A 71,056-nucleotide genomic window follows, 5' to 3' on the forward strand; every position below is an offset into this window, starting at 1 on the left:
CACAAACAGTTATGAGAAATGACAATATTACACTTATATCCCTACAACACACACAGGGTGGTACTTATGACTATTATTATAATAAAAGACAGAGGTCAGTTTAGCTAACAATTCATATATTTATTAACCCTGTACTCCCCCCAGCCTTCATACATAGTAATGAGAGGGTGTTTCCCAAACTCAGCATAAATTCTGGAAGGAACTCAGTCATCATCATGCTGTAGAGGTTCCAATACTGCTGGGGCTGACTTCTTGGTAAAGTATAGGGTTTTCTGAGTTGTTTTTATTAATTTTATTTTGTAACTTTATGTACTATAATTGTATGTCTTTTGATATTATACCACCATTTTGTCTACTTCAGCATATATATTCACTTCACACTTTTTGGGTATATTAAATATAAAATGTAATCATTTTTGCTTATTTGCTATAAACCCAGCCTGTCTGATGATTTGCCTAAAGCTGTTAGGTCATTGCATATGAGTAGAATTATAGTTAACTTGTTTGTCAGTTTTGTGCATAGCAACTAGTATTTAAATGTATGTGCTTAACCTGTAGTTAACCTGTTGTGTGCTGGAGTGGTATAAAGTAGGACCATATCATTACCAGGGACAGGGACTTCAAGAAGGTGTACAATGGATAGCCCATAAACTAACCTGGTGGCAGGGATTAACTATCCAGATTGTACAGACACCAAAGCAGTTTTGCTAAATGCAGTAAATTTGCTCATCACTACTAAGCAGTATAATGCTGGGATTCCTAGACTAAATAACGGATAAGTTACATTTTAAATTTTTTACATTTCCCCCATTGTGTATACAAGCTGCAATCAGATGCTTTCTCCTTTTGTTTCTTTTCTCTGCAGTACAGGTTCTTTTTATGTTTCCTTGGAAAGCTTTTAGTGAGAATCCACATGCAAGGGTAAATACACACCTATATGTAACTTTACCCATAATAAAATTTACCTGCCCTTTGCACTGTGATAACTGATTGTTTTAAACAGTCATAACTTTGCTTTCTAGAAGGCTGCGTTGTGGTTAGAAGGTTGAGTTGTGGTTAGAAGAAGGCTAAGTTGTGTGGTTACAAGAAAGCTAAGTTGAGGTTAGAAGAAGGCCGAGTTGTGTGGTTAGAAAAAGACTATTAGAATGCTAGAGGTGATACGGGTATGGAGGCAGAGCTGTGAAACAATGAAAACTATACAAACTATTACATAATTCTGCTAGGTGAGGATACTGCATTCTCCCAAACTAGGTACAGTATGGGTATTTGGTTCTTCCAAGTTAGGGTAAAACCAAAAGCCAACTTTGTTTATGAACCTGATAAACAGAGCCTGCCAAGAAGCTTTTGCAGCCAAGGTATGGATGGGAATATGATAGTGTACAGTACATGTGGGACACCAGAATACAATGAATGCAATAATTGACATTTTATGATGGTGTGTGGCACTGTTATCAATATTTAATTGGATTTGGACAATAAAAACAGTCATAAATACAAATAAAATTTTTCTGTAATTATAATCCATTTTTTTTTAAACAAATCGCTGAGCCCAAGAGAGCTGCCTCTGCTTCCAAACCCTGGCTACAGCCCAGATATATTTTTCTCTAGAATTGGTTGTTTACTAAGGAAATCTAAAGAAGTCAGATTAGGGCAACAGTTATACTAAAAGGTGAAAAAAGTCATCCTTGTGACCCTGCCAAAAATAAAACTATTGCTTATGAATTCATTTTATCTTTCAGTTCAGATTTGTAGGCTACATGGCATTATACAGGTTTGGAACCTATTATCCAGAATGCTTGGGACCTGGGGTTTTCTGGATAAGGGATTTTTCTGTAATTTGGATGCCCATACCTTAAATCTACTAAAAAATAATTTACAAATTAAATAACCCCAATATGAGCATTCTGCATCCAATAAGGATTAATTATATCTTAGATGGGATCAAGTACAAGGTACTGTTTTATTATTACAGGGAAATCATTTTTCAAAATTAGAATTATTTGCTTATAATGGAGTCTATGGGAGATGGCCTTCCCGTAATTTGGAACTTTCTGTATAACGGGTTTCTGGATAACGAATCCCATACCTGTACTGTCACTCAATTAAGGTACATTGTTGATGTGGGGTGAAAAAAGAATATCTACCTATATGGGTCACAGTCCAAATAAAACACTTTTGTTTAACTGTAATAACATTGCTCCCCCTGTAAGGCACTGTGTGCTGACTGACATTTTAATAATGCCTGAAAGCAGACACCTTTTACCTTGAATATATGTTAATTTCTCTTACAGCCTTCAGTATAGTGTCGTTCTGAGATGAGCAACTATTTAGTGTTTTGTGTGTGTATATATATATATATATATATATATATATATATGCACAGAGACATATATGTGTGTAAAAATAATTGAAAGCTCATAGTGCAATGGTGTGCATGATGTTCCCAAACCTTGTGATATGTCAGGAGAAATGCACTATAAATTCTGAAAGCTGGAATTCAAGTCATACTTTGTTATGAAGCAGGCATGTGGCTGGGCTAAATATTTAAAAACAATATTATTCACTCAAAAATTGTTTAACTTTCATGCTTAGGCTATTTACTAAATGGAATTGATTGCCATCACTTGTCATTGCTGTACACACATATATATTTATTTCAGATTCAGAAACAAGTAGCAAAACTTCTGCAGCCTGACAACATTATAAGGAATAAAATGGTAAGAAATATATTCTGCATTATACATTATGGGGCAGGAAGGGAAGTGGCGATTTGCTAACAGAGACGCTTCGTTTTATTTTCCTTTTCTAATTTGTAGTTAACAGATCAAAACTAATTGCTAATTGGTTTCTAATGCACTGTAATTTCAGCTGTGTCGTAAATGAGTCCAAATATCAATTGTGGCGAAGCATTAGGGGAAAGTATAGGGATTCTCTGCATTAAAGGGTATTTTGCATTAATTTTATATTTTTGTGGTTTTTGAGAGATTTGAAGTTTTAGGGCTCTGGCACACGGGGAGATTAGTCGCCTGCGACAAATCTCCTGTGTCTCGGGTGACTAATCTCCCCGAGATGCCATCCCACCGGCGAAAATGTAAATCGCCGGTGGGATGGCATACGCGGCGGCGCGATTTCGCTTAAAGCGCGCAAGTTGCCTCGAGTGGAACCTTGCACGATTTCAGTGAAATCGCGCCGCCGCGTTTGCCATCCCACCGGCGATTTACATTTTCGCCGGTGGGATAGCAATCCGGGGAGATTAGTCGCCCGCGAACAGGGAGTTTTGTCGCGGGCGACTAATCTCCCCGTGTGCCAGAGCCCTTAGAGTCACCAGTTCTCTGAAGGGTCAGACTGGCAGTGACTCTACAGGAGGCATTTACTAATATTCATACTTTATTTTTCACAGATTTTTAGTGTTTTTGAGCTTTTTTATGCTTCAACCCAACTTACTATGTTACTATGTAAAACCACAAAAAACACAAATGTAAAAATACACCATCTAAAAGCTTTCAAGGTTATGTAAAAGTCAATGGGAGTTGTCCTAGGCAAATTGTAACAATCTCTTTTAATCTGTGGTTTTAGAGGATTTGGGGGTTTTTTGTTTGTAAGTCCATGAAGATTTCTAGGAAAACGTAAAAACCATGAAAAATTCATGGTTTTCTCATTCTTTTCATTTTCGTTGCTTTTGATTTGTTTGTGCTTTTTTTAATTCAGATCTTTTAATTACTAGACATAAACTAAAATCAGAATGTTGCTGAATCTGCTTCTGATTCTGATCTGAATCTGATCTCCACAGGCTGTAATGTGATGTGAATCAGATAAAGTCAGATGGAGTGTTTTGTTCCTGCATCTACATCTGACAGTCAGTGTAAAACAATAGTCTGTTAGACACCCTCAGATCTGATCTTGTCGGATGAAGGCGCAGCGTTCCCTTCAAACCTATCAGATTTTTGTATCGATCCCATTCTATTTTAACCCATAAAACTACATCTAACTTGCAGGATCCATTCTGTCCATATGACACCATCCTACAAAATCCCCCATGGAGTTTAGCCCTAAGGGGCATATTTATTAAAATTCATATTGGTGTACTTTTCATGTTTTTCTCTGCCACAACTAAACTTGCTTTTTAAAAACAAACATATAAAAACAACTAACAAATAAGAATATGAAAGCTTCAAAATCCTGTTTTTGTCAAAAAAAAATTTCCTGTTAAATAATTAAAAATTTCTGTTTTAAAGTAATTATCTAAATACGCAATTTTTATAGCTTAAAAGCTTGATTCAGGAAAAAATACAGATGTTAATGCATTTCCCCCTAATTGTCAGTTTACCCTAGGGTTGCTGACTCCGAGTTGAGCCAAATGCCAGGTATTACTAAAATAATGGATGGGATGGCATGAATTATGAGGAAGGATGAGAAAATGGGATGATGGGGCTCATTTACTTGTGGTGTTCTCACAATGTAGAACCTTTTCCAGAATTTTAGTATCACTGAACTCAAGTCACCAAACGTCACTGCAACATTTTGCTTATAGTGCAAAGCCTGACATAAATTGCCCACAAGTTGCATGCTTATCATTATGGATATATAAGAGGCTCTCCCATATCCCCTCCAATTGTGAATTAAGGTGGCCATGCATGGGCCGATCTCAGCTGCCAATATTGGTCCTTTAGACTGATTCGGCAGCTTATCTGGCAGTGTATGGGCACGAACGACGGGCCTCCCCGACAGACATCTGGCCTGATATTGGGCAGGTTTGACTTGTCAGAGCGGGGACCGCATCGGCTTGTTGATGGGGTCCCCAATCGGATGACACCTATACCTGCCATTTTAATTCGATCATTTGGCCCTAGGGCTGAAAAATTGAATTAGCCCAATATCGCCCACCTGTAGGTGGGCATATTGGGAAAAGATCCACTTGCTTGTTGACCTCGCCAAATGAATGGATCTTACAGTATGGCCACTTTTACATCTGGCAAAAAATCATGTACAAGAGCTGTGACCCCTATACGTTGTGCTAGTGGAACAAGCACAGAGCCTTTGCATGCTGCACTTTGTGCCTAATTCACAGTGATAGGTACAATGGGTATACGGATGCTAAAAGTAAGAAAGAAACAGTGGCAAGTGCCTTCCATGTGGCAAAGTGCAAGCTTCCATGCATTTTCATGCTTTGCACTGTACCCCTGGGGTGTATAATAGTGAACTATAGCATAATGTGGATGATTCCAAAGCTTCCCACCTGACTTATAAAAATGATGCTTGATGCCAATATTATTAAAGCATAAGTAAGATAAAAAATATAGGAAGACTAATATTTAATGATTCCCTACCACCTTTACAGTTGGTATATAGGAAAGCATATAAACTGCCTAACTGACGCTCAGATTGGACCCTACTACCACTGCTCCAGGCCCTTCTAGGGGGTTAGACTCTCAGTTTGGGAACCACTCCCTTAAACATTACAAAGATTCCTGTTCCCTACCTGACCAAAACTTTAACCACTTTTTTTAAAATTACATTTAAAGGAAGCTATGGCTGGGTGCTATCATCAAAATAATTGGTTGTTTGTGTTTGAAAATGTCTTTTTTTATTCCTAATTAGATTTTTCCAAAAAATTACTGTGTGTAGTTCACATGAATATTTCTCCATTTCTGGCCTACGCTGTTCCCAACTTCCATTTTTTTCCAGTCTTTCCAGAAAATCCTATACATTTGTGCTTTGGTGTGTGCTTTCCTCGTGGCCTATAGCAATGCCGCATGTTACATGACAAAACCAACCTTGGACTTAAACCTAAAAATACCTAAAGGTAAATATACTTTGCTTTTTTAACTAATATTTTGCACAGTGAAAGAAAATGCAATTACATTAAACATTTATGGGTCAATTTAAAGTTATTTGTAGATAAAATGCTATAAAATAAGATATAAAACAAGCAGTCTATGGGCAAATTTCTTTTTTCTTGTTATTGGTTTGATTTTTAAAGAAGGAAGCTATTCATTCAAAATTGTGCCAGGAGGTTTGAAAATGATATAGGGGTGCTGTGCAAAACTCGCTATTCTGCAAATTCACACACCCAAAGATTCAGAGCTACTCACACTTGCCATACTCTCTTTCCTCATCTCTCCTGCCTGCAGCTCCACGTCCCACTAGTGTCACCCTTCCCAGTGAATGATGGGATATACTAGTATTTGTGTGTACAACGGTTGCTAATAAATGTTCCTAATTCCAGATAAGCAGCTACTACTGATTGATTATAAGCTGCAGCGATATGAAGATGGCAGATCTTGGGAATTGAAATTATATATTCATCACTTTAATTTCAAATTCAACAATGGACAGGAATGTACATATTTGGGTCATGTTATTCCTTTGAATGATTTATAGGAAATGTTATCTAATTTATGAGAAAAGGTGTTAAATACCAATAGAAAAAACGCTTTGGTTAAAGAAGATGTTGAATTTGAAACCAAGACCCCCACCTCACAGCCATTCTGACACAATCCTGAATAGCTGAGTTCTCTTTGATGCAACTAAGCCCTTCTGAGATCTTGTTAGTTGAACATTCAGCTCGGTTACCACAAATGGCTAACAATCTTTACCAAACACAATTGTTACAGTATGCAAAGAAAATGATGGAACAGTTCATCATTTTGGTGACGCATGGACCAAAGACTGCTTCAAATGTCAATGCATAAAGCCTGGAAGAATCTCATGCTGCACAAGGTAGGTCTGGAAGTTTAGTTAGTGCTGAACCAAATTTATGACTATTGTATTAAATTGGAAACATGTATGGTTTTTGTTCTTTCTTGCACTAAACAGGGAAAACTCTGAAATGTCTCATTCTACTTCAGGTTCCTACAAGCACAATTAAAATATATCTTCAGTCCACTGAAAAGTCCTCTGAATAATGAGCTGCTTTTTGTCTTAAAGCCTTATTTCCAAAGGCTTCTTTTTAAGGAAGGGAGGGGTTTGTTTATACATAGGGCATCTTTGTTGGGGGTATACTGCCCCTTTAACCTCAGTGAGCAAGGCAAAGCAATCTGTACCTATGACATATTCAGCAGTAATGATTAGCAAATTTTTTCGTCAGGCAAATTGGGTGCGGTCCAATAAGGATTAATTATATCTTAGTTGGGATCAACTACAAGGTACTGTTTTATTATTACAGAGAAAAATGAAATAATTTATAAAAATTAGAATTATTTGGAGTCTTTCTGGATAACGGGTTTCCGGATAAGGGATCCCATACCTGTACTCTCTTTATTTTTTACATCTTTGTATCCCTTTGTATAATGGACAAAACATTTGTTCAGGGCTAACTTAGATTTGACATGAAGCTACTAGTAGCAGCTACTTGTCACAGCTACAATGCTGGTCATTTACTGATAAATGTCTCTGTGTGTTTTAGCAGAGGCAATTCTCAGTATTGTCTATGGCAGGGTATTTACTGGCATTTAGTAACTGTGACAAGTAGCTGCTACAAAATAGACCTGTGTGTCTTCGCCCTTACTGTGCCTCCTTAGAATACCAAGCATGGCGATGCCACCATATGCACCGTGACAGGTAATAAACATGGGGCGGATCAGAGGTGGAACAATAGGTCATTACAAATTTACTAGCAAATACATTGCCTGTAAATTTGTAATACCGGCCCCGGCCTTGGCTGCTATTTTTCTGGTTAGGCTGCTAAAACATTCTGGTTGGCGACCCTACATTTACCGCTGTATCTGCAAACTGCTGCTACATTCTTATTATAAAATGACATTTTACCAAGGACTTTAGCTGCCCCTTAAAGCCAAGGTTTACAAAGTCCCCATTGCAGCAACAGCAAGTAATACACTGCTAACGTTTAAAGAATGTATCTTAAAAATAACATGGTAGAGGAGAAAGGCATGTTTAATATATTTTTTCCTCAGCTTTGTAGATCCGATTGGTTATGATGAAAAGTTATGCGAAAAGGTGTTCAATGAGCAGTCCTGCTCTTACATTGTGAGGAAGAAGGACAATCCAGCTGAAACCTGTAAAGTTACATCCAGTATAGGTTAAACTCCTGTGCTCATCTCCTAGGGGAAAATGTTGTTTTCCAGGGCTTTGGGATAAGGTCTTTGGCTGCCTGTGAGTTACTGGGAACTGTGATTCATCAACAGCTGCAGAGGCTTCGCTTGGCTCGAGGTCATGGCTCCCTTTTCTCTGTTTGTTTGAGCATTGTACAAAATAAAATACATGAAAAAAAAAAAAACCGACTGTGTGTTAATTGTTATACGTGGAGATACTTTTTATATGATTATCCCAACATAATAATGCATCCCAAATATATCCTTTTATATGCATGTATTTGATGCATATTAAGAAAAGCAACTGGACTTTTCTGAGTTTTTCTTGAAAACGTTTCACCATTCATCCAAGTCGATGAGCCTTTGGCACTTAAGTAAAGATTCACATTTTTCAAAACAACCGGAGTGCTGCCGTTTTCTTCATTTTTGTACCACTCATCCGAGTGGCTACTTCAGTTTAAATGACTGCAAGGGAATTCCCCGGTAATTAAACTTTTGAGGGTAGTACAGTCACAGGCATCTAATCACAATGGTTCCATTGAACTTATTCAGTTAGGTGTTGGTTGAAACTGACAGATGTAAGATGGTATGATCCAGTCGCAATGGTACCAAGATTCTCATGGAAGCAGGTGTTAATCCTTCAAAGTACATGACTGGAAGTGTGAACTGTTGTGAAACTGCCGGGGTAAGGATGTCAAAGTGGCATTGTATGTTGATGACAAGCGGTGTCGCAGGCCCCCTCCTCTGTTCAGGGATGGTTTTTCCAGGTTGGCATAAATGGCCTCTTTCACACCTCTTTCAAACCATCTGTCCTCTCTGTCCAAAATATGCACGTTACTGTGCTCAAAAGAGTGACCTTTTTCTTTTAGGTGTAGATAGACTGCTGAGTCTTGTCCTGAGGAGTTTGCCCACTTATGTTGGGCCATTCTCTTACAGAGAGGTTGTTTTGTCTCCCCAATGTATAAGTCAGAGCACTCTTCACTACACTGGACAGCATAGACCACATTACTTTTCATGTGCTTGGGTGTAGGGTCTTTAGGGTGCACCAGCTTTTGTCTCAGAGTGTTGCTGGGTTTGAAAAACTGCACCGCATTCAAAATCTGGTATTTGGTGCAATGAGCAGCATCAGGGGCTACAGACAGTCCTGGCCATACTGTCATAACGACAGGGCAATTGTAGCCTGTGGCTTCTCACTCCTTAACTGACACTGAAGTTTGGGGGAGGGTACGACCAATGCAATGAGCACCGTATTCATGGGGGAAACACTGGCATGTAAATGAGCTTGAGGGACAAAGGTTGGCAATTTTTTTGTTCACAGAAAAAATGCAATTTATTTTGCCATTTATTATGTGTCTAAACTGCAACAAATTCAAAAGTATAAGTGCACCATCTAAAAGCTGTCTAGGTCATGTAGAAGTCAAAGGCAGCTGTCCTTTTTCAGTTGGCTAATCTTTCTTTTCTTCGTGGTTTTTAAGGTTTTCAGATGTTTTTGACTGTTTAATTTGTGCGACAAAACATGTTTTTTTGATTTGTGCTTTTTTTTTTTTTTTTTTTTTTTTAAAAGGCTGTTTTAATAAATCGCTTGACATATGTGGTTTTAGAGAAAATGAGAAACATCTAAAATCATGAAAATGAAAATGTTGATAAATTGGCATTCCCGTGTGGGTTGACTTCATTTAGGTTGAAAATAGGCACATATCTGTTTCTGTATAAATTACACTTGCCTAACTGCTAGTAGAGGAAGGTAGAAAATCATATCTGAAGCCCCACAGCAGATTGAAAGCCTAACATTTGGCAACCCAGACCTGGATTTGTTCAAGGCCCTGGCCTATGGTGGCACAAATGAAGGGGTGGCATGCTGCCCAGCCACACCTTAAGTTTGCTCACACCCTGAGTAATGGGGTCTAAGCATGCAGAAGATCTCTGTACATTCCTGTCCCTTGTGCTCCGGTCCAAACAAGGCGCGTGTGCTTAAACTTGGGGGAGGGTCAGTAAAGGGTCCCACCCCCCAGTGGTTAAACTTTTCTTTCCTTTTTAAAACCAAGGCAGCATGGCAGAAGGGTCTCTTTTCCATTCAACATATATACATGCAAAGTATAGCAACAAGAAATGCTTTACCATGACTGTGCACATATAAAGTAATAATGTGCAATGTGGGTATTAAATAGTCAGATGTTATACTAATATTATAGACACTGCTCAATGACACCCCAAGCAAGTTCCAAGTTATTTGCTGAATTAATTGCAGCTGAAAGATTGTGTTTTATTGTGTGATCAGGAGTTCCATGGAATACAACACCAGATGGTATATCTGTAATAGCAATCAGTATTACATAAATGGTATAAATTCAGATAATAAAAGTCATCAAAGGGGCTTAATGTCACCAGTTGGTGGCCACTTTATATCCTAGTTATTGTACTGTCAATAATTGTAGCATAGTGAATCAATTTGTGATATTTATCTTCCCTTCTCTTTGGCAGGATTCTGTGTTCACACCCAGACCCATTGCGGCTGCATGTGCTGCTCTGATCAGATGTGCCAATACCACGTGGCCAACATCTTGGCACAAAATATACTATAGCACCAAGCTGCAAGTGGAGGCCCCCTCCTCAGTTGCTTTTGTTGCCATTTTGTCCGTCATTTTATCTGATGGAACTTCTTCTGATCTTTATGATCCCCTTATATATATATATATATATATATATATATATACATACATGGTTATCATCGTTTAGTTTAGAAATCAGTTCTTTATTATAGCACTATATCAAAAGCTTTGGCTAATCCAATTGAGATTGCACCTTTGCCAACCCTACTATCCAAGTTCCTACTTACCTCATTATAAAAAGCTATTACAGTAGCCTGACACTATCTGTCCTACATATAGCCATGCAGGTAATTACTTTCAAAGCCATTCTCCAGAACATAACCTTTCATGTGATTCCTTGCCAACTTTCAAATAACTTGCCTACTTACAGATCTCATAATGCAGTTTTGCATCTTTTCTCCCTATAACCATGTCATATATTAGTTATACCAATAATACCAACTAGAAAGGGAAGTTTGAGAACAAACTTCATTTTGGGTTGAAATCTGATCTGTTGTTGACTCCGCCCACTTTTTCTAACCTTGGACCACAGTTATATATAGTAAAAACCCCTGTGCAAAGTTTGGGGACCCTGTTTTTAATAGTGTCTGAATGGCAACAATTTAAATTTCCCCACTGAAAGTCAACGAGTGATATCTGATTGGCGGTTGGTGGCTGCAAAGTTTAGGGACCCTAGGATTAATAGTTAAAGAACGGCAGCAGTTTAAATTTAAACCAATAAAAGTCAATAGGTAAATTGTGATTGGGGGTTGGTGGCTCCGCCCACTTTTTCTAACCTTGAGTGGAAGTCACCCAGTGACAAACAGTGAGCACCCTGGCATAAATCGTGTGAGAATGGCAGCATTTTAAATTTAAACCAATAAAATTCAAAGGATGAAATCTGATGTTAGTGACCCAACCCACTTTTCCTATTTTTAAAGTGCAGTCCCCCAGTGACCAACTTTGCAAAAAACACTTTGCATAACAATTGCGGGACTGACAGCATTTTACACTTCACCATCGAAAGTAAATAGGTGAAATGTTATTGGCTGTTGGTGGCTCCGCCCACTTTTTTCTAACTTTGAATGGCAAATACCCAGTGACTAACTCTGGAAACTTTAACAACCCTGGAATTATTACTTAAATAATGGCATTGGTTTAAATATAAACCAATGAAATTTAATGGGTGGAAATGGATTGGCTCCGCCCAGTTGTTCTAACCCTGAATATATAGTCAGTCAGTGACTGACTGTGTAACGTTTGGGAACCCTGACATTAATAGTGTGAGAAAGGCAGAATTTTAAAATTAAAATGAAGTCTGATTGGCTGTTGGTGGCTCCACCCACTTTTTAAAACCTAAAATTGCAGTCCCCATTGAAAATTAATAGTTAAAATCTGATTGGCTGTTGGTGACTCCACCCACTTTTTCTAACTCTGACCTGCAGTTACCACGTGACTAGCTTTGCAAAGTTTGGGGACCTTAGTATTAATATTTAATGAATGGCAGCAGTTTAAATTTAAACATATGAAGACTATAGGTGAAATCTGATTGGCTGTTGTTGGCCCCGCCCTCTTTTCTAAACTTGTAACACAGTCACCCAGTTACTGACAAATAAAATTCAATAGGTGAAATCTGATTGGCTGTTGGTGGCTCCACCCACTTAAAAAAATAAAATAAAACTGCAGTCCCCTGGTGACCAACTGTGAAAAGTTTAGAGACCCTGGGGTTAATACTGTGAGAATGGCAGCAGGTTGAATTTACCCATTAAAAGTCAATACATAAACCCTGATTGGCTGTTGATGGCTCCACCCACTTTTTCTAACCTTGAACTGCAGTTACCTGGTGCCTAACTCTGCAAAGTTTGGGGACTCTGGTGTTATTACTGTGAGACTGGCAGCAGGTTGAAAGTCAATAGGTAAAATCATACATATCATCATAGGTGTGATTCAAGTTTGGGGAGTGAAGCCTCAAAGCTGTAAGATTGGCAGCAGTTTCAATTTCCCCATTAAAGTCAATGGGTGAAATTTAATTGGCTGTTGTTGGCCACTTCAAGAAACTTGAATTCGTAGTCACCCAGTGACTGACTGTGCAAAGTTTGGGAACTCTGGCATCAAACCAATAAAAATCAATAGGTAAAATTTTATTGGCTGTTGGTGGCTCCACCCACTTTTCAAAACTAAAACTGCAGTCCCCTAGTGACCAACTGTAAAAAGTTTGGGGACCCTGGTGTTATTACTGTGAGAATGGCAGCAGGTTGAATTTCCCCATTGAAAGTCAATAGGTAAAATTTGATTGGCTGTTGGTGGCTCCACCCACTTTTTCTAACCTTGAACCACAGTTACCTGGTGCCTAACCCTGCAAAGTTTGGGGACCCCGGGGTTATTACTGTGAGAATGGCAGCAGGTTGGATTTCCGCCAAATCAATAGGTAAAATCTGATTGGCTGTTGTTGGCTCCGCCCATTTTTTCTAACCTTGAACCACAGTTACCTGGTGCCTAACCCTGCAAAGTTTGTGGACCCCGGGGTTATTACTGTGAGAATGGCAGCAGGTTGGATTTCCGCCAAATCAATAGGTAAAATCTGATTGGCTGTTGTTGGCTCCGCCCATTTTTTTTAACCTTGAACCACAGTTACCTGGTGCCTAACCCTGCAAAGTTTGGGGACCCTGGCGTTATTACTGTGAGACTGGCAGCAGGTTGAATTTCCGCCAAGTCAATAGGTAAAATCTGATTGGCTGTTCACAGCTCTGCCCACTTTTTCTAACCTTGAACCACAGTTACCTGGTGCCTAACCCTGCAAAGTTTGGGGACCCTGGCGTTATTACTGTGAGAATGGCAGCAGGTTGGGTTTCTGCCAAGTAAATAGGTAAAATCTGACTGGCTGTTCACAGCTCCGCCCACTTTTGGGCATTCAACAGTCATCATATTTTCATTCAGGCTGAACCCATGACTATGTGATTCAAGTTTGGGGGGTGCAGCCTCAAAGCTGTAAGATTGGCAGCAGTTTCAATGTCCCCATAAAAGACAATGGGTGAAATTTGATTGGCTGTTGTTGGCCCCTCCCACTTTGGGTCATCCAACAAATGTTGCTGTTTCATTCGGGGTGACCCCATGATTATGTAAGTCAAGTTTGGGGGGTGTAGCTTCAAAGCTGTAAGTGTGAAAATCTTCCCTGTCAAAGTCAATGGGAAAATTGGGGGGTTCGGAGCGGCGCCACAAAAAGACGGGGGGCCGAATTGCTTAGAAAAGCACAAGCAACCTGCTCCGCTATGAAGAAGTGTGGGGAGTTTGGGTGCTGTAACCCTAAAACTGTAGGAGGAGTAGCGTTTAGAAAATGGGGGGCGCTAAGAATAATAAGAAGAAGAAGCGGAAGAATAAGCCAAAGTCGAAGAACAGTATGTTGGGGTTTTCAACCCAACACAATAACTGAGATGCAGTATAAGGTAGCCTCCAACTAGCGACAAACCTCCTTCCTATGCCATTCCTCATGCCAAGCCTTTTCCCTGCAGTTTTCCCTAAAGTATTGTGATCCAAATTACAGAGAGACCCCTTATTCAGTATCTGCACTCAAATGCAAAAATCATATATGTCGGGGTGTTACAGTTACAATAGATATACACAAAATTATATAAAATGGTAGAAATTATATATATTCAGACCTGTGGTATTGCGGATAAGGGGTGTTTCAGTTATTTGGATCACTATGCCTAATGTCTACTAAAAGATCATGTAAACATTAAATAAATTAATTATATCTTAGTTGGGATCAAGTGCAAGTACACTGTTTTGTTATTACAGAGAAAAGGAAATCACTATTAAAAATTATAATTATTTAATTATCATGGTGTCTAGGAGAGATGGAACTTTCTGGGTAATAGCTTTCCAGATAATGGGTCCTATGCCTGTATACATATATATAAACTAGAAAAACCAGAGCACACCCTTCAAAAGGACAACTGCCCTAAGTGCTGGCCAACTTTGGCAATAAAAGAACAGAGTGCCGCACACACAGGGACAAGAAGCAAAAAGTGTTTATTGAAAAAGTTCCAACATTTGAACAGGACATGTTGTTTTTGGCTGCAACAACAATCTGCAACAACTGAAAACATAATGGTGAGTGGTATGATATTTATTTTGTCCTTTTTTTGTAGATTATTTGGCAGACTTTTAATTTTCATTGATGCTGGTTTTTGTATATATCATTTTTGTTTATATAACAGTAAGCCAATCTTCACAAAAATGTTCAGATATTGTCCTGTGTGTTAATAGAGCAGCAATTATAATTTATATAATTTGTTTTATCTCTAGATTTCTTTTTAGTTCATCACTTGAAATGCATTCTGTATACAGTATAGATTACTCTAAGATTATTATAATGTTATGTCCAAAATATTGCCTTATTTCCTGTTTATTGAAATATTTTATGACTTTTTTGATATATTTTTTTAGGGTGGTGAAGTGGCAATCCTAAGGGCATGTGCAATGTAATTGTGGCCATTTTAGCTGCTCACATATAATATCCAATGCAAGTGCTTCCAGGAGCACAGTGAACTCACATCCATTGCATTGTATAGAACTATTCTACTTCCATGATGCCAATGGGTCTCCCCCACCTGCAGTACAGTAGCTTGTTTCATCACCTAAAAAAATTGCCCATAGACTCCAATGGCCACAAAAAAAAAGTTACACTGTAAAAAAAAAAATATGTACGTTAGCTGCAAAAAATGCCTATTCAAATGCCATTATGTATTTGACAAATTTTTGCAGTTTAACAAATTTTGCAGGGAAGTGAAGTGGGACAGATTCCCTCATCACTAATGCTGGGCCCTTCCTGTATTAGGGGGGTAGTTACAAAAGTAGAGTAAGGGCTCTTTCACATGCATGGTCAGTCATGTGTTCCGCTGTGGTGGATCTTTCAAATGTTCTACTGCAGGGTAACGCAGGAATAAATACAACCCAGTGTATATCAACTTGCAAACACTTGTGGGATACATGACCAAATACCCAGGCCCGGATTTGTGGTGAGGCTGCAAAGGCCCGGGCCTAGGGTGACACATATTTAGGGGTGGCATGCTGCCCAGCCACACCTAAATTTGCTTGAATACTGGGAAAAGGACAAGCAGAAAACTTCAGCACGTTCTGTCCGCAGTGCTCCGCGTGACCCTTAGGGGGGTGGGTAATGAGGGCGGTCTCTGGGTGCTTTCGTAACAGCCTTTGTGGCTGCAAACATCCATATGTTACAGGAAAAGAATGTCTATTGGCACTTTAAATTGACTACATCCTTTCTCCATTTCATGAATATGGCACTTAACATATTTAACATTGTAAAAGGTATAACAGCACAGCAGTACAAAAAGATTTTACAAAAAGGACACACAGTAAAATAATTACAAACAGTTTAAAAATAAAAGGGAAAAATATAGAAGTCCTATATTGACCAATACAAAATCCTTCTAGCTGTGGAGGCAAGGATAAACCAATGGGATGGACTTCCAGTAGAAATTGGTCCTCTAAAGTAAATCCAATTTTTAGAGCTGAATATATATCCAGATAACAGGACACTCCCCCCTCCTTCAAAAATGCAGTAGGGGTGTTGCCATGAGCAGGACACAGTTTGTGAGTTAATTATGTGTATGGACTGGACCAATAATGTAATGACTATAACTTATAGGAACATAATAGAGAGATTATATTAAATTTATTGGTTATGATGTTTCTAACCAGTTCCAAATACAGTATCATCAGTGTGGTGTGACCTGCCCCTGCCCAGATATTCCTACCTGACAGAGTACCCAAAGCCAGTCATGTTAGGACGCGTTTGACAGGCAGTATTAAATTAAACCCATACCCAGTTTTTGATACCGCTGGTATAACTGGTATGGGTTCTAGGGTGATAAATGTGTTTTTCTTTATGTTATAATGTGACCCCCACGTCACCTAAGAGGGGTCCTTATGTAAACTTTAATTCACCCCAACGTAGGCTCCCCCACATGGCCTGGCTCTTATCATTCAGTTACAGCCAGGGCTTAGAGCAGGGCATCACAGGTTGTAAGACCTTTACACATGGCTGATTCCATACCCCAGTGACCAGAGGCCTGTTAGGTATCTGTTTCTGGTTCTGGCAGAATGATTTTTGAATACTTTGGTCAGTTATTAACTCTTACACGCCTGTATCATGACAATCCTATAAATCAGCACTTGTTTCTTTTTTTCCTCCAAAACCATTTTCAGAAATTCATTTTGGCTTCTGTGATTGCCCTTGGCATTTTGTTGACAACATGTAATGCCGCCTGCTTCCATCTGCCGCCTGAAAACCAGGAAGGTAAGTCCAGTGTTGCATGGCTGCAGTATTTACTATATCTTACAGGGTATGACCACAGTTGCTATAAGGATTTGCAGGGTTCCCTACACCCACCTGGCCATGCCATGTCGGAGTCCAACACGGTCTTAAAGTAGAAACAACCTTTTCCAATTTACAAACTGAGAAAGATGGTTTAAAGGACATATAGGCACATTTTGATGAAGAATACAATTCTGATCACTATTCCTTTAATGCTAAATATTGCAGAATTAAATGAAAGCAGGAATCTACTGATAAGCTTTCCTTTACTGATAAGAGCTGCCCATTTGTGCCCCTTCTATATTTAACACACTACTGTATTTAACATGGGGAGGTGAACGTAAATCTAAAACACTGCCCCTGCATGTCTGTGCTTATAGGGATAGGAAGTAGAGTATTTTTTTTTTACAGCAATATATTTTACTAAATTGGTGAGATTATGTCAGTTATTTTGTGTCAGGAGGTTCACTCAGTTTGTGTCTCAGGGCTAATTTGTTATATGTTTTTCTTAGGTTGCCTTTATAGTGGTGAGCTGCATGAATTGGGGAGCAAATTTAGAACAAAAGATTGTATGGACTGTACCTGTGATATGGATGGCTCAATGGGATGTTGCCAAGCGTAAGTTGCATTTTTAAAGAATTCTACACAAACAAAAAAACTTAAACATGAAATTATAATGATGCAGAACTCTTACAGGTGCAGTATGTATTGGCCCTCTGGATTCTGTGCCAGTGTGTTTCTGCAGATAAGGACTAGGGAAGCTAAAAAACAGTGAAATCTGCAACAGGCAATTGTGTTTAGTATAGGTATGGTTTTATTATATATATATATATATATATATATATATATATAAAACCATACCCACAATCGTGCCACACCACACCCCTGAGCTGCAAGGCCCCATCCATTCTATCCTTCAGTTAACCAGACTGAGACAATGACAGCTTGTAGGCAGTAATTCCCTCTTGATTACATCACCCACACTACAAAGTCCCCATTGCAGCAACAGCAAGTAATACACTGCTAACGTTTAAAGAATGTATCTTAAAAATAACATGGTAGAGGAGAAAGGCATGTTTAATATATTTTTTCCTCAGCTTTGTAGATCCGATTGGTTATGATGAACAGTTATGCGAAAAGGTGTTCAATGAGCAGTCCTGCTCTTACATTGTGAGGAAGAAGGACAATCCAGCTGAAACCTGTAAAGTTACATCCAGTATAGGTTAAACTCCTGTGCTCATCTCCTAGGGGAAAATGTTGTTTTCCAGGGCTTTGGGATAAGGCCTTTGGCTGCCTGTGAGTTACTGGGAACGGTGATTCATCAACAGCTGCAGAGGCTTCGCTTGGCTCGAGGTCATGGCTCCCTTTTCTCTGTTTGTTTGAGCATTGTACAAAATAAAATACATGAAAAATAACAAAACGACTGTGTGTTAATTGTTATACGTGGAGATACTTTTTATATGATTATCCCAACATAATAATGCATCCCAAATATATCCTTTCATATCCATGTATTTGATGCATATTAAGAAAAGCAACTGGACTTTTCTGAGTTTTTCTTGAAAACGTTTCACCACTAATCCGAGTAAAGATTCACATTTTTCAAAACAACCGGAGTGCTGCCGTTTTCTTCATTTTTGTACCACTCATCCGAGTGGCTACTTCAGTTTAAATGACTGCAAGGGAATTCCCCGGTATTTAAACTCTTGAGGGTAGTACAGTCACAGGCATCCAATCACAATGGTTGGTTGAAACTGACAGATGTAAGATGGTATGATCCAGTCGCAATGGTACCAAGATTCTCATGGAAGCAGGTGTTAATCCTTCAAAGTACATGACTGGAAGTGTGAACTGTTGTGAAACCGCTGGGGTAAGGATGTCAACGCGCCATTGTATGTTGATGACAAGCGGTGTCGCAGGCCCCCTCCTCTGTTCAATGATGGTTTTTCCAGGCTGGTATAATTGGCCTCTTTCACACCTCTTTCAAACCATCTGTCCTCTCTGTCCAAAATATGCACGTTACTGTCCTCAAAAGACTGACCTTTTTCTTTGAGGTGTAGATAGACTGCTGAGTCTTGGCCTGAGGAGTTCGCCCACCTATGTTGGGCCATTCTCTTACAGAGAGGTAGTTTTGTCTCCCCAGAGCACTCTTCACTACACTGGACAGCATAGACCACATTACTTTTCATGTGCTTGGGTGTAGGGTCTTTAGGGTGCACAAGCTTTTGTCTCAGAGTGTTGCTGGGTTTGAAAAACTGCACCGTATTCAAAATCTGGTATTTGGTGCAATGAGCAGCATCAGGGGCTACAGATAGTCCTGGCCATACTGTCATAACGACAGGGCAATTGCAGCCTGTGGCTTCTAACTCCTTAACTGACACTGCCCTTGGGTTAGTACTATGAGAATGGCAGCAGATTGAATTTCCCCATTGAAAGTAAATAGGTAAAATTTGATTGGCTGTTGGTGGCTCCACCCACTTTTCCTAACCTTGAACCACAGTTACCTGGTGCCTAACTCTGCAAAGTTTGGGGACCCCGGCGTTATTACTGTGAGAATGGCAGCAGGTTGGATTTCCGCCAAGTCAATCGGTAAAATCTGATTGGCTGTCCACAGCTCCGCCCACTTTTTCTAGCCTGGGACCGCAGTTACCTGGTGCCTAACCCTGCAAAGTTTGGGGACCCTGGTGTTGTTACTGTGAGACTGGCAGCAGGTTGGATTTCTGCCAAGTCAATAGGAAAAATCTGATTGGCTGTTCACAGCTCCGCCCACTTTTGGGCATTCAACAATCATCATATTTTCATTCAGGCTGACCCCATGACTATGTGATTCAAGTTTGGGGGGTGCAGCCTCAAAGCTGTAAGATTGGCAGCAGTTTCAATTTCCCCATAAAAGTCAATGGGTGAAATTTGATTGGCTGTTGTTGGCCCCTCCCATTTTGGGTCATCCAACAAATGTTGCTGTTTCATTCGGGGTGACCCCATGATTATGTTATTCAAGTTTGGGGGGTGTAGCTTCAAAGCTGTAAGTGTGGCAGCAGTTTGAAAATCTTCCCTGTCAAAGTCAATGGGAAAATTGGGGGGTTTCGGAGCGGCGCCATAAAAAGACGGGGGCGGGATCGCTTAGAAAAGCACAAGCAACCTGCTCCGCTATAGGGCGAAGATGTGTGGGGAGTTTGGGTGTTGTACCCCTAAAACTGTAGGAGGAGTAGCGTTTAGAAAATGGGGGGCGCTAAGAATAATAATAACTAGAAAGGGAAGTTTGAGAACAAACTTCATGTTGGGTTGAAAAACATGAAGTCACTGAATGGGCTCCGCCCACTTTCCCTAAACTTGGACCACGGTTATAGAGTAAAAACCACTGTGCAAAGCTTGGGGACCCTGGTTTTAATAGTGTCTGCATGGCAGCAATTTAAATTTCCCCACTGAAAGTCAACGACATCTGATTGGCGGTTGGTGGCTCCACCCCCTTTTTCTAACCTGGAACTGCAGTTACCCAGTGACTAACTCTGCGAAGTTTAGGGGCCCTAGGATTAATAGTTAAAGAACGGCAGCAATTAAAATTTAAACCAATAAAAGTCAATAGGTGAATTGTGATTGGTGGCTCTGCCCACTTTTTCTAACCTTGAGTCAAAGTCACCCAGTGACAAACAGTGGGCACCCTGGCATAAATAGTTTGAGAATGGCAGCATTTTAAATTTAAATCAATAAAATTCAATGGATGAAATCTGATTGGCTGTTAGTGGCCCAACCTACTTTTCCTATTTTTGAACTGCAGCCCCCCAGTGACCAGCTTTGCAAATTTTGGGGACTCAGGCATTCATTGTGAGACTGACAGCATTTTACACTTCACCATTGAAAGTAAATAGGTGAAATGTTATTGGCTGTTGGTGGCTCCGCCCACTTTTTTCTACCTTTGAACGGCAAATACCCAGTGACTAACTCTGGAAACTTTAACTACCCTGGAATTAATATTTAAATAATGGCATCAGTTTAAATATAAACCAATGAAATCTAATGGGTGGAAATGGATTGGCTGTTGGTGGCTTCTCCCACTTGTTTGGGAACCCTGACATAAATAGTGTGAGCAAAGCAACAGTTTCTGTTGTATTTATTTGAGCCAATAAATGTTGTGGTTTTTATTCCATTGAAATTTTTGCTGTTTATTCACAAAGCAACATTTTAAATATAAACCAAAAAAATTCAATAGGTGAAGTCTGATTGGCTGTTGGTGGCTCCACCCACTTTTTAAAACCTAAAAATGCAGTTCCCTAGTGACCCTGGTGTTAATACTGTGAGAATGGCAGCAGGTTGAATTTCCCATTGAAAAACAATAGGTAAAATCTGATTGGCTGTTGTTGGCCCCACCCACTTTTTCTAACTCTGAACTGCAGTTACCTGGTGACTAGCTCTGCAAAGTTTGGAGACCTTAGTATTAATATTTAAAGAATGGCCGCAGTTTAAATTTAAACATATGAAGTCTATAGGTGAAATCTAATTGGTTGTTGTTGGCCCCACCCACTTTTCCAAACTTGGAACATAGTCACCTAGTGACAAACTGTGCAAAGTTTGGGGACCCTGACATTAAACATGTGAGAATGGCAGCAGTTGTGATTGGCTTTTGGCGGCCCCGCCCACTTTCTCTAACCTTGCGTACAAAGTCACGCAGTGACTGACTGTGCAAAGTTTGCGAACTCTGGCATCAAACCAATAAAATTCAATAGGTGAAATCCGATTGGCTGTTGGTGGCCCCGCCCACTTTTTCAAAACTAAAACTGTAGTCCTCTAGTGACCAACCGTGAAAAGTTTGGGGACCCTGGTGTTAATACTGTGAGAATGGCAGCAGGTTGAATTTCCCCATTTAGAGTCAATAGGTAAAATCTCATTGGCTGTTGGTGGCTCCACCCATTTACAAAAATACAAAAAACCTTAAATGCGTAGTCACCCAGTGACTGACTATGCAAAGTTTGGGAAGCCTGGCAACAAACCAATAAAAATCAATAGGTGAAATCTGATTGGTTGTTGGTGGCTCCGCCCACTTTTCAAAACTAAAATTGCAGTCCCCTAGTGACCAACTGTGAAAAGTTTGGGGACCCTGGTGTTAATTCTGTGAGAATGGCAGCAGGTTGAATTTCCCCATTGAAAGTCAATAGGTAAACTCTGATTGGCTGTTGGTGGCCCCGCCCACTTTTTCTTACCTTGAACCACAGTTACCTGGTGCCTAACTCTGCAAAGTTTGGGGTCCCGGTGTTATTACTGTGAGAATGGCAGCAGGTTGGATTTCTGCCAAGTCAATAGGTAAAATCTGATTGGCTGTTCACATCCCCGCCCACTTTTGGGCATCCAACAACCATCATATTTTCATTCAGGCTGAGCCCATGACTGTGTGATTCAAGTTTGGGGAGTGTAGCCTCAAAGCTGTAAGATTGGCAGCAGTTTCAATTTCCCCATAAAAGTCAATGGGTACAATATGATTGGCTGCTGTTGGCCCCTCCCACTTTGCAGGGTTTTTTTTAAAAAAAAAAAACCTGAATGCGTAGTCACCCAGTGACTGACTGTGCAAAGTTTGGAAAATCTGGCATCAAACCAATAAAAATCAATAGGTGAAATTTGATTGGCTGTTGGTGGCTCCGCCCACTTTTCAAAACTTAAACTGCAGTCCCCTAGTGACCAAGTGTAAAAAGTTTGGGGACCCTGGGGTTAATACTGTGAGACTGGCAGCAGGTTGAATTTCCGCCAAATCAATAGGTAAAATCTGATTGGTGGTTCACAGCTCCGCCCACTTTTGGGCATCCAATAATCATCCTATTTTCATTCAGGCTGACCCCATGACTATGTGATTCAAGTTTGGGGAGCGTAGCCTCAAAGCTGTATGATTGGCAGCAGTTTCAATTTCCCCATAAAAGTCAATGATTAAAATTTGATTGGCTGTTGTTGGCCCCTCCCACTTTGGGGTCATCCAACAAATGTTGCTGCTTCATTCGGGGTGACCCCATGATTATGTTATTCAAGTTTGGGGGGTGTAGCTTCAAAGCTGTAAGTGTGGCAGCAGTTTGAAAATCTTCCCTGTCAAAGTCAATGGGAAAATTCGGAGCGGCGCCACAAAAAGACGGGGGGCGGGATCGCTTAGAAAAGCACAAGCAACCTGCTCCGCTATAGGGCGAAGATGTGTGGGGAGTTTGGGTATTGTACCCCTAAAACTGTAGGAGGAGTAGCGTTTAGAAAATGGGGGGCGCTAAGAATAATAATAATAAGAAGAAGCGGAAGAAGCGGAAGAATAAGCTAAAGTCGAAGAACAGTATGTTGGGGTTTTCAACCCAACATAATAAGAAGAAGTGATATATAAGGTAGCCTCCAACTAGCGACAAACCTCCTTCCTGTGCCATTCCTCATGCCAAGCCTTTTCCCTGCAGTTTTCCCTAAAGTATTGTGATCCAAATTACAGAGAGACCCCTTATTCAGTATCTGAAGGGTAAGGGGTGTTTCAGTTATTTGGATCACTATGCCTAATGTCTACTAAAAGATCATTTAAACATTAAATAAATTAATTATATCTTAGTTGGGATCAAGTGCAAGTACACTGTTTTGTTATTACAGAGAAAAGGAAATCACTATTAAAATTATAATTATTTAATTATCATGGTGTCTAGGAGAGATGGAACTTTCTGGGTAATAGCTTTCCAGATAATGGGTCCTATGCCTGTATATATATAAACTAGAAAAACCAGAGCACACCCTTCAAAAGGACAACTGCCCTAGGTGCTGGCCAACTTTGGCAATAAAAGAACAGAGTGCCGCACACACAGGGACAAGAAGCAAAAAGTGTTTATTGAAAAAGATCCAACATTTGAACAGGACATGTTGTTTTTTGCATGGATGTTTCAAAACAAAGGATTGTCAGTGAAATCCCCTTTCCTAAGAAAACAATGTTGCTCAATTCCAGTCTGATCTGCTATAAGTAGCACTGCTATAAGAGTGCAGGGCTCACTGTGCTGTATCTGCAACAACTGAAAACATAATGGTGAGTGGTATGATATTTATTTTGTACTTTTTTTTAGATTTTGTACACTCCCAAGTTTTGGCAGACTTTTAATTTTCATTGATGCTGGTTTTTGTATATATAATTTTTGTTTATATAACAGTAAGCCAATCTTCACAAAAATGTTCATATATTGTCCTGTGTGTTAATAGAGCAGCAATTATAATTTATATAATTTGTTTTATCTCTAGATTTTTTTTTTAGTTCATCACTTGAAATGCATTCTGTATACAGTATAGATTACTCTAAGCTTATTATAATGTTATGTCCAAAATATTGCCTTATTTCCTGTTTATTGAAATATTTTATGACCTTTTGAATACATTTTTTTTAGGGTGGTGAAGTGGCAATCCTAAGGGCATGTGCAATGTAATTGTGGCCATTTTAGCTGCTCACATATAATATCCAATGCAAGTGCTTCCAGGAGCACAGTGAACTCACATCCATTGCATTGTATAGAACTACTCTACCTGCAGTAGCTTGTTTCATCACCTGCTCAGAGTTTGATAATGTTGCAAATGATGCTGTGTAGCGACGAGTGAAAATTTTTGCCAGGTTTCACCATGAAAAAAATGCCCATAGACTCCAATGGCTGCAAAAAAATGTTCCACGGTAAAAAAAAAGATGTACGTTAGCTGCAAAAAATACCTATTCAATGTATTTGACAAATTTTTGCAGTTTAACAAATTTTGCAGGGAAGCGAAGTGGGACAGATTAACTCATCACTAATGCTGACCCTTCCTGTATTAGGGGGTAGTTACAAAAGTAGAGTAAGGGCTCTTTCACATGCATGGTCAGTCATGCGTTCCGCTGTGGTGGATATTCCATATGTTCTACTGCAGGGTAATGCAGGAATAAATACAACCCAGTGTATATCAACTTGCAAACACTTGTGGGATACATGACCAAATACCCAGGCCCGGATTTGTGGGTGGCACATATTTAGGGGTGGCATGCTGCCCAGCCACACCTAAATTTGCTTGAATACTGGGAAAAGGACACGCAGAAAACTTCAGCATGTTCTGTCCACAGTGCTCCGCATGCGTGACCCTAAGGGGGGTGGGGGGGTGGGGAATAAGGGTGGTCTCTGGGTGCCTTTGTAACAGCCTTTGTGGCTGCAAACATCCATATGTTACAGTCCTCCAAAAAACTAGGAAAAGAATGTCTATTGGCACTTTATATTGACTACATCCTTTCTCTATTTCATGAATATGGCACTTATAAAAAAGTTTAAAAATTAAAGGGAAAAACAAAGAAGTCCTATATTGACCAATACAGAATCCTTCTAGCCGTGGAGGCAAGGATAAACCAATGGGATGGACTTCCAATAGAAATTGGTCCTCCAAAGTAAATCCAATTTTTAGTCAGAAGAGCTGAATATATATCCAGTTAACAGGACACTCCCCCCTCCCTCAAGAATGCAGAAGGGGCATTGCCATTAGCAGGACACCGTGTGAGTTAATTATGTGTTTGGACTGGACCAATAATGTAATGACCATAACTTATGGGAACATAATAGAGAGATTATATCAAATTTATTGGTTATGGTGTTTCTAACTGGTTCCATATACAGTATCATCAGTGTGGTGTGACCTGCCCCTGCCCAGATATTCCTACCTGACAAACAGAGTACCCAAAGCCAGTCATGTTAGGACGAGCTTGACAGGCCATATTAAATTAAACCAGTTTTTGATACCGCTGGTATAACTGGTATGGGTTCTAGGGTGATAAATGTGTTTGTTTTTATGTTACAATGTGACCCCAACTTCACCTAAGAGGGGTCCTTATGTAAACTTTAATTCACCCCAACGTAGTCTCCCCCACATGGCCTGGCTCTTATCATTCAGTTACAGCCAGGGCTTAGAGCAGGGCATCACAGGTTGTAAGACCTTTACACATGGCTGATTCCAGACCCCAGTGACCAGAGGCCTGTTAGGTATCTGTTTCTGGTTCTGGCAGAATGATTTTTGAATACTTTGGTCAGTTATTAACTCTTACACGCCTGTATCATGACAATCCTATAAATCAGCACTTGTTTCTTTTTTTTCCTCCAAAACCATTTTCAGAAGTGCATTTTGGCTTCTGTGATTGCCCTTGGCATTTTGTTGACAACATGTAATGCTGCCTGCTTCAATCAGCCGCCTGAAAACCAGGAAGGTAAGTCCAGTGTTGCATGGCTGCAGTATTTGCTATATCTTACAGGGTATGACCACAGTTGCTATAAGGATTTGCAGGGTTCCCTACACCCACCTGGCCATGCCATGTTGGAGTCCAACATGGTCTTAAAGTAGAAACAACCTTTTCCAATTTACAAACTGAGAAAGATGGTTTAAAGGACATATAGGCACATTTTGATTAAGAATACAATTCTGATCACTATTCTATTAAATTAAAGCAGGAATCTACTGATAAGCTTTCCTTTACTGATAAGAGCTGCCCATTTGTGCCCCTACTATATTTTACACACTACTGTATTTAACATGGGGAGGTGAACGTAAATCTAAAACACTGCCCCTGCATGTCTGTGCTTATAGGGATAGGAAGTAGAGTATTTTTTTTACAGCAATATATTTTACTAAATTGGTGAGATTATGTCATGAGGTTCACTCAGTTTGTGTCTCAGGGCTAATTTGTTATATGTCTTTCTTAGGTTGCCTTTATAGTGGTGAGCTGCATGAACTGGGGAGCACATTTAGAACAAAAGATTGTATGGACTGTACCTGTTCCATGGACGGCTCAATGGGATGTTGCCAAGTGTAAGTTGCATTTTTAAAGAATTCTACACAAACAAAAAAACTTAAACATGAAATTATAATGATGCAGAACTCTTACAGGTGCAGTATGTATTGGCCCTCTGCAGATAATATATATATATATATATATATATATATATATATACTTACACCTGGTGTCTACCTTTTTGCTTACTGTTTTCGTCTCTGGTGTCCCCTCTTGCTTCTGCAGATGTTTCCCATTGGCCATAGACAGGCACACCCCATCCTACTCTTCTTTTTATACCCCTTAGTCCAGTGATCCCTTACCAGTGGCTCATGAGCAACATGTTGCTCCCCAACTTTTAGAAGAAAATGGCTCTCGAAGCACCACAACCACCAGAGAATAAATAAAATCCGATCTTTATTCACAGCCTACTTATGCCAATCTGTACATGGGTTGGTGGGAAGAGTCCCGCATCTTTGGAGGCAAATCGCCTTTAGTACAGCACGTAGTGTTTTATTTGTGTTGAAGGGAACTGAATATGCTTTTTCACAATTCGTTGAGGAACTAAATGGGAACAATTTGAACTTCAAATTCACAAGTGAATATAATAAAGCACGGATTACATTTTTGGATCTTGAATTAAGGGGTCACGGTGGATCTGTGGAAACTGATGTCTATAGGAAACCGTGTGCAGGGAATTCCCTTTTGAGGGCCAATTCTTGCCATCCCAAGCATTTGTTTAAGGGGATTCCCTTAGGGCAAGTTTGTAGACTGTGAAGAAACTGCAGCACTGAGGACGATTTTATCAAACAAGCCTGTCAGTTAAGGGACCATTTCTTAAACCGGGATTACACTATGAAACACCTTCTGCCGGCTTTTAAGAAAACACTAGACATGGAAAGGCAGCTTTTGTTAGGTGAAGGAACTTGTAATAATAGGTCCGTGGTTGATAGGATTCGGAAAAGGCTTAGTGTGACTGAAGGGAGGAAGGATATTCCCACTTTTTTGACCACCTAGAGTAAGCAATTTTATGGGGCCAAAAGCATTATTCAAAAATTGTTACTGGTCCTTTATAATGATCCGCAGCTAGCCCCTGTAGGAGCTTATGGTTGTAGGTTTGTTTCACGCAGAGCTCCCACTTTAGGGAATTATTTATCTCCAACGGTTTTGAAGACTGAGAGGGTTAAACCTATGTGGCTCACCACTAGGGGGACGTATGCTTGTGGGGCACGGAAGTGCATCACATATTAAAGGGAAACGAAAGTCAAAATCACTTGGGGGTGCCAAAATGTTAGGCACCCCCAAGTGACTTTAACCGCTTACCTCGTACCCCGGGCTGGTGCCCCTGTTAGGAGAAAACAGCACCAGCCCGGGGCACCTGGAGCAGATCGCTTCCTTCTTCCGGCTTCCATTGCTGGAATGCCAGCGGTGGGCGCATGCGCAGTAGAGTGAAAAGCCGACTTTACTGTTTAAGTTCGGCTTTTCACTCTACTGCGCATGCGCGCGCAGCGAATCGGAAGAAGGAAGTGCCGGCAGCTACCCCGGGCTGGTGCTGTTCCCTCCTCACAGGGGCACCAGCCCGGGGTAAAAGGTAGGTGCCTAACATTTTGGCACCCCCAAGTGACTTTGACTTTCTTTTTCCTTTAAGCACTCTACCACTTTTAAAAGTACTGTGAAGGATTGCTCTTTTGATATGCATTTTTATGCAAATTGTAATACTCATCATGTGGTTTATTTATTGACTTGTGTAAATTGTTCCCTATAGTATGTAGGTTGTACTACTCGCCCGCTTAAGCATAGAATGCGGGAACACATTGGACACATTGTTGCGAAACAAAGAATTAGTCCAGTCTCAAGGCACTTTATTGACTGTTGTGATAGTGATGTTACTTTGTTACAGATTCAAGTAGTTGATAGAGTGTTTCCAGATGAGCGAGGTAGTGATCTGTGGACCAAACTTTTACAGAGGGAAGTGAAGTGGATATTTACATTGGGTATGTGCCAACCTTATGGTTTAAATTCCATATTTGATGTAAGTTGCTATGTTCCCTCAAAGTGATGCTGCCAGAGTATCAAATGTGTTATATTGATGTGTTTTCTATACTTTATTCTGCCTTATATATGTATTTTTTTTAATTACAAAAAAAAAAAAATATTTATTCTCTGGCGGTTGTGGTGCTTCGAGAGCCGTTTTCTTCTAAGATTTGGTTTTGCTCCCTTGGGATACGGGTTCGGGGCTCCAAGCACCCGAACCAGACTGCAGCATCTGTGAGTTCCTTTTGACTATTGTGATTTCCAGTGTGGGGGTGCTGGCTCTTAGCGGAGGACCTGGGGTTTATATACACCCAGGCCAACATCTACCTTAGGTCAATTTTGGGCACTGGCCGTGTATTTATTAATGAAGTTTTGATACAATCGGATCAGTATACCTCATATACAACCTTTATTTTAATAAGTGTGTATGTGCATATTTATGTTGCTCTCCAACCCCTTGGATGTTGCTCCCTGTGGCCTCAAAGCAGGTGCTTATTTTTGATTTTCTGGTAAGGAGGCAAGTTTTGGTTGCATAAAAACCAAGTATAATGCAAGTCCACATAGGGGCTATTAAGTGGCCAATTATAGCTCTTATTGGCACCCCCTGGAACCTTTTTCATGCTTGTGTTGCTCCTCAACACTTTTTCCATTTAAATGTGGCTCACAGGTATAAAAGGTTGGGGATCCCTGCTCTAGTCACACACTTTTAGAACTTCTAGGTGTTTCCTTTCTCTCTATCTCCCCTAGTGGCCAGGCACTAACACTACAACTAAACCTACTTAACCTAACTTAACCTCACCCAATACTACCAGCTAGTGGCCACTGCAATTACCCCAAAATAACTTTAGTGACCCCTTAAAACAGGAATCCCCAACCTTTTATACCCGTGAGTCACATTTAAATGGAAAAAGTGTTGGGGAGCAACACAAGCATGGAAAAAGTTCCTGGGGGTGCAAATAAGAGCTATAATTGGCTATTTGATGTGCACTGGCAGCTTATAGAAGGATCTGTTTGCCTTTACACTGGGTTTTATGCAATCAACACTTGCCTCCAAGCCATAAATTCAAAAATAAGCAACTACTTTGAGGCCACTGGGAGCAACATCCAAGGGGTTGGTAAGCAACATGTTGCTCACAAACCACAGGTTGGGGATCACTGCCTTAAAAGCTTGGCAAATTTAAGACCTCAGGCACCCAGCATTTTGTTTTTCAGTGAAAAACAGCAAAGATTAAAATACTCCTGTAATGGTCACTCCCAGGCCTTAAAATGCAAACTGAGCTATTGACATCTTCACAGATTATGGGGTAGGGAATTGCATTGGATACATACTAAAATGGTCTACAAAAAATAAAAGTATATTGCCTGATACTTTGTTGAGCTCTTCTGGCTAATATGTGCTCCTGATATTTCTGGGGCTGTCTCTATGTTATTAATATTAAAATATCAAATTGGTCTTTTGCAGGGCCAGGAGTAGGGTAGGCAGCAGAGTTAGGTGTCTCAGGTGTAATGGGGGGCATAATACAAAGGGAGTGATCAGTGAGGGAAGCAGAGAGTAAGTAGCAGGGGGCTTTTGTGCATGGAAATACTTTGTGTGTATTGTTACACCATCTTCAGGCACACTAACACATATCAAACATATCCATGAAGCAATTAAAATCCCCAATGGGAAAACTTGATTAGTAATCTAAAGCATGTTTCAGCTGTTCCCATAAATATGTCATTGTAACATTTACGGTCATGTTTTTAACCTATTAGTTACTTTAGTTTTAATTTAGAGAAGTGTGTTTGGCCTCAGTGGGAGCACGGCTTTCCCCTATCAGTTATAGAACTTCAGATAGACATGAAGTAATCACAGGGTGAGTTATGCCAGTGGGATTAGCTTGAAAAATCGAAGTCTGAAAAAATAAAAAGGTCCTGAAATTGTGTTCACTTGATCCCTAACCTCAAAGGCCCCCACAATTATTCTCTCTTTCCTAGGACCCTACTACTTAATATATTTACTAGAAATTGGGTGTATTTGGGCTTGACTGGGTGCAGTTGTACTATCATGGTTTCCAAAACAATATTGTATTAGGTATTGTCTGTTTCCAAGCACCTTGAGAGATAAAAATCCAATCAACTAGAATTTGGAGGAGAGGCAGAGTTATCACTAGAAGTTACTACACATCAAACATAAGGTCCTTATCCTTAAATAATTTTTGTCTTCAATTAAAGGCAACAGCATAGATTTATTTAACTATTTTTTAGAGTCAATGCTTTCCAGAATTTACTGGGCATCTTGTCTTATTAAATCTAAGCTTAAAGTTTGGATGGTGTCAGTTTTTTCTTATATATTTTTTTATATTGGTCTTCTTCCTGCTGCTCTTTGTAGTTTTAATTTGTTACACTACTTAGCATAACAGCATAATAAAACTAAACCACTGTATATTTTGAGAGCTCCTTGATAGGATAAGAAAACCATAATTCGACAGATGTCAGGCACCACCCAGTGAATTAAACTGCCAAATTATTAACCAGGACCACTCATCCTCTTCTAATACTAGGATTACCATAGCAATTTAACTCACTTCCTTTGTAACTGAAATTGGGCAGAGGAGAATATGGTAAAAGACAAATGAGAGGTGAAAATTAGCAAAAAGACTAAAACAAGTTCAACTCATTTTTCAACTTCAAATTCACTCAAAGGCAGAATACTTTCTTCAGAAAAACTTAGATTTTATGCATTTTTATCACTGCAATATCACTGATTATTGTACAGACAGCATTAACCAATGAATATGCCTTTTTCCATTTTTTTATAGACATGGCACCCCAGTGGATTTTGATAGGACAAAGTGTAAGGTTATTTATAATAAGAAAACCTGCACTGTTCGTGTTGTGCAAAGGAAAGATCCTTCAAAGGAATGTGAGCGTTATTCTATGGTTGGGTAAAGTGGCCGTCTCCTTAGGCTACAGCCTTCAAGCTTACAACATTTATATCCATGTTGTTTTTTGTATACAAAGTAAAACAGTGTGTATTGCATGAATAAAGTATATATAAATAAATGAGAAAATAAAGTCAGTATAACAGCAAATCTTTGTTGAGTGATCACTCAGAATATAACAAAATGGCAGTGTAGCCTTATTCTAACACATCTGGGTATGAATGCCCTCTAATGCTGCTTAGCTGCCAGAATAATCTCCATACCTTTGTCATTTTCTAGGGACAATTTTAAGTTTTATATATTATATATAAGGAGATTAGCACTCCTATCAGTGTTTATATACTTCAAATATACTGTGAGTCACTAAAATATTCTTAAAGTCCATAGTGTAGCATCTCCTTAAATAGAAAAGTTATACAAAATTGTGCAGTACTTGCTTTTCTGTATTTAAAGTCCATTCTAGTGTATTGCTTTAATGTGAACAAAATAACAAACAGGAGATTGTAGACAATGTTGCAACAAATATATTCTCTGAATATAGCACATTAACATACAAATAGAATGACAGAATTGGTGAATATGCCTTTATTCAGCTGAAGCCTTGCTACCATTTTTATGTAAGGAGGCAATTTAGAGCCAATTGCCCATTAAGGCCCATAGGGGCCACACAATCAATCTCATATATCCAAAATGCTTCCAATCTTAACAACTCCTTATCCCTGTTTCCTCCCCTAGATCGTTGGTACCACTGGTACATGATCTATAGTCATACACCTAAAAGTTGATCATGTTTCGCTAGTGCCCAATGGGGTGCAACAGGTTGTTGTGAAATGTCTTGTTTGTTTTCCTTGCTTTTAGTGGGTCTCTCTGGATCTAGGACTGCCCTTATGCTAGCCCTGGGCATGCACACCCTTTCTTTTAACTGGCTATTTGTCTTGCCACAATACAAATATTTACATGGCCATTTTATGACATACAAGACCATACTTGAGGTGCATGTCATCCTGTGCTTAATCCCATATTTCTTGCCTATACATGGATAAAGTAAGTGAGTATCCAATATCAAAGTGCTGCACATCACACAGCCTGTACATTTGTACATTCCTGGTTGCAAGCTAAGGGAATTTAAAACCGGTACCTTTGTCTACTTATCCACTAGATCACAAGTATGGTGGATATACAATTTTGTTTAACTTTGTTTCTATTTAAGAAAATGCTACACAATGGACTTTAGGAATTTATTAGTGACTCACAGTTTATTTGAAGTATATAAACACTGACATCTAGTGGTCAAAAATTGTTGAATTTATTCAGAATCTTTTTTTGATAATTGAATAACTTTGTGACACCATTTTGGCGCCTTTTTTTCTTACACGTGTATATCTATATAAGCAGTTTGTATTCACTTGTGTGCTATCCTTGATAGGGCCCCAAGCATTGAGCATTGATAAGTCGTTTCTTTTTATGGGTTTTAAACACACTGTTCTTGATCACTATTATTGATAAGTGTAAATTTACTATAATTTCCTCCATATATATTGATAAAGAAAATGTGCCTGGTGCTTTAGGAAAGTTGTAAAGCCCTGGGGTCACCATGATTGAATTCATCAAATCCCTTTGAATTGCAGTCCCAAGAACTGGATCCCTGCTACTAACTAAAGGTGGCCATACACGCACCGATATTATCGTACGAAACCTCGTTTCGTACGATAATCGGTGCGTGTATGGTATGTCAGCGAGCCGACCGATGTCGCAGGAAGCTGCTGAAATCGGTCGGCTCGTCGATCGGCCAGGTTAGAAAATTTTGATCGGGCGCCAAAGAAGGCGCCTGACCAAAATTCTCCCTTCAGAGCTGAATCGGCAGAAGGAGGTAGAAATCCTATTGTTTCTACCTCCTTACCTGCTGATTCAGCCCTGAATGGTGTGTGGCGGATCTGACGATGTTTCGTGCGACCGATGGTCGTACGAAACATCGTCGGATCGCCACGTGTATGGCCAGCTTAAGCTAGATGACTGCAAATCTTTAGGAAAACTAAAAAGGCATGCAATTGTTTTGGTAAATAGGTAGACTGATGGTTACTCAATATGGTATGTTATGGGTAATTAATGAGGTCAATAGCACAAAGCATGGATGGATTCAGGTGGTATATAGCAAATTTGCTCCACACTAATGTCTCTTTAAGAACAGGAATGTTTCGTTTTTTTACCTGGTCTGTTGCAAAACATAATTTCCAGTAAAACCTCCCTTTTGTAGAAAAAAAAGTGTTGCTCAATTCCAATCTGATTTGCTATAAGTAGGGGGAGAGCAGGGCTCACAGTGCTGTATCTGTAACAACTGGAAACATAATGGTGAGTGTTATTTTGTAGATATAAATTAAATTTTAATTCATACCGCTTGCAATAAATGTTATATTTATCTTAAGCTTAAGGAGTTTGACAAACCTTTAGTTTCTATAGTTGCCAGTTATTGTAAAACTAAATGTTTTTCTGATAAAGCTTACTTCGTTTTTACCTTTCCTTCTCCTTTAAATGTGAAATAAACCCAATAGGATTGTTTTGCCTCCAATAAAGATTAATTGTGGTTAATTTACACTGGAGAATCCTGCACTGAGCACCAAGCGTGGAAAGGAAGAAAATCCTATCCACCTTAAAGGTGGGAAAAATATTTGCTACCATACACTGAATATAAGAGCAAAGTTCCATATATATATATATTCAATAAACCAGATGTGCATCTCCAAACAATCAACAGAAAGTTAAATGCCGAATTGGATTATAATGCTCAGATATTGATGCGTTTTATATAAAAATACCTTATTTATTGCTTACACCCATTGAAGGTTAAAACTACATTCCAACCCTTAGTAAATAAACAGTATAATCTTTGGGAGGGGGTAGCCCCCCCAGCCAGTGCTCCTGATAGCTGAAACTGCACCTGCCTAGGGCCCTACCAGGGGCGATTCTGCACATATCGCCGCCTGAGGCGGCTCCTGGATGCGGGTCCGGGGGCGATGAGATCGCTAGTGCAGAGAGCGCAATTGCGCTCTCTGCACTAGAAGAGCCGTATTTCCGGCTTTTTGCCGCCCCTGGTAACTGGAGCGCTTCTGCCGCCTGAGGCGAGTTTCTCAACTCGCCTAATGGCAGAAGCGCCCCTGGGCCCTACAGCTAAAGCACCATGCCATCTTCTTTTTTCAAAATCTTCATATGCACAGAAGATTACTGAACAAACAAAATAAAATGGACCCAATACAAACCCTGTGGAACCCTACTAAGAACCCTACTCCAAGCAGAAAGTGTACCATTAACAACCACACTCTCTACATGATCCTGTAGCCAGTTTTTTATCCACGTACAAATAAAAGCAGTCGTTTATGTGGCCCTGTATCAAAAGCACAATGCACGTAGATCTACTGCAACCCCACCTTCCAGGTTACTACTTTCCTCATCATAAAAAGCAATTACATTTGTTTAAAATGATCTGACCATGCCGATTGGTACTAATAATTCAATTTTCCAGAACAGAATCTGTGTGCTGTAATCCCTTAACAAACTTTCACTTTTCATCTGGACCTTTGCATGTAGGAAAGCAGGAATGCTGTGCCTAATAGCTAAAGGTGTGCATTTTAAGAAATATATTTTATACTATCTATTTTTCTGGGTAATATTTTTCTACATTTAGCTGCAACATAATTATATCAACACGGGAGCACTTACCGCTATTTATCCACATGTGCTACTCGCGGACCAACTCCCAATGGCCCCAAAAACTGCACAATCCCATCCAGAAAAAGCGGAGCACCACGTGGTGAAAAAATAAAATCAGTCTTTATTCAGTTACATTAAAATGGCACATGTACAGCATCAGGACTTACGCTTAATGCGTTTCGTGACCTCACGTCACTTCATCAGAAGCTTAGACCAGTCCCTGTATGGGAGGGGTTATTTATACCCAAAACAGCACTCAAAACAGTACTAGATGACATCACATGTAGTTAACCCCTTACCCCCCTAAAACATACCAATAATAAGAAAAACCACAAAAACATATAAAATCAAAATCAAACTGAAAAAACACAAAAAAGAGAGAGAACTCCAAAACCCTAGTAAAGGTATATATCTAACCACATATATTAGTAGTAAACAGAATACAATTTTATGTTTCAAAACAGATATAAGAAAGAGATGTTAATCGCATATCAATTCCCCAGCTATGCATCAATAGAAACAGGACAATTCCCAGTCCCTATTCATACCATTCTGAGACTCCAGGGAGTGAAGGTTATATATCCAAAAAGCTTCTCGCTTTAACAACCTTTTTTCCAAATCACCCTTCCTGATCTGAAAAAGAGGTCTATCAATAATCTGGAAAGTAAATTGCACCCTCCCCTCATGTTTCTCTATCATGTGTTTCGACACAGCAGACCTAACATCTCCTCTCTCTATAGCAGATATATGTTCCAGAATTCTTATAGAAACATTCCGTATGATTTTTCCTACATATTGGGACCCACATGAACATGTTATTAGATAAACAACTTCTTTTGAAAGACAGTTAAAAAGACAGCTAGGTTTGACACATTTTTTGGGAATAATAAGCATATCACTAATACATATTTGCAACTGTAACATTTTTGTCAATAACCTTAATTTGTTTCACATGATCATTGCAAACCACATGTTTTCCAGTGAAATCTCCCTTTCCTAGGAAAACTGTGTTGCTCAATTCTTATCTGATTTGCTATAAGTAGGGGGAGAGCAGGGCTCACTGTGTCTGTATCTGCAACAACTAGAAGAATAATGGTGAGTGGTATATTGTGTATACCAATGTTTATATATAATTATATATATATATATAATTATAATGTATTATATTGCATTATATTATAATGTAATTAGTTAATAATATCATTATAATCCTTAGCTATAAATATTTGACTTTTAGTTTCCATAGTTGCCAGTTTTTGTAAAATATTATCAGTATAATTCATTTATAAAGCACTCCATGGACATGCAGTGCTGTACAAACTATATATTAAGGTAAACAACAAAAATGTTTATATATTGTCCCGTGTGTTATTAGGGCAGCATTTCAAATGTATTTGCATTAGTTTGTTTTGTCTAGTTTTTTTGTGTTACATAAAATGTCCTATTCCATGTTTATTTTAATGTGTCTGTGCTTATACAGTGTTGGGTTTTATATGCAATTGTGCCCATTTTAGCAGCTCACATATAATATCTGATACAGGTATCGGACCCCTTTTCCGGAAACCTGTTATCCAGAAAGCTCCGAATTACGGAATGCCCGTCTCCCATAGACTCCATTTTAATCAAATAATTCAGAATTTTAAAACTGACTTCCTTTTTCTATGTAGAAATAAGACAGAACCTTGTAATTGATTCCAACTAAGATATAATTAATCCTTATTGGATGCAAAACAATCCTATTGGGTTTAATTAATGGTTTATTGATTTATTAGCAGACTTAAGGTATTAAGATCCAAATTACGGAAAGACCCCTTATCCGGAATACCCTTGGTCCCGAGCATTCTGGATAATGGGTCCTATACCTGTACAAGTACTTGTAGGAACACAGGGAACTCACATCCACTGACTTTAGATGAAATCAACCATTCTCACATCTGAGGCCAATGCCAAATGTGCCCATCCACCTGCAGTAGCCTACTGGGAGTCTGTTCATGTAGTGAGTGGTACTATGCACTGCTACACTAGGAGGGGGGAATACAAAAAAGTGGAGTAAAGCAAAACTGGTATAGAAGTCTATTGTCATTGCTTATTGCATTTTTTGAATATATAAAAAAATTTGGAGTACAGTGGTGTAATAATTGTGATTTTTTATTTAATGATTTTCTGGTGCAAACAAACATTTTATTTTAATTTCACCTTAAAACCACATTTGTGAATTTGCCTCCAGAAGAGCAACCTTCCTTCTAAAAACATTGACTAAGTGAATTCTGTAGGGGTGCAGGAATGCTGTACTGTAAGTAGACTTTTTTGCCCTCTCACCTGGCAATTACTAAGAAATTACACTGCCGGAACACAACTGTAATCCCAGTGCGAAGGAATCTAGATGATAACTAGAGCTAAGGGCATACTCTGGTGACACATACAGAAGCTTATAGCCACTGCTTGTAGCTACATTTCTCTTATTGGAGAAAACAATGCTGGTCCCTGAGGTTTAACATGATAGAAATCTAAATAAAGGCAGCAACAAGTGACACCTTGTAGTTGCAAAGATCCTGTGAATCTGCACTTATTTATTTTTTTTTGTTTTACCAAAAACATTTCAGCAGTGCATTTTGGCTTCTGTGGTTGCCCTTGGCATTTTGGTGGCAACATGTAATGCCGCCTGCTTCAATCAGCCGCCTGAACTGAAGGAAAACCTGGAAGGTAAGTCCAGTGTTGCATGGCTGCAGTATTAAGTCTAGCTTACAGGGTATGATCAAGTTATTGTAGTATTTGCAGGGCTCCTTACCAGGCCTAGACTGGCAATCTGTGGATTCTGGCAAATGCCAGGGGGGCTGCTGTAAGTTGCCATAGACAGTCACTATTTAGTGGGCTGGTGGGGGCTGTTTGGGCCTCTGTGCACCTGGAATGCCAGGGCCTATTTTGACTCCCAATCCAGACCTGCTCCTTACATCCACCTGGCCACTCCCCTGACCCACCCAAACTACAACCTGATGAACACACACCCCCTTTTGTGCAAGTCACAAAGGACTGGGGCTCGCAGTTAAGTTTCATTGGGGACCCATTAACATGGTGGCAGGGCCCACAACTTGGGGGGGGGGCAGGTTTCCATAGGCCAATAATTGGGGCTGGTGCTAACTTACTAGCATGGGGCCCCATGATTAGTGATCCGGCGCTAAAGGGTTCACAGATAAAGATTTGCACCGGATAGTTTATAAAAGGCATACTGGCATTTCCCTGTAGAATGTGCCATTATCTTTTTAAGACTAACAAGAAAATGAATTGGTAAACCTTAAATTATGATAAAGCGTGACAATACAGTGTTAAACTGGTACATTTTGGGGGTATCCAACTGATTGGTCTGCATACAAATTTGCCACATATTTGGCCAAATTGCATTGATCCAATCCTTTGGCAAGGATAGCTGCAAATTTCACAAAACATGCAAATGATACTTTTGGTGTAGAAGGGGATTAAATACAGCCAGTATTCAGTTAATGGGGCCATACACATAGGGTTGCCACCTTTTCTAGAAATAAATACTGGCATTTCTACATTTTTATCTTTGTACCCTGAGAAGGCTGTAGTTATTTAGATGGAGGCACAAGACCTATAGTTCTTGGAGCTGTTACAGACAACCAAGGGGAGGGGGTAGGTGAATCTCCAGTAGGTTGCCCTCCCCCCTCCCCGTGTAAAAAAGGAGGGCTATGATGGGCTTAAAAGTTGAGGACTGATGGGAATGGGCAAGACTGTCAAAATACTGGCCTGGGCTGCATTAAAAAGCTGCTATGCTCCTTTTTACAACAGGATTGTGTGGCCCCTTGTGTGGCCAATTAGGTGCCAACTTGATCCAAAAGGCAGCTTTTATCAGCCCAGGTGGTGGTAAAAATCTAATTTTCAAATTATGTAAAGTAAAAAAACGAGTAAGGGTCTGAAACTTTTACTTTTATTTGATCTATACCCTAGCATCTAGACAGTTCTACCCTTCTGAGACACTGCTGTGATGTTATGTAATGTACACTTTTATACCAGATATGCCCAATCCATGGCCCTCCAACTTGAACTGCAACATCCAGAGTCTTTTTTGACTACTAAAATTTGTAGTTCATCAGTGCTTAGACAGTTATGGGCTGAACATTGCAGAATATTTGACTGTCTATTCAATAATTGAAAGCAGAAACTTGCTGTTAGCTGAGTATATTTTGTCCTTTACTGATCATCTTTGTGCCTCTACTATATTTTACATGGGGGGAGTTGAATGAATTATAAGGCACTGTCCCTGTATGTCTGTACTTGCTATTTACAGAGATCAGGAGGTTCAATCAGTTTGTGTTTCATGGAAGCTAATTCAGGGTTGGACTGGGCCAGTGGGACACCAGGAAAATACCCTGGGGGCTCTGGCCCTCGTTAGTCCTGCCGACCCAGAACCAATCCCTACCAGAAGCAAAGGTGCTCCACCCCATACCTCCCTCCCCCCATCGAGCTTAGGTAAGTATGAGGGGTGGGCTTGGTGGGGCCCCCCCCTGGGGTGGCTGCCAATGTGGGCCCTGCACACCCCAGTCTGACCCTGAGCTAATTTGTTATATTTTCTTCTTAGGTTGCCTTTATAAAGATGAGCTGCATGAATTGGGGAGTGAATTTAGAACTAAAGATTGCTATGACTGTACCTGTTCCATGGACGGCTCAATGAGATGTTGCCAAGCGTAAGTTGCATTTCTGTAGAATTCTCTGAAAATGCAAACAACATAAAGCAATAATGATACAGAGCTCTTATTAGTGCAATACGCCAATTCTTTGGATTCTGTGCTAGACAGTTTCTGCAGAGACGATTTGTAAAGTAATAAGAAAATATTTAATAATATAACACAATGAATGGAAAAAAAAATAAATAGGAAATAAATTTGCCCTTCTATTTGAAATTCCCCACCTTTTAGAGAGGTTTGAGATATTAGGGTGCTTCTTCCTGGCTTGCATTTTATTGGGCAAGGGCTTAAAGGGAAACGAAAGTCAAAGTCACTTGGGGGTGCCAAAATGTTAGGCACCCCCAAGTGACTTTAACCGCTTACCTCGTACCCCGGGCTGGTGCCCCTGTTAGGAGAAAACAGCACCAGCCCGGGGCACCTGGAGCGGATCGCTTCCTTCTTCCTGGCTTCCTTTTCCTGAATGCCAGCGGTGGGCGCATGCGCAGTAGAGTGAAAAGCCGACTTTAATGTTTAAGTTCGGCTTTTCACTCTACTGCGCATGCGCGCGCAGCGAATCAGAAGGAAGGAAGCGCCGGCAGCTACCCCGGGCTGGTGCTGTTCCCTCCTCACAGGGGCACCAGCCCGGGGTAAAAGGTAGGTGGTCAAAGTCACTTGGGGGTGCCTAACATTTTGGCACCCCCAAGTGACTTTGACTTTCTTTTTCCTTTAAGTGAATATGCAGAAAAAACTATCCCATCACCTGTCCCATCAACAGTCCCATCACCTGGCATTTGCTGTCAGAAACTGAGCCAGCCCTGTGAAATCCCCCCTTCTTCTTTGTATTGGGTCAAAACAGAGATCCAGTTCTGACTTGCTACTCTCATTCATGTACCTCAACGAAATCCTTGTTTCCTGAGAATCAAGTCATTGTCAGAATATCACCATGCTAATGAAAATTAAAAATTCATTAAAACAATAGGCAAAAAATGTATTCAGAGCCCCATTTATTAAACTAATTTTAAAATGGTTTACTGACCCTCTACATAGGCCATCAAAGAGGGGCAGGACCCCATAGCTGGTTTGTTGCAATATAGTAACATTTGATTTAATATTCCCCCTTCTTCACATGCCAAAGTAGTATTCACAGGCAGGAAAATACCCATTCCTGGAAATAATTACCTGAGGTGAAACTCTATTTAGAATTTTAGAAGTATTTTCTAGGCACTTGTATCTTAGTAAATCTAAGCTTAACACTGCTCTCTGTATTTTTTCTTTGTTATACTCTCTACTTAGCATTAGGCAGCATACTGAAACTGAAGCACTGGATAGGTTAGGAGCTCCTTGAAACAATAACATTACATTGTAAGAAAACCATAATTTAATATATGTAGTGGCATAGTCCCTCCTCCCCTACCCCCTCCTCCTGGCTCTGAGCATGCCACTATATTTAAGGTAGGCGAGGGGCCGGGGAGTGGGGACTAAGGTACAGTAGACTCCGGGAGAGGAGAGCAGGGTCTGGGTCCCCCTGCTCCCAGGGCCCCGCTGCTGTATATGTAGGCTAAGGGGCAGATTTATTATGCTGTGTAAAAAACAGCAAAAAAAATCGCCAAACATCGCCAGGCATAAAATCTGTTTTTTCTTGCACCGAAACTTACCTAAGATCAACAGCTGGGCGGCATGCTGCCCCTAAATTTATGCCACCCTAGGCCTGGGCCTTTGTGGTCTCACCACAAATCTGGGCCTGCATAAAATCAGTTGGAATTTCATTTTACACAGCATAATAAATAGGCCCCTCAGTCTAAGATTGGCATGACTGGGAAGACAGGTTGACAAGTTCATGCAATTAATGAAAGATCCCTGGACTGGGACACTTTTTTTTTTTTTAGAGGACTGTCCTGCATTTTGGGGTACATATACGTACACCCCAGTGTAATTACAGTTTCCATGTAACTGGCTAGGGGATAAGATGATGAAAGACAAATGAAAGGTGAAAGTTAGCAAAGGGACTAGAACAAATTCAACTAAATTCACTCATAGGCAGATTGTTTTTTATTATTGCCATATCACTGATTGTTATATAAACAGCATTAACCTAAATAAACTAATATGCCTTTTCCATTTCTTTATAGCTATGGTACCCCAGTGGGTTATGATAAGAAAAAGTGTAAAGCTATTTTTAATAAGAAAACCTGCACTTACCGTGTTGTGGAAAAGAAAGATCGCTCAAAGGAATGTGAGGGTCATGCTATGGTTGGATAAAGTGGCCGTCTCCTTGGGGCAGAGCCTTCGTGCTTACAACATTTATATCCACATTGTTTTTTGCATGAACTTAAATCAGATACTTAAATACAGATATATTACATGAATAAAGTGCATATGAATAACCAAGAAAGTAAAGTCATTAAAACAGCAAATTTTTGTCTTATGATCACTCAGAATATAACAATATGGCTTTGTAGCCTTTATCTAACACATATGGGTATCCTTCTAATAATGCTTATCAGTTATAGAATGACCTATTCCTAGCATATTTTCAATTGGCCTCCTTTTTTTTTTTTTAATCTTTTTTTTTATTTGCCTTTTTTTTCTGCCTTTTTCCAGTTTTTATTTGGCTGTCACTGACCCTGACAGCCAAAAACCTATTACTCCATGAGGACAGGGGCGCTTCTGCCATTAGGCGAATTGAGAAACTCGCCTCAGGCGGCAGAAGCGCCCCAGTTACCAGGGGCGGCAAAAAGCCGCTCCTGGTAACTTTAAGAGCCGAATTTCCGGCAATTGCGCTCTCTGCACTAGCGATCTCACTGCCCCCGGACCCGCACCTGCGCTCAGAAGGTAAGCGCTGGGGAGCGCGGGGGGGGGGCGGCATCCAGGAGCCGCCTCAGGCGGCGATATGTCCAGAATCGCCCCTGCATGAGGATACAATTTTTTTTGTTATTGTTAAGTTTTATTACTTATCTTGCTTTTGTTTATTTTTACATCTTTTATTCACACCACTGCCTGGTTTCAAGGGTACACTGAATCATAGCAACCAGATAGCTAGTGAAACCCCAGATTGTATAGTTTTTAAACAAAAAGCTAAATAATTCAAATACAGCAAAAATGCAGTTTAATGCTACTTTCAGAAGTTATTTCAATTGATCGTACAGTAGCATTCTGAGGGGCAAGAGTGACCGGTCAGGCAAGGACTGCTTCCACATACCTATGTAGTCCTTGTCTGAAGAGATTTTCAAACCTGCCTGATAGATGACTGACTTTTGGACAGTCTGCATACTGCAACTTCTACTGGCCCATGTATAGGCAGCTTTAGACTTCCACAAGATTGGCTGGCCCATGTATAGGCAGCTTTAGACTTCCACAAGATTGACAAAACTGGCACTTTGCAGCATCTTATCTCACATATGCCCTATGATATAAATACAACATTTTACTGTCAGTTTCTCAAATTTTGAGGGATTTATATGTTTTTAATTTTTTTGATTTTTGAATAAAATGTGATTTGTATTGTATTTTTCAAAATTTTCCCAAACTTTTCAAAAAGAAGCAGGTAAGTGGTCTGTTTGAATATAGATATCACTCCTAAAAACCTTATAAAATCTATGCAACTTAATAATAATAAACACATCCACTTAGAAAATTGGGGAAAGCAATTCAGACTATCTTGGCTGCCATAACCCTTATGAAAGAATTTCAAGCTCCATAAAGCAACTGTTTTGTCCTAAATATAAACAGTGTAAAAAGTGATTTAATGACGTATGGTTTTGCCCAAAAATACGCTCAATGTGGCTGAATTTAAAAAAAATTTTAGATTAAAAAAAAATAAAAAATCCTGAAACTCAAACGAAAGCCGGCCATACCTGCACTGATATTTTTGTACAAAACCTTAATATTTGGTGCATGTACGGCGGCTCAAAGAGGCGACCAATATCGCAAAAAGCTGCGGATATCGGTCGACACGTCGATCGGCCAGGTTAAAAGATTTTCATTGGGCATTGAAGGCGCCCAAGCAAAATCTATGTTCAGGTCTGAATCGGCAGAAGGAGGTAAAATTTCTATTGTTTCTACCTCCATATCTGACAATTCAGCCCTGAACGTCAGTGGAGGGTGTGAACGATCGTTATTGCTAATAGTAACTTTTCCAAAAATTTCTGTTGAATGTAAAATATTTTACATTTAGTCATGGGCGCTACTATAAATCTTTTTATAAAACTTGGATTACAGAAATTGCTACCTCCTTAGATCTTTTGTTTCATCTAAACAATCTTTGTTTATAATTTACTATTAGATATAGAAATTTAGCCTACCTTGTGTCTCCACCCCGAATGAATGGAATACGCTCAGTGCAGTCACATGTAGCTGATATCCGCCAAAAAATGTGAGACTTTATATTTTCGGTGAATATTGGCTACATATGTCTGCACTGAGCGTATTCCAGTCATTTGGGTGCAGGCACAGGTAGGAGCTTATGGCACTATTTTCAGCAAGCGTTTTTCGGCTTGCCTAGAATATGTATAACACTGATCCTTAAGAATGACAAAATTTCGCAGATCAAACTGGAAAGATAAGGCTAATGTCAGATGAGGCACCTGGCTTATATTTTTGGCAAGCCGAAAATCGCTTGCTTGAAAATATCGCCATCCCCCTCCTACCAGTGCCTGCACCCGAATGAATGAGATACGCTCAGGTGTAGGCACATGTAGCCGAAATACATTAAAAACGCGAGACTTTGCAAAGTCTCAAGTTTTTATGTGCCCGCACCTGAGCGTATCTCATTCATTCAGGTGCAGGCACTGGTAGGAGGGGGATGGTGATATTTTTGGCAAGCGATTTTCAGCTTGCTGAGAATATACGCCAGACGCCTTGTCTGACATTAGCCTTAGAGGTTAAACTGCAGGAAAAATAGCATCCATTAAATTATCATTCCTGACTGCCACTTTAATTAATCTGAGGCGCCTCATTTCTCTGGACAAATCTCGACTACAATTTACACCAATGTAAACTTGGTTTAAGTTTTTGGGGGTTTTAAAAGCCATTTTGCTGGAGATATTGTAACATTTGAAAATACGGGGTTAAACTGGCAAAATTTGCTTTACTTTAGCTTTGTGTTAAGGTGGCCATACACGAGCAGATCCGCTCGCTTGGCGATGTCGCCAAGCGAGCGGATCTTCCCCCGATATCCCCACCTACGGGTGGGCGATATCGGGGACCATTTAGGTAAAAAAAATAATAATCCGATCGTTTGGCCCTGGGGCCAGACGATCGGATTATGTGGGCGGCAATGGGGCAGTCGGATCGGGGACCGCATCAACGAGCCGATGCGGTCCCCGATCCGACCAGATTTTCTAACCTGGCCGATCGAGATCTGGCCAATTTCAGGCCAGATATCGGTCGGCCAGGCCGATCTGCTCTCCCCATACACGGGCCGATTAGCTGCCGAATCGGTCCAAGGGACCGATATCGGCAGCTATAGTCGGCCCGTGTATGGCCACCTTTAGACATTCAAACAACATTGAGTTTGTTGTTTATCTTTGCTCCAGTTTAATTTCAGATTTGTCTTAATGCCACTTTTGAGAATTCCACCATAGGTGAGATTGTTATGCATGAGATTTAAGGACCTAACAAAATTCACATTTCAAATGGACCCACAGCTAGATATAAACGTGTTCACTACTGTTTATCAATTAAAGTGCTCACAGTAATTCCAATGAATAATTATTTGGCTAAGTGGTAAACTACTGGCCAAAGTCATATTCACCAATGAGTTGTTGGGTATTTAAACAACAATTTAACCAATGCACTTTGTGTCAATATCAAAATCAAATATTGCTGTGTCCTCACCCATTTAATACTGACACATATTGAATCCACATCCTGCATGCCTAGTTAGAAATGTGTTTTGTCTGCAGCATGCATCTAAATTAATTCATAATATAATATGTGTATTCAGTTTGTGGTCAGTATTAAACGGTTGAGGTTTACTTTATTAGCCAAATAATCAGTCATTCATTAGAACTGGTGTGAGCACTTAATTGATAATATGTAGCTACAACATTCGCTTGGGCAGATCATGAGTTAAAACTGGGGCTTGATTTTTATTTGACATTGTTTTTTAATTAGTGCAGTCATCACCTGATTTATTGAATATTTAATAATTCTTATTATTTTTTTGTATAAATGTTTTCACCATTTATTAATTTTGGGATCGTTTGTTTTCTGCTTCTACCAGTGCTGTGGAATTTTAGGTAGCATAAAAAACATCTTTTAAAGGGAGGATAAGCCATAAAAGGGCTTCATTTCTCCCTAAAATTTGGAGGAAAAACCCTAGGACTTTTAGGCTAATGTCAGACGAAGCGTCTGGCGTATATTTTCAGCAAGCTGAGATATTTCGGCTACATATCCCTGCACCCGAGCGTATCTCATTCATATATATATATATACGCCAGACGCCTCGTCTGACATTAGTCAACATTTCATACACCAGTTTCAGCATATTTCACTTTTGTGAATCCACCCCCACCCCCCCAGGGTTATGTTCAAACATGCAAAAAATTTGATTGACTTTTTTTTTTTAACAGGAATGTTGTCTTTAACTTGTTCTGTTACAAAACCTTAGATTTCCAGTGAAATCTTCCTTTTCTAGAAAAACTGGGTTGCACAATTCCGGTCTGGTCTGCTATAAATAGGGGGAGAGCAGGGCTCGCTGTGCTGTATCTGTAACAACTGGAAGCATAATGGTGAGTGTTATTTTGTATATATAACTGTTATATTTCAACCCATTTCACTCAGTTATAAGGGGCAATTCAGTGACCATGAGATACAGACTACAAAGATACATCTGGTGCAAATCAACGCTGATAAAGAGGAATGGGCTGTGTTTTGACCTGCGCTCGCCTGCAGTGGAATGCAGGAGAAATCCACTGCAGGAAAACGCAGGGTTATACACTCGTGTAAGAGCCTTTAAACTGAGGATAGAGTGTTTGACGTAAAAAAAAAAATATTTGTCATTCAGGCAAGTTTGTTGTTTTAGTCTTGTACCCCCTTACGCAGGCACTAATGCAGATACAATTTATATTACATCAAAAAGAGGGAACCTAAATGGCCAGTCAAAATGAACCAAAGTGGGCCACAGCCCCCAGATTTAAAGGGTAAGTTAAACAGCAAAGTCCAAGAGTATCCCAAAATTTCAAAAAATACAAATCACATTTTATTCAAAAATCATTATTAAAAGCATACAAATCCCTCAAAACGCCGCTGCTGCAGCATTTTGAGGGATTTATATGTTTTTAATAATGATTTTTGAATAAAATGTGATTTGTATTGTATTTTTTGAAATTTTCCCAAAATTTTCACAAAGAAGCAGGGAAGTGGTTTGTTTGAATATAGATATCACTCCTAAAAACCTTATAAAATCTATGCAACTTAATAATAATAAACACATCCACTTAGAAAATTGGGGAAAGCAATTCAGACTTCTCTATCTTGGCTACCATAAATTAAAATTTCAAGCTCCATAAAGCAACTGTTTTGTCCTAAATATAAACAGCGTAAAAAGTGATTTAATGACGTATGGTTTTGTCCAAAAATACGCTCAATGTGGCTAAATTTGAAAAAAATTTTAGATTTAAAAAAAAAAAAAAATCCTGAAACTCAAACGAAAGCCGGCCATACCCGCACTGATATTTTTGTACAAATCCTTAATATTTGGTGCATGTACGGCGGCTCAAAGAGGCGACCAATATCGCAAAAGGCTGCGGATATTGGCGGTATTGAAGGCGCCCAAGCAAAATCTACGTTCAGGTCTGAATCGGCAAAAGGAGGTAGAATTTCTGTGGTTTCTACTTCCATATCTGACAATTTAGCCCTGAACGTCAGTGGAGGGTGTGAACAATCGTCATTGCTAATAGTAACTTTTCCAAAAATTTCTGTTGAATGTAAAATATTTTACATTTAGTCATGGGCGCTACTATAAATCTTTTTATAAAACTTGGATTACAGAAATTGCTACCTCCTTAGATCTTTTGTTTCATATAAACAATCTTTGTTTGTAATTTACTATTAGATATAAATATAGAGCCTAAGAGAGATGGTCTTTTTCTTAAGGTTCTGTAAAAGATAAAGATAGTCAAGTTATATGCAAATTTATGGGCAAAATAGATCATTAATGTCTTTTCAAAGTTTTGTAGTTTGTAGTTTACATTTTACTTTTATCTGATTTTATTTTACCTTCTGACTTATTAGTTACTATCTATTCTTAATTATTACTAGTAATAAGTGAAACGCTGTGGGGGGAAAAATTAATTTCAACAGCAATTTTGGGGATTCTCCCTTGTAGTTACAGATCAAGTGAATCTGCTCTTACTTGCTTTTTTTCCAAATATATTTTCAGAACTTCCTTTTGGCTTGTGTGATTGCCGTGGGCCTTTTGGTAACAGCATGTCATGCTTACTGCAACTTTTATCCTCCCGAGTTGGGAGAAGCCAAAGGTAAGTCCAGTATTGCATGGCTGCTGTAATATTTACTGGGGCTTACATTGTATGTTGAACCAGTGTAATAGGTATTTTTACTAATGTTTCCATGATATGCCAGTGGGACTTCCAATTACCCTGACATAGAGCAGGAAAATATTATTCATGTCTTTTAAGTCTTTTAATAAACTACCTGGTGCTTATTTTATTTTTGGGGGAGGGTAAAGTTACAATAAGTAAAAGGCAAACATAAAACTGCTAATTTGTTGTATTTTCTTCTTAGGTTGCCTTTATAAAGGCAAGCTGCATGAATTGGGGAGCAAATTTAGAACAAAAGATTGTATGGACTGTTCCTGTGATATGGACGGCTCAATGGAATGTTGCCAAGGGTAAGTTGCATTTTCAGAGGAATCTACAATTTACAATATTAATGATGGGGAGATTTTAGGGGTATAATATATATTGGGTTATTGGATTTTGTGACAGTGGGTTTCTGCAGTTATAATAAAAACTGGTAAGGTTGTGAGGAAAACATAAAAAAGCACTCATAACTCCACCTTAAACACATAAAGACAGCTAGAGCTCTTCAGACTCATTGAAACTGTGATTCTGCTATGTCTGGGGGAATTCCTATATATGTACAACAGGTTGGAGTTTTCATGTTGTTATGTTGAAAAGTCCTGTGAAAAAAAATGTGTGTTTTTTGAATCTAGTGATATAGATTATAAAGGTATGGGACCTGTATAAGGGGGGTATCCGTTGTATGTATTTTGGAGTTTTCTGGATAACAGGTTTTTAGATAATGGATTCCATACCTGTATAGCACCCCATTGTTCATTGTAGAGATTTAGCTTTTTATAGGCATAGGCATATGGCACAGACAAGCAGTTTGTTTTTCCTGTAACGTCCCTCTGCCCTACTCCAGGTAGGCCATAGGCCTTTTCTACTCGTCCTCACATCAGTCCCTTGCTGATTTCCATATACGTTAGCTCCAAGTCCCTCTAAGCCGTTACCAGGAATAAAGGGTAGATTACAAATGCGTCTTATGCAACAGTCAAGGCTACTTTGATATTGTCAACCCTAACCTTTTGCAGAGACAATTATCCCAGACAGGACCCCTTTAGATGTATCCTAACATACACTCATGTCTGCTCTTACATATTTTAGACCACAAATTCTTATATCCCTCCCTATTCCTCGATAACATGCTATTAACCATTAGCCAATGTGGATTTAGCTTTAATAATTTGGTAAATGGATATGCAATGTCATATCCAGAGGTGATTTATCTGAATAGCTTCTTGATAGGTGGGATTCTGACTTAATATACATCGGGAGGTCTGTTTTTGCCAATGGACATTGCATTATATGTAGCCAATTATCAAAAAATTGTCAAATACTGTGATGCTTACATTACTAAATACCAGTTAGACACATTTCAGCTACTCACTCCCCCAGACCTGGATGGGAGACAACAGGGGGCAAAAGGGGGTTATTTGTTAGGGCAGTGATTCCCAACCAGTGGCTCAGGGCAAACATGTTGCTCACAAGTCTCTTGGATGTTGCTCCCAGTGGCCTCAAACCAGGTGCTTAATTTTGAATTCCTGGCTTTTGGGCAAGTTTTAGTTGCATAAAAACCAAGTGTACTGCCAAACAGAGCATTACATTGGCTGTCAAATCATCAATCAGAGCCCCTGTTTTTAACCCCAGGAACATTTTTCATCCTTGTGTTGCTTTCCAACTCTTTTTACGTTGTGGCTCATGGGTAAAAAAGGTTGGGGATCCCTGTGTTAGGGGATGTACTGGACAGTTATAATCTGTTGGCTGAGAGAGCCATAAACACCACATATTTTAAAATGTAATTCCGTGAGAGCCAAACAATGGCCGACAGGAGCAAGGCTGAAGCCGGGCCTCGATTTGCGGCTGCAGGTGGAGGCCCGTTCGGCCGCAGATGCTGCGGGGCAAGGTAGGGTCGGTGTCATCCTTAGCTGTTCAATATGGCTTGTTAGTGGTATAACTAGAGGGCTACCTAGCACAGTGCACAGTTGGCTTCTCTTTGTAGCCCCAACAGAGACATATTGGACACATTTTATTTTCATTTCAAGCGTGAACTGTCACAGGTTTCTGCTCCCTCTCAGTTCCCTGGGCCCTGGTTCAAATGCAACCTGGTAAGGATACCGGATGCGGATGTGATGCGGAGGAGGGCGTGGCCTGCACTCGGCAGATAGAAGATGCTAAGGCTTAGAACACGTCTTCTATCCACCGAGCGCAGGCCATGCCCCCCATTATTTTTTTTATTAAAAATTTGGCAGCGAGCCAGATGCAGCCATCAAAAGAGCCACATCTGGCTCTCGAGCCATAGGTTCCCTACCCCTGCTCTAGAGCAATAACATTATACCAGGCAGAAGAGAAGATGGTGAAATACAACCCAGGAAAGGTAGGAAAGGGACTAGAACAAGTTTAACTCCATAGATTCAGCTCATAGGCAGACCTATTGCTTTTGTTATCATTGCAATATCACTGATTGTTTTATACCACATAATGTAATAATTATATCTTTTTAATCTCTTTGTAGATATGGTACTCCAGTTGCATATGATAAGGAAAACTGTATATCTGTTTTTAATAAGAAAACCTGCTCTTTTCGTGTTGTGGAAAAGAAAAATCGATCAAAGGAATGTGAGGTTTTTGCTATGGTCGGCTAGGGTCTCCTTGGGTTAGAGCTTCATGAATGTAATTCAAATCCTTATATACAAAGAACAAACAATATGTATTATATGAATAAATGTATAAGAATAAGTGAGAATAATGTAACAAATAAAAATAAAATCATAAAAAGAACAAATCTTGCTAGTATTATCATACATTTAACACAGTATGAAGATACAAGAGGTCATTTACAAACTTACCCCCAAGTGCACACTACTGCACTTCCATATGGTTGCCAATGTGCCATCCTGGCTCTTCTGATAAAGATACAGGATGGCGCAGCTGCACCTATTGACATTGGGGAACCCTAGGCTACTGCTGCCATGGTGGTAGCTTCAGGATTCCCATAACCGCTTGCACCAATAGGTGTATAAGGCTTGCACCTAGTGATACTGTACCCAGTTTGCAATTGAGTCCTCTTGATGCATTGGAAGCAACTGTGGTCAATGCAACCCAGAGTATGACCACAATCACACTGGAATTATTAGGGAAAATGTCAATTGTGCACCTAAAATTGCACTTGTTTCTAACACCTCTGGGAATTAATACTCTTCTTTTTCTGCTTACAAGCTATATAAAAATCTGTGCCTTTGTCATTTTAGAGTGAAAGGCTGGGACCTCGATACAGTAGAACTGCAGTTCACAATAGCAACCAATAAGAAATGATTTTTGAATATTAATGTAAATTGGTTGCTATGGGCAACTGCACTGGGGCAATTTAGCATTCACTTCAGTCAAATGTTTTTGGAGACCCCCCCCTCCAAGTATTACAAGGTTATGTGCTCTGAAGGATGTGGGTCCTTAACTATGCTGATACATACCTGTAGTTACACCACTACATGGACTTGATATCTGGAAAACACTTCTTTAAAAGGTAACAACAATATAATAATCTAGTGTTGAGGCCACAGCTGTGTATTTATTATTATTATTATTATTATTATTATTATAATACTTACATAGTTAAGTTGATTCTTAATGGACCCCTATGCACTCGCACAGACCCATGCAGAAGTAGCTATATATACCACATCAGTAGTAATTGTAGATATTAGTATCACAATAGCCTTGGATATTCTGCTTGTTCAAGGACTCATCCAAGCCCCTCTTAAAGGCATTAACAGAATCTGCCACATCACTAGGATGGGCATTCCCCAACCTCACTGCCCTCACCATGAAAAACCACTTACACTGCTTCCAATCAAAGTTCCTTTCCTCTAATCTAAAGGGGGGGCCTCATGTCCCCTCGCAAGCGCCTCTTTTCCAATATGGCTTTTGTATGCATTTTAAGATGGAGCAGTGGCAATCCTAAGGGCAAGGCCTGACCTGGCAATCTGTGGATTTTGGCAAATGCCAGAGGGGCTGCTGTCAGGGCCAGAACTAGGGGTAGGCAGAAGAGGCAGCTGCCTAGGGTGCAACGATTGGGGGGCACCAGACAGGAGCCTCTCCTGCCTACCCCTAGTCCTGCTACTTGTCATTGCCCCCACCGCTTGTAATTAGCGGTGGAGGCAATGACCGATCGGATCACACCCCCCCCCCTTGCGTTTGCTTTGGTGCGCCGTTCGGGGAAAGGGGGAGTGGCCGAATGCCTAAGCACACGCAAGGGGGTGGGGGGGTGCAGGGAGGGTGGCCGACCGGGTTGCCTAGGGCGCCCCGTCGGCTTGGCCCGCCCCTGGCTGCTGTAAGATCCATAGACAGTCACTATTTATTTCGCTGGTGGGGGGCTGTTTGGGCCTCAGGGTACTTGAAATGCCAGAGCCTATTTTGAATCCCAGTCTGGACCTGCTAAGGGCTTCTGCAAATTTGGGTCTTATATGCAACTGAGGTCATTTTAGCTGCTTACGTATAAAACTGGATTGAAGTGCGTCTGGGAGCATAAAGAACTCACATCCACTGATGTGACAATTTACAACTGTTTATTGGTTCTGAGAATTTACCCCAAGTAGAGTCAAACTTCCCATTAAACACATTAGGGTTGCATGCATTTTGTTGGGGTGCAGGAAAGTTGTCCTGCAAGAGGAATTTTGTTGTCTCACCTCACCCTGTGACACAAAAAAACCTTAATTTATATTTCCAGCAGAGATAGTGATATGCTGGCCAGTAGTAGTAGTAGTTAACCCGTGGGTCGGGCGGGTTTGGGCCAAACTTGGCACATCACCTGTGGGTTGCGGGCAAGTTTGGGCAAGTTAGCTTCTGTGATTGCCCTTGGCATTTTGTTGACAGCATGTAAAGAAAGCCCAAAGATGAGGGACTGCAGCTGCAGGGCTCATGACAGGGCAGGACTGCCTGTGCTGCTAAGGGGTTAAGGTAGAGGGGGTGTGATGCAGGTGGGGGGCGGAGCTAATGAGGGGAAGTGAAGCTGACAGGAAAGGCATCCATTTTGTGAGAGAAGAAATGAGTCCCACCTGCCATCTCTATAAGTTTGCATGTTGTTAAAGGTATAAAGGACATTACTAGCTGTCACAAATGTGGTCTGGGTTAAAGGGGTAACTGTGATGTCACGGCTGGGTGGCGGGTCTCTGGAAATGGAACAAGTGTGAGTTAGCAGGAGTCAATGGTAAATGCATCTCTAAGAGCAAAGGGGTCTCTGGGAGGTGGTGTGGTTACAGAGCTCAGGCACAAAGCCATGAGTACCCACCATGCTGGTAAATGAAGGCGGCTGGTGGCTGGTACGGTGCTGTGTTGCTTGGTGTGACATTGCCAGTCAATAAATTGTGGGGTTATCAAGGGACATGTTTTTATGTAACAGGAAGTTGCTTTATTATTATTATTATTATTATTATTATTATTATATTGAAATGTTCATGTTACATTAACTTGGTTGTATGTATTTCAATAAAGCTGTGGCCAATAACCATTCCAGCGGAATCTTACAGGTCTGGTGTCAGTTATTTCTAGGCTGGGATAGGTAACTTGGGGAAGGACATGCCCCAAGTCATGCCACCTTCTTATTTCTTCAGCCAGAGTTGGGGGAAACCAAAGGTAAGTCCAAATAATATCGAATAATTTCAGTACTGCATGGCTGTAGTAGTTATTGTAAGTTACAGAGAATGATAAATCAGTGTAATGAATCATTTCCTACTTAATTTACTGCTACCACATTAACCAAGAAAGTGTTAGGGAGAAGACCCACAGAGCTACTAGTAGCAGCTACAAAAATAGACAGTGCTAATAATGTCCTCATAATTGTCTCAAATTGTGTTTTAGCAGAGGCAATTTTCAATATTGTCTATGACAGGGGATTTTCTGGCATTCAGTAGCCATTGCAAGTAGCTCTGTGTGTCTTCACCCTTACTAATGCCTTTAATAAGCTACCTGGTGCTAATGTTACTCTTTTTTTGCTCCACCTGCCTCTCCTCTTACTAGGGTTGCCACATGACTGGTATATGGCAGGCCCAGCCAGTAAATTACCAGCTAGGACCAGTGTGAGAATTACATTGTAAATTTGTAATATCCTATTTTTACCCCCATTCCCTGGCCCTCCCCACTGACAAATTGGTCCTTATAAGGCGGGTGCCTGTGCCCTGCTTATTTCCCAACCTTGTGATGTCATTGCCCCATTCCCATGTGACATCACCACCTACTTGTTGTTCAGTAAGGGGAGCTGCTGGGAGTCAGGAAACACAAGACAAACTTACAGTTTATACCATGTACAGTGGCATGTCCTTGCTTAAGAAAGTTCAGAATGCCAAAAATGTGGAAAGTATAATATGACCTTAAAACTAGCAACTGAGCATTAAAGAACCTTCAGGTCAGTGGCACATAGGAGTAGATAAACTATGCATCGATCCACTACATTGGCCTGAAGGTGAAAACCATATATCACTACTGTATCTGTTAACTTCCCCCACACACATGATGATGTGTCAGAAGAGAAAGTTTCCTGCCCAAAGGGACTGGTTCTGATGCAGTGGGGTTTCTATACATATGGGCTTATTTATCAGTGTACCAGTTTGTGAATTTGAGTTTGTTTTTCTAAATTGAATAAACTTGTATATGCTTGGTTATTTATTAATAAGGAAAACTTGTTTGAATAAAAACAATTCAAAGGAGGTGAGTATAAAAATAAGTGGATGGCAGGTGGCCAGTGAAGGAATTGGGGGCACCCTCACTGTCACATGGAACCACTGAACCCAGGTTCCAGAATCCAGAATTCTAAAGAATACAAAACCCCTTTATTTACAGAATGGAGTAAGAATGACAGTTCAGCTGCAATACATTCAACTATGTAAATGTTTTTGTCCCTGTAAGAACAGGAATGTTGTTGCAAAACACAAGGTTTCCAGTAAAATCTCCTTTCCCTAGAAAAACTGTGTTGCTCAATTCTGCTTTGATTTCCTATAAGTAGGGGGAGAGCAGGGCTCACTGTGCTGTATCTGTAACAACCGGAAGCATGATGGTGAGTTGTTAGAGGTAAAAATTCTCATTTAAATAATAATAAATACCATTTTTATCCCAAGATTAAAAAGTTTCCATAGTTGCCAGTTTTCATAAAAGTCAAATTTTTATCCAAACCATTGATGTTATTTGTTTTGCATTAGATATTTTCTATATATAACAGTAAGTCACTTTATACAAATGTGCTGGTATATTGTGTGTTAATAAAGCAGCACTTGCTGTGCATTCTTCATACAGTATAGATATTTATTGAGCTAATTAAAATATCATATTCAAAATATATGTTTGTGGAGGGGGTAGTGGTAATCATAAGGGCTTCTGCTTGGGTTTTATGTGTAATTGTGGCCATTCTCGATGCTCACATATAAAATTAGGTGTAAGTGTTTTCAGGAGCACAGACAACTCATCAAATCTGTTTACACATCTGTAGTAGTGAGTAGTAGTGATGAGTGCATCTGTCCTGTTTAGCTTGAAAATTCACAAATCTTTCAAAACAGTGCTGTCCAACTGGCGGCCCGCGACCCCCCTCTGTGTGGCCCCCCACCTGTCTGGCTGCTTTGATGGCTTACTCTTGTGTAAGCTTTAAATGGTATCAGTACTGAGATTAACTGCCCCCCCCCCCCCAGCATTGCTCACACCTCAGATTCAGGCTGTAATCCCTCTGTATTGTTTAAATATGTAATCCCCTGTGTTGTTTACACCTTTTAGTTTCTGCATTGTTCACCCCCTGCAGTGTTCACACCTCAGGCTCAGGCTGTAATCACCCACATTGTTTCCCTGTTCACACCTCAGACAGACTGTAGGAGCAGTAGAAACCCACAAATAATCCCTGCACACTACAAAAAGAACATATACTGTGGTGGTACTGCAATTAAAAAGTTTTTTAATATATAGTTATTGTACAGACTGTAGGCAGAGTATGGTACACACAGGCACTCAGGCAGGGTAGGGAAGGCAGAGTATGGCACACACAGGCAGGGTAGGGCAGGCAGAGTATGGCACACACAGGCAGGGTAGGGAAGGCAGAGTATGGCACACACAGGCAGGGTAGGGAAGGCAGAGTATGGCACACACAGGCAGGGTAGGGAAGGCAGAGTATGTTTCACACAGGCAGGGTAGGGAAGGCAGAGTATGGCACACACAGGCATGGTAGGGAAGGCAGATTATGGCGCTTACAGGCAGGGTAGGGCAGGCAGAGAATGGCAGGTTTTTGCTGTACTACAACCATTAATATGGGTATGGTCATGTGATAACACGGGTGTGGTTTCAAGTGGGTGTGGTTTCAAAAGGGGGAGTGGTCAAAACTGGCTTCCATTATCGGCCCTCCACCACGTAGGTTGGAAAAATTCCGGCCCTCGGTACCACAGAAGTTGGACAGCACTGTTTCAAAAGATTCACAAAACAGAGAAAAATGTGCGGAATTTTTTAAATGCACACAACACTTTTTTTAAGCGGGTGACATTTTTTTGTGTTTTTTTTAGTTTTTCTACACTAAGGGGTTATTCACAAAAGTGAAGTAACTCAAATCTAAAGTAAAAAGTCTTTTAAAATGTATTTTTCATTCAAAAAAGGCCATGGTCAAACTGGGCTGCTGGGACACCGGGAAAAAACCTGGTGGGCTCCGGTGGCCCAGACTCAATCCCTGTCGCCCAGCCATCGGTGTCCCTCCCCTGACGCATTTTTACTTACGCTTGCTCAGGGTAGGAAGTTGGGGACTCCTGCAGGGGGACCCCCTAGTCCGACCCTGCAAAAGGCTTACTGCATTTCATGAATATAGCAGTTATGTTTACTTTAAATCCCAGCTATTGCTTGCAGCTACAGACAGGTTTCATTGGTTCCTGGTGGAGAAAACAATGTCAGTGCCTGAGGGTTTTACATGCCAGAAATCTATATAAAAGCAGCTGAAGTGGCCTTGTAGTCGTGTGAATCTGCACTTATTGTTAAATAAATTTAAATTAAATTTTTAGAAGTGCATTTTGGCTTTTGTGATTGCCCTTGGCATTTTGGTGACAACATGTAATGCCGCCTGCTTCAGTCTTCTGCCACACTTGGGGGAAACCAATGGTAAGTTTAAATAATACTTTTCCAGTATTTCATGGCTGTAGTTTTGTAATGTAAGTTACAGAGTATGAAGAATTAGTGTTATAAATCATTTTCTACTCCAGTTATTGCTATTTCTCTGATATGTCAGTGGTTTGTGGGCTTTTAAAGGGATAGGGACACTTTCCACATTATGCAGGAAAGTGTCACTAATGCCTTTAATGAGCTACCTGGTTCAAATCATATTTTTGTGCATATTTTTTATGCACCCCCTAATTTACTACACATTTGGCTCCTAAAAACTAGTGACACATGGGGCTATTTCTTGGCCTGTGTATAAGCTCAGGCCCAGAAATAGCCCCTCTGCTCCTGTGTCTGCATTCCCAGGCTCCACATTAATCTGTGTGCAGCCCCTTGTGGCACTAACCTTACAATGATGTATCATAAGGGCAGGTTTCCTGTGCAAATCGACTGGTTTTGATCCAGTGGTGTTTCTATGCATAGGGGCAAATTTACTAAAGGGTAAATGTAAAAAGTTGCAGTATTTGCACCAAAATATAAATTCTCCACATTATCACCAGTTTAATAAAAGGACAAGTTCTTGTGAATGAACTTAATGAATTGGTGAAAATGATATTTGATACATTTTTTCTCCAGTGACAAACTATCCAGTAGCACACTGAAATGGAAAATTAGTAAATGGAAATGGAAAAGGACAGACAAAACACAAATAAATGAAATCTGAATAGCATTAAACAAATCAGCAAAAATGCCCCCATACATTTACAGTGACGCAGGGCTGGAACTAGGGGTAGGCAAATAGGTCTCATGGGGGGACAGCACTTCTGGAGCCAACTTTCATTTTTATGTTATCCTCTAAAGTACATCCCTAAGAGTGGCATCACTTCCCACAGCTAGGCAGGAACTCAACCCAAATTGTAATTGATTGTGCACACTTTATATTTGTTTTTAATGCATATATAAAGGAGCTACCATATTTCTAATTTCTTTTAAGACATTATTCAAGACAGAACAGGACACAAAACACAGCAATGATGGGTACCTGATAGGGTAGCCACTTGGCTCTTATTTTAAAAATGATCTTTGTTGCCAATGTTATTAATAGGGAAAAGAAAATATAGGAAGGGTGGTAACTTTTACAGATAGTGTGGCAACCCTAGTATCTAAGCATAAATATGTTTTGAAATATGCATAAAGTATTAAACAGAAAAGAGCTAGAAAATAAAAAATATTGCACATTTTAGGATTCCCTGGATCCCTTGACATGTCTGCACCCTAGTCCCCCAGTTGCACTAATTGTAGTTCCACCCTCTCATCGGAGACACTGCTGTAAACTTGATGTACATGGCATAAATACAGGTCTCAGAGCATGTTTAGATGGGTTGTCCTGTGTGCACAATAAGCAGTGTATTTGTATTATACCAGATATGCCCAGTCTATGGCCCTCTAGGTAATATTTAATTACAGCAATGGAACCTTTGGGTTTTCACTCCTGCAACTGATACTTTAAAAATGGTTGGAGAGTTTAGTGCTGAACCTTGCATTATTATATTAGAGTGTCTATTTAATAAATAAAAACAGAGACCTGTTGACAAACTGAGTATATTTAGTCTTTACCAATAAAAGTTGCCCATCTTTGTTCCCCTACTATATTTCACATGGGGGGAATATAAGCTAAAGCCCTGCCCCTGTGTGTCTGTTATTATTGCTAATCACAGAGATCGGGGAGTTCAGTCAGTTTGTTTCTCAGGGAAATTAATTGTTATTTTTCGTTCTTAGGTTGCCTTTATAAAGGTGAGCTGTATGAATCGGGGAGCAAATTTAGAACAAAAGATTGCTATAACTGTACCTGTTTAATGGACGGCTCAATTAAATGTTGCCAAGCGTAAGTTGCATTTTTTAGAGATTTCTACAGAAAATACAACAATAATAGAATAATAATAGAATAACAGAAAGGGGAAGAGCACCCATAGCACACCCCACCATGTATGTCTCCAAAGTGGAGATAATGTTGCAGCTGGCGGCAGTGTATGTACCAGCCTGTTAGGTGCATAGTGTAAGATATTGTGAATCTCCAACCATTTGTCTCAGTTTTTTACACTTTTTTTTTTTTTTTGGGAGTGGAGTTCCTCTTGTCTAATCCCTTGTACTCTACACATGGAGCGTCTTCTACACGCACATACATATAAACTCATTCATACACAAACACACACACATTTACACATATACACTCATTCACACATATACACTCATTCATACACATACACACATATACACTCATTCACACGTACACACATATACACTCATCCATACACACACATACACACTCATTCACACATACAGTATACACTCATTCACACACACATACACTCATTTATACACATACATATACACTCATTCACACATATACACACACACATATACATTCACTCACTCACACATACACACACACACACACATATATACACACTCATTTGTACACACATATACACACATTCATGCACACACACATATACGCTCATTCACACACACATATACACTCACTCTCACACACCCCTTAATGACCTTAATGGACTTTGGTCTTTTTTTAACCCAACTTAGCTATGTAAATATAATATCTTTAAAGAAAAATGGTTACCCCAATTACACATACGTAACAACAAGTATAATGCCCAGTATGTAGCATTAATGGTGCTGATTATTTCATGTTGTTTGGCCATGGCCAATAATAATGGATTACATAGGTAGTATAATTACCCCAGGCAGAACCCCCTTTATCACCACTTTGGATGTATCCCCAATGTTTGCTGTTCCTGTGGTGTTAGACTCCAAATTCTTATACATATTCATATTCTTTGCTAACAACCATTAACCAAAATGGATTTAGCCTGAATGATCTGATCTGAGAGGCTGCTTGGTAGCTGGGATATTGACTGTCTAAGTCTGTTTTGGTCAAGACCAAATATGTTTTCCATTGACCATTGTATGTGGTCAAATAGCAAGAAAATTGTCAAATATTGTAATTCTTCCATTGCCAAATACCACTTACACCCATTTCAGCTATACACTTCCTCAAACCTGAATGGGAGGCGACCAGGGAGGAAAGTTCAATTATTAGGGGATATACTGGATATTTTTAATTACCAGTTATGCAAATCGGTACTGGTAAGCAAAGGTGTTGATATTCACTGAAGGAAATACATCAATCCCTAATTTACCCTGCAGTAGTATATTTTTCCCAGATTTATCAATAACCATTTTATAAAGTTAAAATAGTAAAAAGTACAAACATCAGATAAATATAAAGAATGATAATTAATAGCCACCCTTCCAATGATTTACTAATTTCTGTCCTGCAAAAACACTATAGAATTTAGTATTTAGTATTTGTGTAGAATCAGATACTCAAACACTTGTTATCTTATTAAGTTTAGTTTAATCCTCTGACATTTCAGGCATTTATGATTCAATTTCCAAGTCATTATTACTGACCTTCACAGAACCTGTCCATTAACCTCCTACCCAAAACTGTTTAAATCCACCCAACCCAGCCTGCCCTACTACATAAGCTTATCCCCTATTCTTTGTTCAGTGCAGATTCCAGAACAAACCATTTTACCAACACAACAGAAACATAAAGCACTAATTTAACCTAAATATCAACGCACCTCTATAAAAACATCAGTATACTAGTTGCACTACTATTTAGATACTCAGGGCTCTCCAAGATTATTCCCCCCTTCTTTATATTTGTCTCTAACTTAAAAGTTGGATGTCATTTCTCTTGTACCTGCTGCTGCCTGTAGTTCTCACTTTGGGGCACATAAAGTAAAGGGCGAATTGTCTTTTTCTGGCAAAAAATCACCAAAAAAAGATAATTCGCAGCTCAGTCGCCAATTTACCAAAAGGCGAAGGAGACATTTTGTTCAAGAATTGAAGATTCGGTGACTGATCAAACAACAACATTTTTTCTGTTGTCTCAAATCGTTATAAATAAATAATATTATCTTAACCTGTCAATTGTTTGTGGTTCATTAAAGTCATTAACATATCTATACTGTCCGGATATTAATGCACTCAGAAATGTCAACCCCTGTGTTGCAATTGGTTAGAAATAGCTTATTAATGTTGTTGTTAAACTGTAATAATAGTATTTTTTGCAGCGTGACCAGAAATTGTCACCCACGTCTAAAAAAAACTTGTTGCGCACGTAAAAAAAAATGTGTGTCAAAAAAATTGCAGCACATGGCTTTTTTTATGTGTGCATAATGTTTTCTACCACGTGACATTTTCGCCATTTCTTGATTTTTCGATGAAGTGAAATTGGACAGATTTGCTCATAACTAGTGGCGAATCTTCCCGAGGCGAAAGTTTGCACCTTAGTAAATGTGCCCCATAGTGCATTGTTGTATCATGTTTATCTACTTAGATGGCAGCATAATGAAATGGAAGCACTTGGCAGCTTAGCAGCTCTCTAGGGCAATAACATTAGACTGGGCAGAAGAGACAATGGTGAGAAAAAAACAAAACTGCATTTTTATCACTGCAACATCTTTACATACAATGTAAAAAATATACCCTTTTCCTTCCTTCATAGATATGGTACTCCAGTGAAATATGATAAGGAAAAGTGCAAGGCTATTTTTGATAAGAAAGCCTGCTTGTATCATGTTGTGGAAAAGAGAAATCGGTCAAAGGAATGTGAAATTTTCGCCATGGTAGGCTGAAATGGCCGTCTCCTTGGGTTAGAGCTACTGAATACAGATCCTTATATACCACAAAAAAAGCCATTTGTATTACATGAATAAATTGTACAAGAATAAATAAAAGGACTGAAAATAAAGTATTCAAACAACAAATCTTGCTAGCTAGGATTATTTACGAATGCAACCCCAAGTCTGGGTCTTCTAAAGTGGATGCTATGGAGAGTGTAAATTGATGCAAATCATTAGGATTTTTTTTATTTAAACATGCTGTGCCTAATGACACTACAGGCACTTGGGCTCACTTGGTATCCTTGTGGGCTAGTGTGATACTGTTGGTGGTTTTATACCTATAAAGAAAACTGCAACTAATCTAATAACTATTTAACATACTTTCTCCCTGCTACCCCCCCATCTTCTGTCCAGCAATGTACCATTTGCTTACCCTCCCACATGTTATTATTAACCCTGCATAAGCCCATCATTCACCCACCTCCTGGCACTTCCCCTGTTCACATAACCACACAACTATTTGTTTGGGACGAACCTTTAGAACTGAAAGGTCCCCTTTAAAGCCTCTCTAATGAATTTCTATCTTTGATATAATGTTTAATAAATATAAACTGTATTTTAAAGCTCTCCCTTATGTTGCCACTTGGCAGATTTTCTAGCTGCTGTGGTAACCTTTCCTTATAGTTAATGACAGGGCTCTGTAAACCTTTTCTAGCACACGCTTACAGCAGGGGAGCTGCTGCCATGAGGCAAGTTAGAAACCCGCTCCAGGTGGCAGTGCCCAGCACATCACAAGGGGCGGCAAATATCCTTTCCTGGTAACTTAAAGAGATGAAATTCGGAATTTTAAATTCCCGATACAAAGTCCCTCACAAGAGTTTTACTACAATACTGTGGGGGCATTGCTGGCCTCTGTTTACACGCATGCATATGCATCACCAAACATCACTGTGCTAACGTGTGCACCATGACACATACAGGAATTCAATGACATGCCCAGTTGTACTTCTGAATCTAGTTTTACCATTTGCGACACTGCTTTGTTATTTTTGCCAGCTAATTCCCTTTACATCCTCTTACTATCATTGCCCACGCTGGCTTCTGGTTACACAGAGCCTGCCTAAGCCCTTTTATTGGGATTCACTGGTATTTAGACCCTTGCCTATTAATTTGGCTATGACTCTTGGTGCCTGCGTTGACCATGGTCTGTCTAATCCTTGCCTGTTTCTCATTTATACTCTGATCTCTGAAGTTCCCAGTGTATTTCGCACATGGATGCCCAGACAAATTTGTAGATATCTGGTGGTTGTGGCTGGTCCTAATGGAGACTGTGATTGACCTAGACTAGATGCACTTGATACTTTGCCCAAGTGTGTGATACTGCCTCTATCATTAACCTCGTTGGGTATTTCTATACATGTACTTATAATGCTGACTTACTTTGTTCACAGTGTCTGTACTGTATATGCCAAATTTTGAATATAAGACTGAATTATCAAAATTCCCAAAATTAAAAAACTTTAAATAATCATTATACTCTTCCATTAATTCCTTAACTTTTTGATGGTCTTTAGGGTGCTAAGATCTTTACCAAATTAGACTTATGTGAAGTTTGGGGCTAGCTGGGCTTTTCCTGATTTAAAGAAGAGTCAGACTTGTGCCAGCTTTTCTCGCTCTAGGTTTCTGCCAGAATGTTACAACCTTTCCCCTAATACAACTCCTTGTCGAAAACCGGTTGCTTCCATGTAGCAGGACAAGCCTTGTTCTCACACAGGGTGCTACTGACTGCCTTTGCTACCTCTGCCAATATCCTACTAGTGGAATTTTATTCACAAATTTGGTCACATCAGCTGGCTCACTGGAGTAATACAGCACTTACACTCTCAGCAGTGGTGTCAATCACCCCCTGTGGTGGGCACGATAAGCAAAGCACAGTGTCAGGATATGCAGGTCAGGCTCGTCCATCTGCCATAGGGCTAAATGACATGTGAGTTAGGGGATGAATAGGAGGCAGGATGGGGGTGCTTATAAGGGAAGGGATGGATTGGTTACTGTGGCCCAAGAGGGAGCAGGAATCATGGGTCTTTATTTTGCTCCTATATCACCAGGTTCCCCCCAAGGGTTTGGGGTCTGCTTCCTTCTAGTTACAGCACTGAGTACAGGGGTGTATTTATTAACATTGGAGACAAACATCACCAATGATGTTGCCCACAGAAACCAATAAGCAATTAGATTTGAACAGTCACCTTAAAGTTAGAAAACAAAGGTCTGGCTGGTTGCTATGGGCAACATCACCAGTAATGTTTGTCTCCAATGTTAATAAATACAACCCTAAATGTAGCATGTAACATTTACTGTTAAAATGCTTAATAGTAAACATCTGATACGGGCGACTAGTGCTGGCCAAACTGTGATTTTTTTTTACATTAGCCTCACAGTCATATATTTATACATAGGGCCTGTGTATAGGGTGGTGGTTTTTGGGGGGGGCGGACCTCATGTGCCTATATGTGCCTATATTTAAGATTAAAAAAAAAGTTAAAAAATTACAAAATCCCTCAGCCTCCGCAGCACAGTTTCTTAGAAAATCTGCCACTGGAGCTGGGGGGGTAGGGGGTGAGAGGTTTGCGCTGATACACATGACATCAAACCTTTGGAAGTGACATCACACGCTGTGTCACTTCTATGATACAGGGGGCATGTTTAGGTCCGATGCCAATCTAGGCCCAATACAGACAATACAGCCCTGATTAGCCTGATACAGTTTGTGAGGGGTATGTCACAGGTAAGGGGGTGTTTGGACTACAAATCTGAAAAAGTAAATAGTAAAAAGGAAATGCCTTGTGTGTATTTTATGTATATAGTTGTTATATAAATATAATAATAGAACTTTATCGCTGTGCTAAATTACTGGGTGACATCATGGGTGGATTGATGGATGGTGGGTGGATGACAAATATTGTTACACCAAAGTCAAGAAATCATGTTCTTTATAGCGACAGTTTCTATGCCACACCTTAGGTTAATATCAGATGTGGCAGTTTTGCCCCTCACTAATTACCACCTGTGCCTCGTGCTACTGAATTTTAGCCCAAAAATGCACGCTTAGTTACCAGGCCAAAATATGCCCAATGTGCACAGCAGCAGCCTGATGCCACTGAAGTCAATAGCACGGGGCATGGATCGTTTCTGGTTGCAAAAATTTCAGAGGAGGAATACCACATCTAATAAACATTAGCCTTACATAAACCCACTGAGCTGAGAATCTGCCCCTACGTTTAAAAAAGCTTTTGGTTGTGCCATGACCCCGGCCGATACAATGCAACTGGGTGCAGACACAAACAAAAGCTTTTTTGGGGAGGATTCTTGACCTGTGGCACTGGCCTTATATTCCAAATGGTATTTCTCTGGGGCCCCCCGGCAATATAGTTATTTACAATGCACTAATATTTTACACGTGTAGCTTCCTTTATTGATTATCTTTGATGTCCTTTATTTGACCACCTTTTCCTATATGTCATTTTTAACCAGTAATATTCTCTTTCACATATATACAGGTATGGGATCCTTTATCTGGAAACACGTTATACAGAAAATTTTGAACTATGGGAAAACCATCTCCCATAGACTCTATTATAAGCAAATAATTCTAATCTTTACAATTGATATCCTTTATCTCTGTAATAATAAAATAGAACCTTGTACTTAACCACAACTAAGATATAATTAACCGTTATTGTAGGCAAAACAATCCCACTTGGTTTAATTAATGTTTAAATTATTTTTTAGGAGACTTAGGGTAAGAACCCATAGAGTTAAGGTGCCCATACGGATCAGGGACAGTGTAAAGGTACCTGGTGGTCTAGTGGGGCGGCGGGCTCCTCCGTCGCGAGGATGCCCGCCGGTTCCTCCTAGGCGCGCGCAAGGCGCGCTGCCTTTTAACGTGCATATCCCTTCGCTTATGCGTGTGCATGCGTGCTCACGTCCGGCGCTCTGCGCATGCGTACTTGCGTCTCACTTCGGCACACGCGTGTGACGTCATCATGGCGCCAAATTCAAATATTTAAGGTGCTTGTTGTTTGTAATCCTTGCCCAATGTAGGTTCTTCCTCCTGTGAGTTCCTGGGTGTGATTTTCTTGTTGTTCCTGCCGTGTTTGACCTTAGCCTGTACCTGACCTCTCTTGTTTGCTGCCTGTATTGACCTTGCCTGTTCCTGACTATTCTTGCCTGCTGCCTGGACCGACCTTTGCCTGACCGACTATTCTCTTGGATCCTGACTCTGTGCTGCGTTGCCCGATCGTTGCTGACCCCGGCCTGTCTTGACTACTCTGAAGTGTTCCCCGCCTTCCTGCTACCCGACCTGGCGGCATCCGAGTAGCAAAGGGCTCCTCCCGACGTGAAAGGCGGCTGTCATAGGCAGAAGCGTGAGCCGAGACCGGACCCTTGGAGTCTGTTCTGAGTTTTGGGATATCGATCGTGACTGACAGCATCAACGAGCCAATGCGGTCCCTGATCTGACTACATTTTCTAACCTGCCCAATTGAGATCTGGCTGATTTCAGGCCAGATATCAGTCAGGCAGGCCTGTCGGTTGTCCCCATACACGGGCCGATTAGCTGCCGAATTGGTATAAGGGACCGATATCGGCATCTAGAATCGGTCCGTGTATGGGGACCTTTACTCTCCGGCAATAGATCGCTGTTATCACAGGTCAGTAACCGCTTTGAAAAGGCTTTCCACTGGTAACAATAGAAGTCACTGGTGGAAAGCCATTCGCATTGGTTCGGTTTCCGAAGTCATGCAAAGTTTGCTCCTGCAGGCAAGTTGGCTTTGATTTACCGAAGGGCTTTCCACCAGTGACTTCTATTGTTACTGGTGGAAAGCCTTTTTTAGATCGCTTACTCGCCTGCAATAGCAGACATCTATTACCGGCGAGTTACTCTCTCCGTGGGTCCTTACCCTTAAGCTATGGAGATCCAATTATGGAAAGACTCCTTATTTGGAAAATCCCAGACCCTGACAATTCTGGATAACAGGTCCATTACCTGTATTAGATTGCCAGTACAGATAACTACAGATTTTACATACACACTCCATACAGGAGCAACAGCTCTTCCTCATTCCACTATGACCCACTCGTTTTTACCACCTGCCCAAGTAAACAGTGAACAAGAACAATGCTGTTTGCTGATCATTTGGATAATTTCCAGGTAGTTCATTGTTTGGCCACCGTAACCACATATTTTTGATTTCCTTGACTCAGCACTGTATTTTTTTTTAATAATGTTTGCCGTAAGGCTACTTGCTGGATCAGTAAAGTGAATAACTTCCCTTAAGTACATAAATCAACCTGTGGGACCATGACATGTACACATTAGTCTGTATGTCTCTAAATTGCTAAGCAATTATTTGCTAAAGGAAGTCCTGCTCAGTTTTCATTTATGAATTATACTCCTAAATCAGCAGAGATTAGGTTTATTATGTTTAGAAATACATAACTTTCCTTTGAATTTTGTTGATCCTAATGTACCTTTAAGAACAGGAGTGTTGTTTTTCCCAATGTTGGACGTAACGTATAAAACTTGCAGTAGAACCTCCCTTCTCTAGAATATTGTTCAATTCCGCTTTGATTTGCTATAAGTAGGGGGAGAGCAGAGATCACTGTACTGTATCTGCAGCAACTGGAAACATAATGGTGAGTGTTATGTTATTTTGTATATATAGAGATACATTTTCCTTTTCTTAAAAAAATGGTAAAGAATGTAATTTTTATCCCAACCGTAAAGGTTTATGCCTTTAATTTCTATAGTTACCAGCTTTTATAAAATTATATTTTTATAAGAACAATGAAGTTGTTTCCTTTGTCTCCTTCTTTACATAAGGGTAAGTCAAACCTGCACACAAAAATGAAATGTTAGTATATTGTCTGGTGTGTTAAAAGAGCAGCACTTACAATGTATATGCATTCATTTTCTCTACATTGTTCTGGGTTTAATAGAATGTTATATCCCAAATATTGCTTTATTTCCTAAGGAGGAGATTACTGTATATACTCGAGTATAAGCCTAGTTTTTCAGCACCCAAAATGTGCTGAAAAAGTGACCCTCGGCTTATACTCAAGTCGGGTGCCATGGGTCCCTCCAGACTAGCACCTTCTGTCCTTTGTGTGCAAATTAGGCCACCAGCAACCAGATCCTCCAGTGCCCTGGCCCGCTCCCAGTCGCAATACTTATTTCCCCTTACGTGTCTTCCGGGACCAGGTCAGCTGCCAGTTTACCAATGTGCAATGAGTGTGGGGTAGTACTCATATTGTTTTTGTTGACCATCTTCTCCGCTTACAGAGCTAGTTTACTGTTTTTCTTTGAAATAAATATTTAAAAACATATACCCTACTGATGCCTCAATTAATGTAATTTTATTGGTATTTATTTTGATTATTGAAACTTAGCACTAGCTGCTGAATTTCCCACCCTAGGCTTATACTCGAATCAATAAGTTTTTCCAGTTTTCTTAGGTAAAATTAGGTACCACGGCTTATATACGGATCGGCTTATACTCGAGTATATACAGTATTAAAAAAAATTTTGTGTGTCCAATATTTGGGGGTAAAGAGAATTAAAGAGAACAATGTCAGTCCCTGAGGTTTGACATGACAGAAGTCTATAAGAAAGCAGCAACAAGTGACACATTGTAGTTAAATGCACAGATCATGTGAATCTGCACTTATTTGTGTCTTTTTTCTTTAAACATTTTCAGAAGTGCATTTTGGCTTTTGTGATTGCCCTTTGCATATTGGTGACAGCATGTAATGCCGCCTGCGAAAGATCCATGCCAGTGCTGGGGTTAGCCCATAGAGGTAAGGATTTTTAGGATACTTATTTGCCTTATTCATAGAAAATATATATATACTGTATATATATATACCACTCAGGTGTCTGTGTTCTTCCTTCTATTCTTCTTTTGCTTTCATTCTATCACTGTCATTCTATCACTTTCTATTCTATCACTTTCCCCCATTTTCCCTACAAGCAAATCATAAGGGACAATAATACAGACAGAAATTATGTGCATGATCAAGGATAGTACAGTTTAAATCTCATATTTGCTGGCAACCTATGGAGAAGGACCTACAGCTGTTGCTATATCTGGCTGCAACTGATGCTTGCAACTAACCAGAGGCAAAGAAAATAGTAATTCTATAAGCTTTCTTTTATCTGTATTTAATGGAACAGAACTGCTATATTTATTCACTTTCAATGAACAATGAGACAGAACAGAAACACAGCAGCAGCTGAATAAGGCAGGGGAACCTCAGCAGGATTATCTTTAGGTCACATTTGAATGGAAAAAAAAGCTTGAAAATCACTTTCTAACTTTAAAACACACTAGAGACCTTAAAGTTTTTGCCCTGAATGTACTAGTTTCTTTTTATAAAACGACTCTGCTGTTAATTTGATGTACATGGCACAATATGGCAGTTTCAGTCCTTAAAGGGGACATTTAGGATAAATGGGAAAACCTCTAATTTTGTAGGCAATTATGAATAATATACGGTGCTGGTTTCCCTTTGGGCTAAACATTAATCCTCTCTGTAACAATGGCACCTTTATTGGAGCTCCCTATAGATCCTCTCACTTCTCTGTCCAGTGTGAAATGAAGAGTGGGGGTGTCCTAACCGTCCCTGCCAGAAGCCCAGTAGGAGGGGGAGAGCCAATCACAGCCCTGCACTTACACAAGCACAGACTGGCTTAAGTTCCCTATCAGGTCAGCCTAGCTGCTGATTGGTTCCTATCCTACAGTGCAGGGTACGGCGGGCCGCCGGCTCCGCAGCTCATCCAGAAAATTCAGCCAGCAGGAAGTGGAACAGATGGGCGGGGCTAGTGGGGTTTTGGTGGAATTTCTCAATAAATCAGTCAGAAACACAACTTTTTTAAGCACAATCCTTCTATATCTAAAGGAGTATAATTCACTGGTACATTCATAATTTTTATAGGATATGTCTCCTTTAAAGGACATGTCAACCCCAAAAATAATGTTTTGCATAATGAAAGAAAACATCATTCTAAGCAACTTTCCAATATGAAATAATTAAAAAATTTTAGCGCTTTAAATGCTATTTGTAAATGTAATTGCTATTGAAAGCAGCATTTGCTGAACTCCTGGTTGTTACATTTTAAACAATGTTGCAAAGGTCAGTCTCCTCCAGCAATACAGGTCTGTCAGTCTGGGGCCTTGGGTTACATTGTTTCAACAGTCTGAGCCCCCAGGGCAGGGAATAGAAAGCACAGACAAACACTGCTTCTAATAGCAATTATAAATACAAATAACTCAAAAACCAACTTGTAATAAATGTATATTGCAAAGCTGCTTAGAATTTTGGTTTCTTTTATTAGGCAAAAACTTTTGAGTTGCCTTGTCCTTTAAGTCTGATTGCAAACATGTTCAGAAAGCTGTGTGTGCACAATGAATTGTGCCTTGTTCAAGATTTGCAGAATCAGTGGGCTAAATATTGTGGAATTTGATTCTTTTTTTAATAAATGAAAGCAAAAACTTACTGCTATTTTAAGAGGAGCTGCCCATCAGTCCTCCCCTGTTATATTTTACATAAGAAAATGCAGCTATTTCTATCTTCAG

The 71,056-nt window shown here is 39.9% G+C and overlaps 6 protein-coding genes across 18 annotated transcripts in view; all 6 read left to right on the top strand.

Moving 5' to 3' along the window:
- The first annotated feature begins 214 nt into the window (after positions 1 to 214).
- On the top strand, positions 215 to 8,236 carry LOC101733883 (beta-microseminoprotein). The gene is made up of 5 exons (XM_031906350.1): positions 215 to 255; positions 2,661 to 2,717; positions 5,686 to 5,803; positions 6,615 to 6,720; positions 7,914 to 8,236. The coding sequence occupies exons 2-5, from the start codon at positions 2,715 to 2,717 to the stop codon at positions 8,041 to 8,043; spliced, it is 357 nt and encodes a 118-aa protein (XP_031762210.1). The 5' UTR covers positions 215 to 255; positions 2,661 to 2,714; the 3' UTR covers positions 8,044 to 8,236.
- A 6,482-nt stretch (positions 8,237 to 14,718) lies between these two features.
- Positions 14,719 to 18,399, top strand: msmb.1 (microseminoprotein, beta-, gene 1). The gene is made up of 4 exons (XM_002935969.3): positions 14,719 to 14,752; positions 16,871 to 16,961; positions 17,492 to 17,597; positions 18,077 to 18,399. Exons 1-4 carry the CDS (start codon positions 14,750 to 14,752, stop codon positions 18,204 to 18,206), a joined length of 330 nt encoding a protein of 109 aa, XP_002936015.2. The 5' UTR covers positions 14,719 to 14,749; the 3' UTR covers positions 18,207 to 18,399.
- A 5,490-nt stretch (positions 18,400 to 23,889) lies between these two features.
- LOC100491107 (beta-microseminoprotein) lies at positions 23,890 to 31,841 on the top strand. 2 transcript variants are annotated; one of them, XR_001171208.3, is made up of 5 exons: positions 23,890 to 23,997; positions 26,082 to 26,172; positions 26,666 to 26,771; positions 28,634 to 28,727; positions 31,569 to 31,841. XR_001171208.3 is itself a non-coding variant. In XM_002935961.5 (4 exons), exons 1-4 carry the CDS (start codon positions 23,995 to 23,997, stop codon positions 31,696 to 31,698), a joined length of 330 nt encoding a protein of 109 aa, XP_002936007.1. In that variant the 5' UTR covers positions 23,890 to 23,994; the 3' UTR covers positions 31,699 to 31,841. The 2 variants fall into 2 exon arrangements, 1 of the variants encoding a protein (XP_002936007.1); XM_002935961.5 differs by lacking the exon at positions 28,634 to 28,727.
- A 2,104-nt stretch (positions 31,842 to 33,945) lies between these two features.
- LOC101733634 (beta-microseminoprotein) lies at positions 33,946 to 42,492 on the top strand. Of its 5 annotated transcripts, none has more exons than XM_031906355.1 (5): positions 33,996 to 34,040; positions 36,397 to 36,491; positions 38,003 to 38,099; positions 39,994 to 40,099; positions 42,208 to 42,492. In XM_031906355.1, exons 2-5 carry the CDS (start codon positions 36,489 to 36,491, stop codon positions 42,335 to 42,337), a joined length of 336 nt encoding a protein of 111 aa, XP_031762215.1. In that variant the 5' UTR covers positions 33,996 to 34,040; positions 36,397 to 36,488; the 3' UTR covers positions 42,338 to 42,492. The 5 variants fall into 5 exon arrangements, with proteins under 5 accessions (XP_004915979.1, XP_031762216.1, XP_031762215.1 ...); XM_012966838.3 differs by having other exon boundaries at positions 33,997 to 34,040; positions 38,000 to 38,099; XM_004915922.4 differs by lacking the exon at positions 36,397 to 36,491 and having other exon boundaries at positions 33,946 to 34,040; positions 38,000 to 38,099.
- A 4,209-nt stretch (positions 42,493 to 46,701) lies between these two features.
- msmb.3 (microseminoprotein beta, gene 3) lies at positions 46,702 to 51,385 on the top strand. The gene is made up of 4 exons (XM_002935960.5): positions 46,702 to 46,809; positions 48,462 to 48,558; positions 48,824 to 48,929; positions 51,116 to 51,385. Exons 1-4 carry the CDS (start codon positions 46,807 to 46,809, stop codon positions 51,243 to 51,245), a joined length of 336 nt encoding a protein of 111 aa, XP_002936006.1. The 5' UTR covers positions 46,702 to 46,806; the 3' UTR covers positions 51,246 to 51,385.
- Positions 51,386 to 54,821: 3,436 nt separating this feature from the next.
- LOC100490653 (beta-microseminoprotein) overlaps positions 54,822 to 71,056 on the top strand; it is an 18,123-nt gene continuing 1,888 nt past the window's right edge. Inside the window, exons 1-4 of one of the 8 annotated variants that reach the window (XR_004223566.1) lie at positions 54,829 to 55,662; positions 57,615 to 57,711; positions 59,488 to 59,593; positions 69,179 to 69,278. Coding sequence is in view for 5 of the 8 variants with exons in the window: in XM_031905782.1 (XP_031761642.1) it covers positions 57,222 to 57,372; positions 57,616 to 57,711; positions 59,488 to 59,593; positions 62,306 to 62,435 (483 nt within the window). In the remaining 3 variants the exon portion in view is untranslated. Of the gene's footprint in view, positions 55,663 to 57,022; positions 57,373 to 57,614; positions 57,712 to 59,487; positions 59,594 to 59,829; positions 59,912 to 62,305; positions 62,568 to 67,028; positions 68,118 to 69,178; positions 69,279 to 71,056 lie in introns of those variants that run through there. The other 7 variants (XM_004915921.4, XM_031905783.1, XM_031905782.1 and 4 more) reach the window with 7 other exon arrangements.

This window comes from Xenopus tropicalis, chromosome 7 (assembly GCF_000004195.4).
Source record: "Xenopus tropicalis strain Nigerian chromosome 7, UCB_Xtro_10.0, whole genome shotgun sequence".
Classification (NCBI taxonomy): Eukaryota; Metazoa; Chordata; class Amphibia; order Anura; family Pipidae; genus Xenopus; species Xenopus tropicalis.

Coding starts and splice junctions, on each gene's coding strand:
- LOC101733883 (XM_031906350.1), top strand. Junction 5,804..6,614: donor AAACCTAAAAATACCTAAAG/GTAAATATACTT, acceptor CAATTGTTACAG/TATGCAAAGAAAATGATGGA. Junction 6,721..7,913: donor AGAATCTCATGCTGCACAAG/GTAGGTCTGGAA, acceptor TTTTTTCCTCAG/CTTTGTAGATCCGATTGGTT.
- msmb.1 (XM_002935969.3), top strand. Junction 16,962..17,491: donor GCCGCCTGAAAACCAGGAAG/GTAAGTCCAGTG, acceptor TGTTTTTCTTAG/GTTGCCTTTATAGTGGTGAG. Junction 17,598..18,076: donor TCAATGGGATGTTGCCAAGC/GTAAGTTGCATT, acceptor TTTTTTCCTCAG/CTTTGTAGATCCGATTGGTT.
- LOC100491107 (XM_002935961.5), top strand. Junction 26,173..26,665: donor GCCGCCTGAAAACCAGGAAG/GTAAGTCCAGTG, acceptor TGTCTTTCTTAG/GTTGCCTTTATAGTGGTGAG. Junction 26,772..31,568: donor TCAATGGGATGTTGCCAAGT/GTAAGTTGCATT, acceptor ATTTTTTTATAG/ACATGGCACCCCAGTGGATT.
- LOC101733634 (XM_004915922.4), top strand. Junction 38,100..39,993: donor ACTGAAGGAAAACCTGGAAG/GTAAGTCCAGTG, acceptor TTTTCTTCTTAG/GTTGCCTTTATAAAGATGAG. Junction 40,100..42,207: donor TCAATGAGATGTTGCCAAGC/GTAAGTTGCATT, acceptor ATTTCTTTATAG/CTATGGTACCCCAGTGGGTT.
- msmb.3 (XM_002935960.5), top strand. Junction 48,559..48,823: donor CGAGTTGGGAGAAGCCAAAG/GTAAGTCCAGTA, acceptor TTTTCTTCTTAG/GTTGCCTTTATAAAGGCAAG. Junction 48,930..51,115: donor TCAATGGAATGTTGCCAAGG/GTAAGTTGCATT, acceptor ATCTCTTTGTAG/ATATGGTACTCCAGTTGCAT.